We start from the raw sequence: 72,089 nt of genomic DNA, 5'->3' as shown, positions 1-72,089 counted from the left end.
TCAAGCAGTGCACCGGGAAATAGGTTAAAGTGAGTAGTGTTTTTTTTAATGTCAGTAATTAATAGGGCAGTATACTAAGTTAGAGGCTGTGGAAGACATCATACTGAGTGGGGAGCTATACTGAGTGGGATGATGTGGAGGCCATTATACTGAGTGGGGGGCTGGTGGGGCCGTTATACTGAATGGGGGACTGTTGGAGCCAGAATACTGTGTGAGTGACTGTGAGGGTCCCCATACTAAGTGGTGTGCTGTGGGGAAGCTTCTGCTGAGTGGTGGGCTGTGGGGGTCATCATACTGAGTGGTGGACAGTGGTGGCTCTCATACTGAGTGGGGAGTTGTGGGGCCATTATGCTGTATGAGGAGTAGTAGGGGCTATTATACTGTGTAAGTGACTGTGGGGGCCATCATACTGTGTGAGGTGCTGTGGAGGCTATGATACTGAGTGGGGGCCTGTGCCGGGGCTTCCATACTCAAAGGGGGCTCCCATACTAAGTGGGGAGCTGTGGGAGCCCTCATTCTCTGTGGAGGGCTGTGGGGGCCCTCATACTGAGTAAGGGGCTGTGGCTACACTCATACTGAGTGGGGGACCGTGGTGGCTTCCATACTAAATGGGGGCTCCCATACTAAGTGGGGAGCTGTGGAGGCCCTCATTCTCTGTGGGGGGGCTTCATACTGAGTAGGGGGCTGAGGGGCCATCATACTGAGTGGTGGTATCATACTGACAGACCATTATACTGTGTGGGGGCCATCATACTGTGTGTATGTGTGTGGGAACCATGGGGATATACTGTGCGAAGGTGGCACATTAGTGGCGTTATGCTGTGGGGAAATTATGCTGTAGTGGTGGCGCTGTGGGGACATCATACTTTGCTGGAGGCACTGTGGAGTCATCAAAGTCATCACTCTATATTGGCCATAAAAGGGGTATCACTGGTTTAGAACACCAAGGGGCTTCAATAGAGACAGGCTATGTGCCCACGATGCAGAAATGCTCCGGATTTTTTCCTGAGTGTTTCTGCATCTCCCTGGCAGAAATAAAAGCATACGGATTGTACATGTGTTTTTCCTGCCAGGGACAAGCGGATGTGAAGCGTTCTTCACATGCATTTCCGCATGCGGGTTGTCAAGCGCTTTCCAAGCGCTTGACACTTGGAAAGTCCTTGACAACTTGGTCACACTATCTACAGTAAATCCATGCAACCGGCATGGATTTATATAGTGTGACTGGAAGAATGGTAAAAAATAAATCTATACTTACCTTCTGATGGCCCGCGAAGTCTTTATTCGATCCGTCCTGGCTTGCCGGCAGCTCGCGGTACACTGAAGGACCTGCCGACGTCAGCGGTCGCGTGACCCGTCACATGACTAAATGATGTCAGCGCAGGTCCATCAGTCCACCGAGATCTGACGGCAAGCGAAGACAAGCACACCGCGGGCCATCAGAAGGTAAGTATAATGTTTATTTTTTATTTTATTCTTTTTTTTACAGGTTCTATGGTACCTGGGTCCGGGGGAGAGTCTCCTGTCCTCCACACCCGGGTACCATCCGCACATTGAAACGATTGGATTCCGCATGTACAGATGCAGTGATGCGGAATCCAAGGGTTCCAATGCAAGTCAATGGCGGCGAAAAAGCGGCGCTTCCGCAAAATAATTGGTAGTGCTGCGTTTTTTTCCGCAATGATAACCCGCAGCGGAAATTTCCGCAGCATGTGCACAGCACATGCGGATTATCATTGGGGAACATGGCAGGCCTTCTACCAAGCGTTTTTTAAGCGTTTCTGCAGCGGAATTACCGCTGCGGAAACGCTTAAAAAACGCATCGTGGGCACACAGCCACATAATTACTGTGCTTGTGACACAATATATGTCAATATATGACTCCCCTGAATATATTAGGACTTTTCCTATGGTCTTTTGCTATAGACTCCAATTAGGACTTTTGCTATGGGGCTCTGTGATTTCTATGTATGCCACTGGTAATGATTGCAATATTGAGTGACACACTTTTTCTCTGATTTTGTACATGCTTTTTTCAATAAGCGTCCAATTTCTTTTTTTTTATAATAGTATTTGATGACATCTGATTGAGACCATGGACAAAAAAATGAACAAAAACACTAAACTACAAAAAAGTATTTTTTTTACTCTAAACTCTGACTACAAAATCTCAATGAAGTTATCTGAAGAGTATTGATTCTGGCACAGATGACCTTCACGTGAAAGAGTGAATTATTGCAGTAAAACAAACAGGATCTGCAGGAAACTATGCTCCCTGTTCTGCACTGTCATACACTTGCATATGTAAAAGGAAACGAGCTAAAAGATAATAGGAAATCTAGTTAAGCTTTCATCAGGAAGTAACTCGTTTTACTTCCTTTTCCCTATTATTCTGAAAGTCATCATGAATATTTGATCATTTAACATTACCAAGAGAATTTGTTGTTTTCCAGACAGATATTGTTCCATTTTTACAAGTTTAGAATGTTCAAATGATAAAAACCATATTATAATTTATATAAAAGCTATACAAACATTAAATTTGCAAAAAAGAATACAAAAGAGAAAATAAACACTATTAGGGCTCAGTCACACTGCCGTATAACATGGCCAAGTGCTATCTGATTGATACTCTATCAGATAGCTCTTGGCCCAATGTTATACTATGGGGCAGTGCAGATCAGCGATTATATTCTCATGCCTATCCTGCATGAGAAGACAACCACAGCATGCTGCGAGTGCATCAGAGAATCAGATTGCACGCACCCATACAAGTCTATGTGTGCATGTGAAACATCAGACTCGCAGGCATGTCACTGCGACTTCGCTCCAGGGACCTCCAGCATGCGCGACTATAAGGTGCTTTCCCCACTTCCTCCCTGCATAGTCATCGCAAGGAATCATGTGTATATGTATGCAGTATACAGTGGTGGCCAAAAGTATTGACACCCCTGCAATTCTGTCAGATAATACTCAGTTTCTTCCTGAAAATGATTGCAATCACAAATTCTTTGGTATTATTCTCTTCATTTAATTTGTCTTCAATGAAAAAAACACAAAAAGAATTGTTCTAAAGCCAAATTGGATATAATTCCACACCAAACCTAAAAAAGGGGGTGGACAAAAGTATTGGCACCCTTTGAAAAATCATGTGATGCTTCTCTAATTCGTGTAATTAACAGCACCTGTAACTTACCTGTGGCACCTAACAGGTGTTGGCAATAACTAAATCACACTTGCAGCCAGTTAACATGGATTAAAGTTGACTCAACCTCTGTCCTGTGTCCTTGTGTGTACCACATTGAGCATGGAGAAAAGAAAGAAGACCAAAGAACTGTCTGAGGACTTGAGAAACCAAATTGTGAGGAAGCATGAGCAATCTCAAGGCTACAAGTCCATCTCCAAAGACCTGAATGTTCCTGTGTCTTCCGTGCGCAGTGTCATCAAGAAGTTTAAAGCCCATGGCACTGTGGCTAGCCTCCCTATATGTGGATGGAAAAGAAAAATTGACGAGAGATATCAATGCAAGATTGTGCGGATGGTGGATAAAGAACCTCGACTAACATCCAAACAAGTTCAAGCTGCCCTGCAGTCCGAGGGTACAACAGTGTCAACCCGTACTATCCGTCGACGTCTGAATGAAAAGAGACTGTATGGTAGGATACCCAGGAAGACCCCACTTCTTACCCCGAGACATAAAAAAGCCAGGCTGGAGTTTGCCAAAACTTACCTGAGAAAGCCTAAAACGTTTTGGAAGAATGTTCTCTGGTCAGATGAGACAAAAGTAGAGCTTTTTGGGAAAAAGCAACAACATAGAATGTACAGGAAAAAAAAGAGGTATTCAAAGAAAAGAACACGGTCCCTACAGTCAAACATGGCGGAGGTTCCCTGATGTTTTGGGGTTGCTTTGCTGCCTCTGGCACTGGACTGCTTAACCGTGTGCATGGCATTATGAAGTCTGAAGACTACCAACAAATTTTGCAGCATAATGTAGGGCCCAGTGTGAGAAAGCTGGGTCTCCCTCAGAGGTCATGGGTCTTCCAGCAGGACAATGACCCAAAACACACTTCCAAAAGCACTATAAAATGGTTTGAGAGAAAGCACTGGAGACTTCTAAGGTGGCCAGCAATGAGTCCAGACCTGAATCCCATAGAACACTTGTGGAGAGATCTCAAAATGGCAGTTTGGAGATGGCACCCTTCAAATATCAGGGACCTGGAGCAGTTTGCCAAAGAAGAATGGTCTACAATTCCAGCAGAGCATTGTAAGAAACTCATTGATGGTTACCGGAAGCGGTTGTTCGCAGTTATTTTGGCTAAAGGTTGTGCAACCAAGTATTAGGCTGAGGGTGCCAATACTTTTGTCCGGCCCATTTTTGGAATTTTGTGTGAGATGATCAATGATTTGATTTTTGCTTCATTCTCTTTTGTTTTTTTTCCTTGCAAGCAAATTAAATGAAGAGAATAATACCAAAGAATTTGTGATTGCAATCATTTTCAGGAAGAAACTGAGTATTATCTGACAGAATTGAAGGGGTGCCAATACTTTTGGCCAGCACTGTATATATATGTGTATATGTACACTGCGTGCAGAATTATTAGGCAAATGCTTTTTTTGATCACTTTGATACTTTTTATACATGTTGTCCTACTCCAAGCTGCATAGGCTTGAGAGCCAACTACCAATTAAGTAAATCTGGTGATGTACATCTCTGTAATGAGGAGGGGTGTTGTCTAATGACATCAACACCCTATATAAGGTGTGCTTAATTATTAGGCAACTTCCTTTCCTTTGGCAAAATGGGTCAGAAGAGAGATTTGACGGGCTCTGAAAAGTCCAAAATTGTGAGATGTCTTGCACAGGGATGCAGCAGTCTTGAAATTTCCAAACTTTTGAAGCGTGATTACCGAACAATCAAGCGTTTCATGGCAAATAGCCAACAGGGTCGCAAGAAGCGTGTTGGCCAAAAAAGACGCTAAATAACTGCCCATGAATTGAGGAAAATCAAGCGTGAAGCTGCCAAGATGAGATTCGCCACCAGTTTTTCCATATTTCAGAGCTGCAACATTACTGGAGTATCAAAAAAGCACAAGGTGTGCGATACTCAGGGACATGGCCAAGGTAAGGAAGGCTGAAAAATGACCACCTTTGTACAAGAAGCATAAGATAAAACGTCAAGAATGGTTCAAGAAATATCTTAAGACTGATTTTTCAAAGGTTTTATGGACTGATGAAATGAGAGTGACTCTTGATGGGCCAGATGGATGGGCCAGAGGCTGGATCAATAAAGGGCAGAGAGCTCCACTCCGACTCAAACGCCAGCAAGGTGGAGGTGGGGTACTGGTATGGGCTGGTATCATCAAAGATGAACTGGTGGGACCTTTTCGGGTTTAGGATGGAGTGAAGCTCAACTCCCAGACCTACTGCCAGTTTCTGGAAGACAACTTCTCCAAGCAGTGGTACAGGAAGAAGTCGGTATCGTTCAAGAAAAACATGATTTTCATGCAGGACAATGCTCCATCACATGCATCCAACTACTCAACAGCGTGGCTGGCCAGTGAAGGTCTAAAAGAAGAAAAAATGATGACATGGCCCCCTTGTTCACCTGATCTGAACCCCATAGAGATCCTGTGGTCCATCATAAAATGTGAGATCTACAGGGCGGGAAAACAGTACACCTCTCGGAACAGTGTCTGGGAGGCTGTGGTGGCTGCTGCACGCAATGTTGATCGAAAACAGATCAAGCAACTGACAGAATCTATGGATGGAAGGCTGTTGAGTGTCATCAAAAAGAAAGGTGGCTATATTGATCGCTAATTTTTTTGGTTTTTGTTTTTGCATGTCAGAAATGTTTATTTCTAAATTTTGTGCACTGATATTGGTTTACCTGGTGAAAATAAACAAGTGAGATGGGATTATATTTGGTTTTTATTAAGTTGCCTAATAATTCTGCACAGTAATAGTTACATGCACAAGCAAATATCCTCCTATGATAGCCAAATCTAAAAAAATCCCACTCCAACATCCAAAAATAGTAAGCATGGATATTTATGAGTCTTTTGGGTTGATTGAGAACATAGTTGTTGATCAATAATAAAAAATAATCCTCTAAAATACAACTTGCCTAATAATTCTGCACACAGTGTATATATAAATATATATATACAGTGGGTACGGAAAGTATTCAGACCCCTTTAAATGTTTCACTCTTTGTTTCATTGCAGCCATTTGGTAAATTCTAAACAGTTCATTTTGTTTTCTCATTAAAGTACACTCTGCACCCCATCTTGACTGAAAAAAAAACAGAAATTTTTTGCAAATTTATTAAAAAAGAAAAACTGAAATATCACATGGTCATAAGTATTCAGACCCTTTGCTCAGTATTGTGTAGAAGCACCCTTTTGACGTAGTACAGCCATGAGTCTTCTTGGGAATGATGCAACAAGTTTTTCACACCTGGATTTGGGGATCCTTTATCATTCATCCTTGCAGATCCTCTCCAGTTCCCTCAGGTTGGATGGTGAACGTTGGTGGACAGCCATTTTCAGGTCTCTCCAGAGATGCTCAATTGGGTTTAGGTCAGGGCTCTGGCTGGGCCAGTCAAGAATGGTCACAGAGTTGTTCTGAAGCCACTCCTTTATTATTTTAGCTGTGCGCTTAGGGTCATTGTATTGTTGGAAGGTGAACCTTTGGCCAAGTCTGAGGTCCAGAGCACTCTGGAATAGGTTTTCATCCAGGATATCTCTGTACTTTGCCACATTCATGTTTCCTTCAATTGCAACCAGTCGTCTTGTCCCTGCAGCTGAAAAACACCCCCATAGCATGATACTGCCACCACCATGTTTCACTGTTGGGATAGTATTGGGCAGGTGATGAGCAGTGTGTTATGATCTGCAACATAAACTAAGGAAAGAATGGGAAAAGCTGTCCCTACAGTAAGACTAAGCTGAATCCCTACGATGTAGCGGGCAGCCTGTTCCTTGTGAACAGACCCGCCTTCGTCCTCGGCTAGTCTGAACTGAGACCTATAGAATAAAGGGAGGGGTCCCTAAAAGAACTAAGGACTGGGACAAAAATGGGACACCTCCTAACAGAAGTTGTTGCAGAGCAAAAAGACAAACTGACAAAAAGTACTAGAGGTCCCAGAGGACCAAGCACACTAGACAGAGATAGGCACCGAAGCACCTGGCTAGAGAGACAGGCAAAAAACACTGAAGTCCAGCAAAGCCAGAAGAGCGGAGCTGGAATATGTAGGCAGCTGGTCACGTGACCGCAAAACACAAGATAGCAAAAACTAACAGGAGGGTTCTAACAGTACCCCCTCTTCTATGAGGATCATCCGGATCCTCCAGGCCCAGGCCTATCAGGAAACCTCCTGTGGAAAGCTTTAACAAGCCTAGGAGCAGAGACATCATCCGTCCTTACCCAGGAGTTGTCTTCGGGACCGAAACCCTTCCAGGAGGCAAGATACTGTAATATCCCTCTATGCCATCTTGAATTCAAAATACGAGAAATTTCATATTCACCGTCTTCCACCACAGGAGGAACTGTGACAGTGGCGTCCCTATTAGAAACGTCAGCCTTTGTCAACAAGAAAACATGAAACACAGAATTAATCTTCCAGGAAGTAGGGACATCCATCCTGACAGCAGATGGGTTAACAACCTGAAGCGCTTTAAATGGACCCACAAACTTAGGACCCAGTTTTTTAGAGGGAATCCTCAACCGCAAGTTCTTCGAGGACAACCAAACCATGTCACCCAAAGTAAATAAAACCTCTTTACGTTTCCTTTCAAAATACTTCTTGGACTTCTTGTTAGCCTCTTGCAGGTTACAACGTACATTATTCCAAACTCTCTGCAAATCACCGGAAAAATTCTCCTCCGGCACCGCCAACCCCAATTTGGAGAACGAACCAAAAGACGGATATCTCCCAGTGCAACAAAAAAAAGGAGAACACCCAGCAGAGGAGGATGTATGATTGTTAAGAGCAAATTCTGCTAGAGGCAGAAACTCAAACCACACCTCTTGATTGTCTGCTACAAAACAACGCAAAAACTGTTCAACATCCTGGTTCTTTCTTTCAGTCTGTCCATTAGACTCAGGATGATACCCAGACGAAAATGACAAATGAACTCCCAACCTGTCACAAAAAGCACGCCAAAAGCGAGCCACAAACTGAGGTCCTCTATCAGAAACAATATCCGTGGGAATGCCATGGAGCTTGACAATCTCCTTAACAAACGCCTTAGCGAGTGTCTTGGCGCAGGGCAACATAATGAATGGAACCAAATGACACATCTTACTAAAACAGTCTACGACCACCCAGATGACAGTAAAACCCTCAGACACAGGAAGATCAGTAATAAAATCCATAGAGAGATGCGTCCAAGGCGCACTAGGAACCTCCAGAGGGCAAAGCAACCCCGCAGCAGGAGTATGTGAAGCCTTTGACCTAGCATGCACAGTACACTGACGCACACACTTGATGACTTCCTTCTGCCATCCAGGCCACCAAAAACTGCGACTGATAAGTCTCTTAGTCTCCGAAACTCCTGGATGACCTGCCAACCGAGACTCATGACACTCCACAAACAAATCTCTCCTAAAGGTTCTAGGCACAAACAACTTCCCATGGGGAGTGTTAGATGGAGCATCATCTTGAGCATTCAGAATCCCATTCTCCAAATCGGAGTCCAATGCCGCCACCACAACTCCTTTCTGCAAAATGCTCTCCTCCTCCTCGGCACCGGCCGTAGGAGAGAAGCTGCGAGATAAAGCATCGGCTTTAACATTCTTAGTACCAGGGATATAAGTAACAGAAAAATGAAACCGAGAAAAAAAAGAGCCCACCTAGCTTGACGGACATTCAAGCGTGTTATGCACACGCCCGGACTGACTGGCGTGTGCGTGTTTAGTGATCCCACTGGACCATGAACCGGAGAGTGCCTGGAGGGGCGTAACTAAGTATCTGCCCGATCCGACCAAGGTCGCACGACGGCATACGACGCCAGTGCACCATGGAGGAACCGAGCAGAGGGACCAGGTGCTACTCCAGGTCAGACCCCAGACACGGCTGTTGACCCACATCGGGGAATACAGGAACAGGCAGGTTCGGCTGGTACACTGACTGGTGAGTATAGGCAGGCATGACTGGTATGCAGGCAGGCAGGTATGCAGGCAGGGGGTACAGGCAAGCATGGCTAGAGTGCAGACAGGGAGGCACTAGCAGGTTGGAGCACAGACCGGATAAGGTCCAATACAGACTGGAACTCAGGAACAGAACAGCAGATGCGGTAGACAAACAGAGCAGAGCGAGGCCGCCGGAACGGTGAGCAAGAGCAGAGCGGGGCGAGACCGCCGGAGCGGTGAGCAAGAGCAAAGCAGGGCGAGACCGCCAGAGCGGTGAGCAAGAGCAGAGCAAGACCACCTGGAGCGGTGAGCAAAGGCAGAGCAGAGCGAGGCCACCTGGAGCGGTGAGCAAAGGCAGAGCAGAGCGAGACCGCCTGGAGCGGTGAGCAAAGGCAGAGCAGGCAGAAACCGCCGGAGCGGTGAGCAAAGGCAGAGCAGGCAGAAACCGCCGGAGCGGAGAGCAATGCAGAGCAGGCAAGAACCGCCAGAGCTGTGAGCAAGGCAGAGCAGGCAAGAACTGCCGGAGCGGTGAGCAAGGTAGAGCACTCAAGAACCGCCGGAGCAGTGAGCAAGGCAGAGCACGCAAGAACCGCCGGAGAGGCGAACAAGGCAGAGCGGGCAGAAACCGCCGGAGCGGCGAACAAGGCAGAGCGGGCAGAAACCGCCGGAGCGGCGAACAAGGCAGAGCAGGCAGAAACTGCCGGAGCGGCGAGCAAGGCAGAGCAGAGGGGACAGGGCTCTGTTCACATGGAGCAGACTGGAAGGGAAAGGCAGAACCAGATACACACAAGATACTTGCAATGAAGTAGTGAGTGGACTCTAAACTCACAAACGGAAGTACAGCGACAACGAGTAGGAGTTAGGAGCAGGTTCAGACTCTGCAGAAAAAGGGAAGGTACGGACATAGAGAAAAACAGGAAACAGGTTAGGAGACAGTTCAGACAGGAATTGTTACTGCAACAAATACAGGAACGAGCCAAGGTAAAGCCAAGTGCTGGTTCAGACAATGGAGGAGAAAGGGAAGGTACGGGCATGGAGAAAAACAGGAAACAGGTTAGGAGACAGTTCAGACAGGAACTGTTACTGCAACAAATACAGGAACGAGCCAAGGTAAAGCCAAGTGCTGGTTCAGACAATGCAGGAGAAAGGGAAGGTACGGACAAAGAGAAAAACAGGAAGCAGGTTAGGAGACAGTTCAGACAGGAACTGTTACTGCAACAAATACAGGAATGAGCCAAGGTAAAGCCAAGTGCTGGTTTAGACAATGCAGGAGAAAGGGAAGGTACGGACATAGAGAAAAACAGGAAGCAGGTTAGGAGACAGTTCATACAGGAACTGTTACTGCAGCGAGATACAGGAGCGAGTCTGGGTATGCGGCCCCCAGAGGGCGGGACAAACAGGCTAGGAGCGTGTTCAGACAGGCCTGGAAATACAGCCTCCAGGAAGGCAGACAGGCAGGCAAGAAAACACAGAATAGGACTTGACACATTCAGAGTGAAAGAGCACACTGAATGAACAAGTTGCTCAGGCACCAGCTTCCAGGTGAAGCTGGTTTAAATATCCAGTGACGGACAGCAATAGGCTGAGAAAATACAAAAACTATCGCACTCCTGATCAGTTCTTGATGCACGGGTAGGGTACCAAGCCGAATACAATATATAGGAAAACCCGGCACTCAAGATTTTAGTGAAAAATTATATAGAGTTTTTAATGAAGTAGGTACAATAGAATAGACAAACGTTTCGGTCCCTCAGGACCTTCATCAGTGTACAAGGCAAGGGTCATGAGGGTGGATAAAATCCACTACGGTTGCTGAACTGAAAACTGTCAATATATACTTTGTAGTATAAATCAGAAATTGTACGTTCGTGGCAATGGCTGTGGTGTGCTGACCTGTATGCAGTCCAGTGTGAACGCGGTGTCCACCGCTTGTTCAATGGTTGTGCCACCATTGCCACGAACGTACCGTTTCTGATTTATACTACAAAGTATACATTGACAGTTTTCAGTTCAGCAACCGTAGTGGATTTTATCCACCCTCATGACCCTTGCCTTGTACACTGATGAAGGTCCCGAGGGACCGAAACGTTTGTCTATTCTATTGTACCTACTTCATTAAAAACTCTATATAATTTTTCACTAAAATCTTGAGTGCTGAGTTTTCCTATATATAGCAATAGGCCGAGGACACATTAGGGGTGTGCTCACAGCAGCTACAAGAAGCAGGAAGAGATCGGGTGCCGCCCTTAAGCAGCCAGAACAGAGGCAAGCAGACAGCATGGAAAGAAGCCAGGCTAGCAGACTGGACTGGTGATCAAGTTTGCGATCTTGCATAGTGGGGGATGGAGCACTATGCAAGAACGCCACCAGGTATGTTATAAAGCGCTTGGCAGCATCCAGATAGATCAAATTCTTATGATCTGTGAAAACCTGAATAGGAAATCTAGCGCCTTCCAAAAAATGACGCCAGTGTTCAAACGCAAGTTTAATAGCCAGCAACTCCCGATTTCCAACATCATAATTCAGCTCGGTTTCCGAAATTTTTTTCGAAAAGTAGACACAAGGGTGTACTCCACCCTTGTTCTCCTGAGACAAAACTGCTCTGACCCCCACCGATGAAGCATCGACCTCGACCAAAAAAGGTTTGGTCTCATCAGGCTGTATAAGGATAGGGGCAGAACTGAACCTCTCTTTGAGATACTCAAACGCTTCAATGGCTTCAGTAGTCCACTGGGTCGTATTCAAACGTTTCCTGGTGAGATCGGTTAGAGGTTTAACAATTACAGAAAAATTCTTAATGAATTTCCTGTAATAATTGGCAAAACCCAAAAACCTCTGTATAGATTTCAAACCAATAGGCCTAGGCCATTCCTGCACAGCCTGAACCTTCACAGGGTCCATCTCAAAGCCCTCGCTGGAGACAATGTAGCCCAAAAAACTAATTTTTTGCACAGCGAACTCACATTTCTCCAGCTTAGCAAAGAGTGAATTATCACTCAATAACTGCAAAACTTCACGTACACTCTGCCAATGGGACTCTAGATCTGGTGAATAAATCAAAATGTCATCCAAATACACAACCACATTCTTGCCAATCAAAGGTCTCAGGATGTCATTAATAAGGTTCTGAAAAAATGCAGGTGCATTGGTAAGACCGAAGGGCATCACCAGATTCTCAAAATGACCTACCGGAGTGTTAAAAGCAGTATTCCATTCATCACCCTCCTTCACACGTAACAAATTGTATGCCCCTCGGAGATCAATTTTGGAGAACCACTTGGCTCCAACTAACTGGTTAAACAAGTCAGGAATTAACGGCAATGGGTAGGAATTGCATACGGTAATCTTATTAATTTCACGAAAATCCAGACATGGACGCAAACTGCCGTCCTTTTTTTTAACAAAGAAGAATCCGACTGCCAAAGGCGACTTAGAAGGTCTAATGTGACCAGCAGCCAGGCTAGTCTGTATGTACTCCTCCAAGGCCTTTCTTTCAGGGATAGTAAGATTAAACAAGCGACTTTTGGGAAGAGTAGCACCTGGAACAAACTCAATGGCGCAATCATAATCCCTATGAGGAGGTAAAACTTGCGACTCCTCCTCCGAAAAAACCCTCCAAAAATCTTGAATGGGTACTGGTAATTCCCCTTTTTCCACAGCCGCAATGCGACCATTACAACATTTATCATAGCACTTCAGACTCCAAGGCTTAATCACATTAGTAGACCAGTCCAACAAAGGATTGTGCAGTTTTAACCAAGGCAATCCTAGAACAACTGGAGAGGGAAAATTATCCAAAACAACCAAGTCCAAAATTTCTTGGTGAACTCCATTGATAGTGAGGGGAAATGCAGCAGTCTTGTGAGTGATACATTTCAAAGGAGTGTTATCAATTGCAACCACAGAAATAGGAGATGACAAAGGTTTGGATTTCAATTTAAGTTTTTCCAAAAACCCTTTATCAATCACATTAAGCGTTGAACCACAATCCACAAATACCTGAAATTCAATCAAATCTCCCTGCAGAGTAGAACACCCAGAAAAGAACACTCCTGCAGAGCGTAAACAAGCTATACGGGTGTAACTGACCTTTTTTTTTCTTTACTTAAACGACGCTCACAATACTAAATCAAATGATCAGCTTTACCACAATAAAGACACAAACCTTCGGCAAATCTCCGGTCTCTTTCTTGAGAGTGGAGTGACATCGCCCCAACCTCCATTGGTTCTTTGCTGTCAGAGCAGATTTTCTGGAAACTAAGACCTGAAGTTACAGGAGTTTTTACATCATTGACCCTGGACCTTATTCTCCTGTCCACACGAACAGCTAACTGCATAGCTTCCTGCAGAGTCTCAGGTGCAGGGAATGCAATTAGCAAATCCTTAACCCTTTCACTCAGACCAGCAAGAAATAAACTTTTCAGCGCCGAATCATTCCACTTAACATCTGAAGCCCATCTCCTGAAGTGTGTGCAATAAATTTCAACATTATCTGACCCCTGATTCAAACGTCTAAGTTCTGATTCAGCAAATGAGATTCGATCAGGATCGTCATATAATAGCCCCATAGCAGAAAAAAATTCCTCAACAGAACTTAAACACGGATCATTAGGTTGGAGAGAAAAGGCCCACCCCTGTGGTTCTTTGCGCAAAAGTGACATAATAAAACCAATGCACTGTGATTCATTTCCAGAGGACCTCGGTCTCAAACGAAAATATAACAAACAAGCATTTTTAAAGGAAAAAAAATCTTGCTGTTTACCATAAAAAATATCAGGCAGTCCTACCTTCGTTTCCACAAAATGCGCTCCAGGACAGCTACTCACATGTTGCTGAAGCTCGGCCACCTCCAGAGACAGTCCCTGCAGGCGTTGAGCCAACTCCTGGATGGAAACCATATTGATCCCCGAATTTCTTTCCTTTTAGTTTTTTTTTGGGGCTGGACTTACTGCTATGATCTGCAACATAAACTAAGGAAAGAATGGGAAAAGCTGTCCCTACAGTAAGACTAATCTGAATCCCTACGATGTAGCGGGCAGCCTGTTCCTTGTGAACAGACCCGCCTTAGTCCTCGGCTAGTCTGAACGGAGACCTATAGAATAAAGGGAGGGGTCCCTAAAAGAACTAAAGACTGGGACAAAAATGGGACACCTCCTAACAGAAGTTGTTGCAGGACAAAAAGACAAACTAGACAGAGATAGGCACCGAAGCACCTGGCTAGAGAGACAGGCAAAAAACACTGAAGTCCAGCAAAGCCAGAAGGGCGGAGCTGGAATATATAGGCAGCTGGTCACGTGACCGCAAAACACAAGATAGCAAAAACTAACAGGAGGGTTCTAACACAGTGCCTGGTTTTCGTCACAAATACCGCTTAGAATTATCACCAAAAAGTTCTATCTTCATCTCATCAGACCAGAGAATCTTATTTCTCATAGTCTGGAAGTCCTTCATGTGTTTTTGAGCAAACTCTATGCAGGCTTTCATATGTCTTGCACTGAGGAGAGGCTTCCGTTGGGCCACTCTGCCATAAAGGCCTGACTGTTGGAGGGCTGCAGTGATAGTTGACTTTGTGGAACTTTCTCCCATCTCCCTACTGCATCTCTGGAGCTCAGCCACAGTGATCTTGGGGCTCTTCTTTACCTCTCTCACCAAGGTTCTTCTCCCACAATTGCTCAGTTTGGCTGGACGGCCAGGTCTAGGAAGACTTCTGGTGGTCCAAAAATTCTTCCATTTAAGGATTATGGAGGCCACTGTGCTCTTAGGAACCTTGAGTACTGGAGAAATTCTTTTGTAACCTTGGTCAGATCTCTGCCTTGCCACAATTCTGTCTCTGAGCTCCTTGAGCACTTCGTTGTAGCTCATGATTCTCATTTGGTCTGACATACACTATGAGCTGTGAGGTCTTATATAGACATGTGTGTACCTTTCCAAATCAAGTCCTATCAGTTTAATTAAACACAGATGGACTCCAATGAAGGAGTAGAACCATTTAAGGAGGATCACAAGGAAATGGACAGCATTTGACTTAAATATGAGTGTCTGAGCAAAGGGTCTGAATACTTATGACCATGTGATATTTCAGTCTTTCTTTTTTAATAAATTTGCATAAATTTCTACATTTCTGCTTTTTTTTCAGTCAAGATGGGGTGTAGAGTGTACATTAATGATAAAAAAATGAACTTTTTAGAATTTACCAAATGGCTGCAATGACACAAAGAGTGAAAAATTTAAAGGAGTCTGAATACTTTCCGTACCCACTGTATGTGTATATATTGTGGTAGATCGCTCACTCAGCTGCACACAAGGTAGGCACAGGAACGCTGTTGCTTTAAATTTCTCAGTAGTTTATTAAGGCATAGCATAAACCATTGTCAAGTCCAACAGAACAAACAGGCCTTCCTTGGCATAAAGGGGTAAACCTAGGACAAATAGCACTGTCCAGAGGCCTGTGGGGGTGTGCCCGCACAGGGTTAGCACATGAGACATAGTTCAGGAAAACAAACACAAGCTCCTCTCTCTGGAGCCAGCCTCTCCAGACACTGAACACTGAATACCTCAGCAGGCTGTCTATTTTGATGCCAGACCACACCCCGAGGTGGAGATATGGTGAACAGCCTCCCATCCGCTCTACAGCTGTTCATACAAAAACTGCCCATTAAAAATGACTGATTAACCCTCTCAGCACATAACATGCAGAAGAAAACTTCTAGGTTTCATGTCACTGAAGTTAATAGCCTCAGTGAAAACATACCTCCCCTCGAGCACTCTGCCAGTGATTTTGTCACAATATACAGTCCTGCACATTGTTATTGGCACCCATGAAGTATCTAATATATAATTGCCAATCGGCTCTGTCACAGCTTCCGGCGATTGTGTCGCTATCCCACAATCCACCGCGGCAGACGAACTGTGACAAAAACGGCACCTGATTTGAATCCCCCGCCAAGCCTCAGCCGGTGGGCTGCTCAGCCAATGAGCAGTGCCGCGTGGCTTTGGCGGGGGATTTGAATCCTGTGCCGTTCATTGGCTCAGCCGGCCGGCAGCTCAGCCAATGAGCTGTGCCGCGCGGCTTTGGCGGGGGATTCAAATCCCACGCGGCACCGCTCATTGGCTCAGCTGGTGGGGGATTTGAATCCCGCGTCATTCAAAGCTGCACGGCACCACTCATTGGCTGAGCTGCCGCCGGCTGATCTAATGAGTGGCGCGGGATTCAAATCCCCCGCCCCGCTGGCTGAGCCAATGAGCGTGACTCGCGGGATTTGAAACTTCCGCCAAGGCTGGCGACCAATCAGCTGCTAGCGGTATTGGCGCAAGATTTGAATACCACTAGCAGCTGATGTGATTGGTCGCCCGCTGCCGGGTTGCCGATCTATCAGCTGTTAGCGGTATTGCCGATCTCCCGGCTGTGTTGGTGCGGGAGATTTAAACACGGCTGTATTTACATCTCCTGCGACCACACAGTAGGGAGATCAGCAGTGCCCGCCGGACATGGCTGCCATGGTGACAAGCGGTGACGTCACCGCAACAGCTGTAGAGGCGACGTCACAGCAATATGTATGGATTGTCTTTCTGTTACTATTATGTAAAAGTATGAAGCTTTGCCATTATTTTTGACATGTTAATAAATTGTATCCTTTCTCTTCCTTTCTGCTTTTTTTGCTCCACCTTGGAAACGGACAATCACACACACATCAAACTACACAAAACAATGTACCACATCCAATTATAGTCACAACAGCTTCCAAGAGACCATATAGTGTAAATACACACACAGCACACAGGGGAGACACCACATAGTGAACGTCACTCAAGAAACACGACACCAAATACCAAAATACAGCACACAACAAGGAAGAGACAGTGCACAGGTTTGAAAGAAGTCAAATGATGCAACAAATACAATACACAAATGCGGAAAGATGACATAGAACAGGTATGTTGGAAAGCGCAAATGGTGCGACACATGTTCACTGCTCCTGTTAGCACCACTAAGGATACACAGATGTTCATTTCACCGCACTCCCGATGCAATAGCATCGGGCCTATTTCTAGTAAGTACATAATGTGGAATATCTCCTGAAAAAAATGAATCAAGTGAAACTGTTTTTTTGTATAGAGCAGTCGTGTTAAATACAAAAGAGCTAATGATAAACAATGATTTAAAACAAAAAACAATGGGAGGGAAAAATAGAAAAACCTAAAGCTTGCTGAGACACTGGTATTGGCACCCTTTACATTAATTTAGTATGGAAACACTTTTTTTTGTAAATTCTTTATTTTAGAATGTTGTTTCATGTAATAAACATACACATACAGTACAGACCAAAAGTTTGGACACATCTTCTCATTTAAAGATTTTTCTGTATTTTCATGACTATGAAAATTGTACATTCACACTGAAGGCATCAAAACTATGAATTAACATATGTGGAATTATATACTTAACAAAAAAGTGTGAAACAACTGAAAATATGTCTTATATTCTTATATTCTAGGTTCTTCAAAGTAGCCACCTTTTGCTTTGATGACTGCTTTGCACACATTGTGTTCAAGATTATTGAAATTGTTCTTGTATTATACCCCCTTTTTCACATGTAAAGTGCCATGGAATAAATGGCGCTATAATAATAAATAATAATATTAATAATAATAATTCTCTTGATGAGCTTCAAGAGGCAGTGACCAGAAATGGTCTTCCAACAATCTTGAAGGAGTTCCCAGAAATGCTTAGCACTTGTTGGCCCTTTTGCCTTCACTCTGCGGTCCAGCTCACCCCAAACCATCTCGACTGGGTTCAGGTCTGGTGACTGTGGAGGCCAGGTCATCTGGCATAGCACCCCATCACTCTCCTTCTTGGTCAAATAGCCCTTACGCAGCCTGGAGGTGTGTTTGGGGTCATTGTCCTGTTGAAAAATAAATGATGGTCCAACTAAACGCAAACCAGATGGAATAGCATGCCGCTGCAAGATGCTGTGGTAGCTGTGCTGGTTCAGTATGCCTTCAATTTTGAATAAATCCCCAACAATGTCACCAGCAAAGCACCCCCACACCATCACACCTCCTCCTCCATGCTTCACGGTGGGAACCAGGCATGTAGAGTCCATCCGTTCACCTTTTCTGCATCACACAAAGACACGGTGGTTGCAACCAAAGATCTCAAATTTGGACTCATCAGACCAAAGCACAGATTTCCACTGGTCTAATGTCCATTCCTTGTCTTATTTAGCCCAAACAAGTCTCTTCTGCTTGCTGCCTGTCCTCAGCAGTGGTTTCCTAGCAGCTATTTTACCATGAAGGCCGGCTGCACAAAGTCTCCTCGTAACAGTTGTTGTAGAGATGTGTCTGCTGCTAGAACTCTGTGTGGCATTGACCTGGTCTCTAATCTGAGCTGCTGTTAACCTGCGATTTCTGAGGCTGGTGACTCGGATTAACTTATCCTCAGAAGCAGAGGTAACTCTTGGTCTTCCTTTCCTGGGGCGGTCCTCATGTGAGCCAGTTTCTTTGTAGCGCTTGATGGTTTTTGCAACTGCACTTGGGGACACTTTCAAAGTTTTCCCAATTTTTTGGACTGACTGACCTTCATTTCTTAAAGTAATGTTGGCCACTCATTTTTCTTTACTTAGAATTTGTATTACGGCAAGAAAAAAGCAGCTAATAGTCTATTCAGTAGGACTATCAGCTGTGTATCCACCTGACTTCTGCACAACACAACTGATGGTCCCAACCCCATTTATAAGGCAAGAAATCCCACTTATTAAACCTGACAGGGCACACCTGTGAAGTGAAAACCATTTCCGGTGACTACCTCTTGAAGCTCATCAAGAGAATGCCAAGAGTGTGCAAAGCAGTCATCAAAGCAAAAGGTGGCTACTTTGAAGAACCTAGAATATAAGACATATTTTCAGTTGTTTCACACTTTTTTTGTTAAGTATATAATTCCACATGTGTTAATTCATAGTTTTGATGCCTTCAGTGTGAATGTACAATTTTCATAGTCATGAAAATACAGAAAAAACTTCAAATGAGAAGGTGTGTCCAAACTTTTGGTCTGTACTGTACATAAAAAAAACAACTAATGCGTAAATATAGCCTTAACAGCCAAGAAAAACAACATTCATTTTATATTAGGGAAACAAAGATTGGGGAAAATTAGGAGAGTTAGGAAGGGGAAGGGAAGTATTAAACTGGGAGAGAGAGGTAGGAGGCGAGGGTAGAGGAGAAGTTTTGTTGAGAGTAGGTGATTCTGTACATTTATAGTGTGAAAATTAAGAACAGGTATAGGTAAATATAGCACAAACATATTGACTTTTGTGTTTTCATTGTCTGTAAGCCATAATCATCAACATTAAGATAAATAAACACCTGAAATAGATCACTCTGTAATGACTCTATAATAGATGAGTTTCACTTTTTGTATTGAAGAACTGAAATAAATTTAACTTTTTGACGATATTCTAATATAGTGAGATGCACCTGTATAATGTAGATATTGAGATATTGGCGCTGGGAATGGAGATTGAGGAGGATTAGATGAGGAGTTAAAGGGAATGATACATTAAGAGCTCTTTTTATATGTTTATGCATTGTTTCCAAGAAAGATTGATTTTGGGACAGTTATACCAAATATGGGATGGCATTCCAGGGGCTAGACTGCATCTCCAGCAATTTGGTAAAATGGATTTATCTATTTTTTTGAGAATATCTGGAGTTTTGTACCATCTGGATATAATCCTGTAGTTTAACTCTTGGTATTTAACTGAGGGGGGGGGGTTAAAGTGTATATCTTTTAGTAGTTTTGAAATTTTATCTGATTCGAGAGTTATATTTAATTCCTTTTCCCACTTGCTAATAAATTGGGGGGTTTCTCCTGAGTCACAGAGGATTTTGTATATTTTAGAGATTACTTTCTTGTTTTAATTAGTCTTGATAAAGATATTTTGCATTGTGTTATTAGTTTGGTCAGTGGAGATATCTGGTAAGTTGATTCTAGCTCCTTCCTTGAGAATCTCAAGTTCAGGTGTCTGTCAACTTCATGTTTTTAAATAAATGGGGAGGATATTATTTTTTTGAATTAATTGGCCAACTTGCATGCCTGAGGAATTTTCTGAGGATTTAATTTTATTTTTGATGGATTTATATCTATTTGGAATCAGATATAGTGACGGAGTGTGAATACATATTTTGGGAGCCAAATAATATTTTTCATTAATCCTGTTCCAAATGCCTATAGTTAGTTTGGTAAATGGGTTTTTTATTTCACAATATTTAAATTTATTATACAGTGTTGGCCAGAGGTATTGATTGATATTTCTATTAACCGGTTCAGGACCGCCCACTGTACATAAACGTCGGCGCTGCCCGGGCTCTGTGCAGCGCCGACGTTTAAAAACGGTGGGTGGTCCCGCAGCGCTCAGGACCCCCAGGGTCCTGCTAGCGCTGCGGTACCGGTTCAGAGCGATAGCTCTGACATGTGGCATCATGGGGACCTGAATGGATCAGGTACCCATGATGTTAACCTGTTCCTATCTTCTAGATGCCGCGATCCATAGCGATCGCGGCATTTAAAAGATAGCAACAGCTGGTGGTCGGCGATCGGGACCCCCCACATACCTCAGGAGCGGCGGGGATCCCGGTGCTGTGACCTCTGACATCATTGAGACCTGATTGGCTCAGGTCTCGATGATGTCAGCGTCACACCAGCCAATCAGAGAGATCACCAGGGAAGTTTGTTTTAGCAACAAACTTTCCCGGGCGATCTGCCTGATAAATACACTGTTTCTCCTCCGATCTCAGTGAGAGAGCAGAGGAGAAACAGTGTGACAAGAGCTGTGTCAGCCTTGCCACTGTGAAAGTAAAAAAAATAAAATAAAAAAGAAAGTAAGAGTTAGGGTTAGTGAGTCCGTCAGATCAGTCAGTCCTGTCAGATCAGTCCTGTCAGATCTGTCAGTCAGTCAGTCCTGTCAGATCTATCAGTCAGTCCTGTCAGATCTATCAGTCAGTCCTGTCAGATCAGTCAGTCAGTCCTGTCAGATCAGTCAGTCAGTCCTGTCAGATCTATCAGTCAGTCCTGTCAGATCAGTCAGTCAGTCCTGTCAGATCTATCAGTCAGTCAGTCCTGTCAGATCAGTCAGTCAGTCCTGTCAGATCAGTCAGTCCTGTCAGATCTGTCAGTCAGTCAGTCCTGTCAGATCTGTCAGTCAGTCAGTCCTGTCAGATCTGTCAGTCAGTCAGTCCTGTCAGATCTGTCAGTCAGTCAGTCCTGTCAGTCAGTCCTGTCAGATCAGTCCAGTCAGTCAGTCCTGTCAGATCTGTCAGTCAGTCATCATGGGGACCTGAATGGATCAGGTCCCCATGATGTTAACCTGTTCCTATCTTCTAGATGCCGCGATCCATAGCGATCGCGGCATTTAAAAGATAGCAACAGCTGGTGGTCGGCGATCGGGACCCCCCACATACCTCAGGAGCGGCGGGGATCCCGGTGCTGTGACCTCTGACATCATTGAGACCTGATTGGCTCAGGTCTCGATGATGTCAGCGTCACACCAGCCAATCAGAGAGATCACCAGGGAAGTTTGTTTTAGCAACAAACTTTCCCGGGCGATCTGCCTGATAAATACACTGTTTCTCCTCCGATCTCAGTGAGAGAGCAGAGGAGAAACAGTGTGACAAGAGCTGTGTCAGCCTTGCCACTGTGAAAGTAAAAAAAATAAAATAAAAAAGAAAGTAAGAGTTAGGGTTAGTGAGTCTGTCAGATCAGTCAGTCCTGTCAGATCAGTCCTGTCAGATCTGTCAGTCAGTCAGTCCTGTCAGATCTATCAGTCAGTCCTGTCAGATCTATCAGTCAGTCCTGTCAGATCAGTCAGTCAGTCCTGTCAGATCAGTCAGTCAGTCCTGTCAGATCTATCAGTCAGTCCTGTCAGATCAGTCAGTCAGTCCTGTCAGATCAGTCAGTCAGTCCTGTCAGATCTATCAGTCAGTCAGTCCTGTCAGATCAGTCAGTCAGTCCTGTCAGATCAGTCAGTCCTGTCAGATCTGTCAGTCAGTCAGTCCTGTCAGATCAGTCCAGTCAGTCAGTCCTGTCAGATCTGTCAGTCAGTCAGTCCTGTCAGATCTGTCAGTCAGTCAGTCCTGTCAGATCAGTCAGTCAGTCCTGTCAGATCAGTCAGTCCTGTCAGGTCAGTCAGTCCTGTCAGATCAGTCCCGTCCGTTCAGTCCGGTCCGTTCAGTCCAGTCAAAAAATCTAAAAATAAAATGGCCCGTCAGACTTATACCGCAGAGGAGGTGTATGCCCTGCTGTGTTCTGACACTGATGACAGCGCAATCTCAGATGGCGATGTGGATTTTGAGGGCTTTAGTAGCGGCGACACTGAGAGCTCAGAAATGAGCAGTGATTCTGGTCCATCCTCAAGCCCAAGGACCAGTACAACAATAGGGGCAAATAGCGCTACTGGAGAAACGTCTCCAAATCAGGGAACACTGCCCAGTACAAGCGCTGTCCCTGCTACTAGTGAATTGGCGCACGCCAGTGTACAAGGGGCTTTGCCACATGATCTAGCATTTCCCAGATGGGAGGCTTCGGATTCGGCTGCTCCATTCAGCCCTGATTTCAACGCCACTCCTGGTATAAATGTGGAGGTGGAAGATTTTGGACCAATTCATTTTTTTAATTTGTTTTTTACAGACAGCTTGCTAGAGCATATTGTCGTGCAAACAAATTTATATGCATCCCAATTCATAAGCCAGAATCCCCGATCTTACTATGCTAGGGCAAATTTATGGACACCAACTAATGTCCCGGAAATAAAAAATTTTTTAGGACTTACATTTGCCATGGGGCTTGTTAAAAAACCGAGCATTCGATCCTACTGGTCCAACCACCCTGTTCAAGCCACCCCTATGTTTTCAGTCATTCTGCCTAGGACCCGTTATGAAATGCTCATGCGGTTTTGGCATTTTAACGACAATAGTCAATGCCTGCCCAGAAATGCCCCAGAACATGACAGGTTATATAAAATTAGACCCATCATTGAAAATTTGTCAGAAAAATTCTTAAGCCTCTACACCCCAACACAAAATATTTCTATAGATGAGTCCCTTGTAAAATTCAAAGGAAGACTGCACCTCAAGCAATTTATCCCATCTAAAAGGGCAAGGTTTGGAATAAAGATCTATAAAATGTGCGAAAGTTCAACCGGATACACATCCGCTTTCCGCATATATGAGGGGAAAGACAGCCAACTAAACCCACCAGGATGCCCTACTTATCTGGGGACATCTGGAAAAATTGTTTGGGAGCTGATAAGTCCATTTTTTCAAAAAGGCTACAATCTATATGTGGACAATTATTACACCAGCATACCCCTATTTAAAAGTCTGGTTGAACACAACATTGGGGCTTGTGGGACAATCCGTAAAAACCGTCAGGGGTTTCCACAACCATTGGTCAACCAAAAGTTCCAAAAGGGGCAGTCAGGGGCTGTACACAACGGAGAGCTGCTTGCCCTGAAATATAGGGATAAGAGGGATATTTTTGTCCTCAGCTAGATCCACACAGATGCCACAAGGGCCACTGTAGAACTAGGATCCACCACTCCGAAGCAAAAACCTGTGTCAGTCATTGACTACAACAAACACATGGGGGGTGTGGACCTTGCAGACCAGGTTCTACAGCCATACCAGGTATCAAGAAAGTCCTATACCTGGTATAAAAAGTTGGTTATCTATTTGTTTCAGGTGGCCACATACAATTCTTTTGTGTTGTACAAAAAAGCAGGAAATTCAGATCCTTTTCTTGATTATCAAGAAAAGGTCATTGAAAATCTTGTCTTTCAAAGTGTTAGCCCCGCTCATCCATTAGAATCTGAGGATGTGAAAAGACTCACTGAGCGACATTTTATTGCACTTATTCCAGCAACGGAAACAAGAAGGAACCCCCAGAAAAGATGTCGTGTATGTACTAAGAGAGGAATGAGGCGTGATACCCGCTACTATTGCCCACAATGCCCATCATTGCCAGCCTTATGCGTCACTGACTGCTTTAAAATCTACCACACAGAACCACGTTTTTAAACTGTAAAAATGTATCCCAATTTGTCATTCAAACATTTGGTTCATTTAGTGAATGACATATTCGAGTAGAGCTCACTTAATTTCCAGGGGGGGTTCTCCAGAATCTAAACCTTCCATTGCGTGCTTGTTTCTGGAAATCATCCATCGAGTTAAAATGGTCACTAAACCCATAGATGAATTCCCAGAGGGGTGTCATTTCCAAAATGGGGTCACTTCAGGGGGGATTCTTTAGCTCTGGTACTCTGAAAAGTGCCAGAACAGCATAATCCCCCCTGAAGTGACCCCATTATGGAAATGACACCTCTGTGGGAATTCATCTATGGGTTTAGTGACCATTTACCTACTTATTTTCCCACCACTAGATTAATTTATACAGAGGAGTAGATTGTAAAATTCGGTCACTTGTTGTGGGTTTCCTCTGTTTAGGCACCTCAGGGGCTCTCCAAATGCAAAATGGCGTCCGCTATCCATTCCAGTCAAATTTCCATTCCAAAAGTCAAATGGCGCTCCTTACCTTCCGAGCCATGCCGTGCGCCCAAACAGTGGCTTTGCACCACATATGGGGTATCAGCGTGCTCAGGAGAAATTGCACAACACATTTTGGGGTCCATTTTTTCTGGCTGCCCTTGTGAAAATTAAAAATTTGAGGCTAAAGTAGCAGTTTTGTGTTAAAAATGTGTTTTTTTATTTTCACCCTTCAACATTATAAAATTGTGTGAAGTCCCTGGGGGTTCAAGGTGCTCACCACACATCTAGATAAGTTCCTTGAGGGGTCTAATTTCCAAAATGGGGTGACTTGTTGGGGGTTTCCTCTGTTTAGGCACCTCAGGGGCTCTCCAAATGCAACATGGCGTCCGCTATCGATTCCAGTCAAATTTCCATTCCAAAAGTCAAATGGCGCTCCTTACCTTCCGAGCCATGCCGTGCGCCCAAACAGTGGCTTTGCACCACATATGGGGTATCAGCGTGCTCAGGAGAAATTGCACAACACATTTTGGGGTCCATTTTTTCTGGCTGCCCTTGTGAAAATTAAAAATTTGAGGCTAAAGTAGCAGTTTTGTGATAAAAATGTGTTTTTTTATTTTCACCCTTCAACATTATAAAATTGTGTGAAGCCCCTGGGGGTTCAAGGTGCTCACCACACATCTAGATAAGTTCCTTGAGGGGTCTAGTTTCCAAAATGGGGTGACTTGTTGGGGGTTTCCTCTGTTTAGGCACCTCAGGGGCTCTCCAAATGCAACATGGCGTCCGCTATCGATTCCAGTCAAATTTCCATTCCAAAAGTCAAATGGCGCTCCTTACCTTCCGAGCCATGCCGTGCGCCCAAACAGTGGCTTTGCACCACATATGGGGTATCAGCGTGCTCAGGAGAAATTGCACAACACATTTTGGGGTCCATTTTTTCTGGCTGCCCTTGTGAAAATTAAAAATTTGAGGCTAAAGTAGTAGTTTTGTGATAAAAATGTGTTTTTTTATTTTCACCCTTCAACATTCTAAAATTGTGTGAAGCCCCTGGGGGTTCAAGGTGCTCACCACACATCTAGATAAGTTCCTTGAGGGGTCTAGTTTCCAAAATGGGGTGACTTGTTGGGGGTTTCCTCTGTTTAGGCACCTCAGGGGCTCTCCAAATGCAACATGGCGTCCGCTATCGATTCCAGTCAAATTTCCATTCCAAAAGTCAAATGGCGCTCCTTACCTTCCGAGCCATGCCGTGCGCCCAAACAGTGGCTTTGCACCACATATGGGGTATCAGCGTGCTCAGGAGAAATTGCACAACACATTTTGGGGTCCATTTTTTCTGGCTGCCCTTGTGAAAATTTAAAATTTGAGGCTAAAGTAGCAGTTTTGTGAAAAAAAGTTAAATGTTCATTGTTTTCTTCCACATTCCAAAAATTCCTGTGAAGCACCTGAAGGGTTAATAAACTTCTTGAATGTGGTTTTGAGCACCTTGAGGGGTGCAGTTTTTAGAATGGTATCACTTTTGGGTATTTTCTGTCATAAAGGCTCCTCAAAGTCACTTCAAATAAGATGTGGTCCCTAAAAAAATGTTTTTGTAAATTTTGTTGTAAAAATGAGAAATCGCTGGTCAACTTTTAACCCTTATAGCTTCCTAACAGAAAAAATTTTTGGTTCCAAAATTGTGCTGATGTGAAGTAGACATGTGGGAAATGTTATTCATTAACTATTTTGTGTGACATATCTCTCTGATTAAAGGGCATGAAAATTCAAAGTTTGAAAATTGCAAAATTTTCAAAATTTTCGCCAAATTTCTGATTTTTTCACAAATAAACGCAAGTGATATCGAAGAAATTTTACCACTATCATGAAGTACAATATGTCACAAAAAAACAATCTCAGAATCAGGGGGATCCGTTGAAGCGTTCCAGAGTAATTACCTCATAAATTGACAGTGGTCAGAATTGAAAAAATTGGCCCGGTCACGAAGGCAAAAACAGGCTCTGGCGCGAAGTGGTTAATAGAACTGAGCTCCAAGTCAACCCATAGTTTCCTAGGTGGGATACTCACCACTCTCTGGTTCTTGCCAGGTGCGTGGCTAGTCTACATTTATCAAAGTCTGGAAGTCCCAGTCCTCCTCTATTTTTCATTTGTATTAGTGTAGAATATTTAATTCTGTTACTTTTATTTTGCCAGATGAATTTAGAAATGATAGTTTTGCTTCTTTGAAAAAAGTGTTGTGGGATGTTAATAGGCAAAACTTGAAGAAGATATAAAATTTTGGGTAGGACAATCATCTTTATTAGGTTAATTCTACCGAACCAGGAGATGATGTAGTGATGAGTGAACGTGCTCGCCACTGCTCGGTACTTGCCCGAGCATCACTGTGCTCAATAAGCTCGGCGAGTGTTTCCGGGTTGCTCGAGCGGGAACTCAGGTCCCCTCTCTGCATGTTTGGTGCTCTTTAGAGAGCCAATGAACATGCAGGGATTGACTGACATGCACTGTAATGCCGTAGCCATGTTGGCTGTGGGCATTACAGTGATTGGCTGGCCGCACAGCATCATCAGGTCTATATAAGACCTGGCGCCGCTATGCTCGTCACAGTCTACCCCGGAATCAGGCAGAGTAGGGAGAGGTGCTGCTGCGTCAGGGAGAGATTTGCTTGTTTATAGTTAGTATAGGTATTCCACAACATATATATATATCCAACTAAACTAACAGTCCTTCTGAGGACTAATCCAGCTACATATATTCAGTGGTGATAGCAGGAGTTAGGCAGGCAGGGTATGTAGCAGACTGCAGTGCATGATACAGCACAAGAGGGTCCATTGAACGTCCTGTGAGTATACAGTACAGACCAAAAGTTTGGACACACCTTCTCATTTAAAGATTTTTCTGTATTTTCATGACTGAAAATTGTACATTCACACAGAAGGCATCAAAACTATGAATTAACACATGTGGAATTATATATTTAACAAAAAAGTGTGAAACAACTGAAAATATGTCTTATATTCTAGGTTCTTCAAAGTAGTCACCTTTTGCTTTGATGACTGCTTTGCACACTCTTTGCATTCTCTTGATGAGCTTCAAGAGGTAGTCACCGGAAATGGTTTTCACTTCACAGGTGCGCCCTGTCAGGTTTAATAAGTGGGATTTCTTGCCTTATAAACGGGGTTGGGACCATCAGTTGTGTTGTGCAGAAGTCAGGTGGATACACAGCTGATAGTCCTACTGAATAGACTGTTAGAATTTGTATTATGGCAAGAAAAAAGCAGCTAAGTAAAGAAAAACGAGTGGCCATCATTACTTTAAGAAATGAAGGTCAGTCAGTGCGAAAAATTGGGAAAACTTTGAAAGTGTCCCCAAGTGCAGTTGCAAAAACCATCAAGCGCTACAAAGAAACTGGCTCACATGAGGACCGCCCCAGGAAAGGAAGACCAAGAGTCACCTCTGCTTCTGAGGATAAGTTTATCCGAGTCACCAGCCTCAGAAATCGCAGGTTAACAGCAGCTCAGATTAGAGACCAGGTCAATGCCACACAGAGTTCTAGCAGCAGACACATCTCTTCAACAACTGATAAGAGGAGACTGTGCAGCAGGCCTTCATGGTAAAATAGCTGCTAGGAAACCACTGCTAAGGACAGGCAACAAGCAGAAGAGACTTATTTTGGCTAAAGAACACAAGGAATGGACATTAGACTAGTGGAAATATGTGCTTTGGTCTGATGAGTCCAAATTTCAGATCTTTGGTTACCACCACAGTGTCTTTGTGCGACGCAGAAAAGGTGAACAGATGGACTCTACATGCCTGGTTCCCACTGTGAAGCATGGAGGAGGAGGTGTGATGGTGTGGGGGTGCTTTGCTGGTGACACTGTTGGGGATTTATTCAAAATTGAAGGGAAACTGAACCAGCATAGCTACCACAGCATCTTGCAGCGGCATGCTATTCCATCCGGTTTGCGTTTAGTTGGACCATCATTTATTTTTCAACAGGACAATGACCCCAAACACACCTCCAGGCTGTGTAAGGGCTACTTGACCAAGAAAGAGAGGGATCGGGTGCTACGCCAGATGACCTGGCCTCCACAGTCACCAGACCTCAACCCAATCGAGATGGTTTGGGGTGAGCTGGACCGCAGAGTGAAAGCAAAAGGGCCAACAAGTGCTAAGCATCTCTGGGAACTCTTTCAAGATTGTTGCAAGACCATTTCCGGTGATTACCTCTTGAAGCTCATCAAGAGAATGCCAAGAATGTGCAAAGCAGTCATCAAAGCAAAAGGTGGCTACTTTGAAGAACCTAGAATATAAGACATATTTTAAGTTGTTTCACACTTTTTTGATAAGTATATAATTCCACATGTGTTAATTCATAGTTTTGATGCCTTCAGTGTGAATGTACAATTTTCATAGTCATGAAAATACAGAAAAATCTTTAATTGAGAAGGTGTGTCCAAACCTTTGGTCTGTACTGTAGGTATTCTGTGGATATATACAGTGCTGACCAAAAGTATTGGCACCCCTGCAATTCTGTCAGATAATACTCAGTTTCTTCTTGAAAATGATTGCAATCACAAATTCTTTGGTATTATTCTCTTCATTTAATTTGCTTGAAAGGAAAAAACACAAAAGAGAATGAAGCAAAAATCAAATCATTGATCATCTCACACAAAATTCCAAAAATGGGCTGGACAAAAGTATTGGCACCCTCAGCCTAATACTTGGTTGCACAACCTTTAGCCAAAATAACTGCAAACAACCGCTTCCGGTAACCATCAATGAGTTTCTTACAATGCTCTGCTGGAATTGTAGACCATTCTTCTTTGGCAAACTGCTCCAGGTCCCTGATATTTGAAGGGTGCGTTCTCCAAACTGCCATTTTGAGATCTCTCCACAGGTGTTCTATGGGATTCAGGTCTGGAATCATTGCTGGCCACCTTAGAAGTCTCCAGTGCTTTCTCTAAAACCATTTTATAGTGCTTTTGGAAGTGTGTTTTGGGTCATTGTCCTGCTGGAAGACCCATGACCTCTGATGCAGACACAGCTTTCTCACACTGGGCCCTACATTATGCTGCAAAATTTGTTGGTAGTCTTCAGACTTCATAATGCCATGCACACGGTCAAGCAGTCCAGTGCCAGAGGCAGCAAAGCAACCCCTAAACATCAGGGAACCTCCGCCATGTTTGACTGTAGAGACTGTGTTCTTTTCTTTGAATGCCTCTTTTTTTTCCTGTACACTCTATGTTGATGCTTTTTCCCAAAAAGCTCTACTTTTGTCTCATCTGACCAGAGAACATTCTTCCAAAACGTTTTAGGCTTTCTCTGGTAAGTTTTGGCAAACTCCAGCCTGGCTTTTTTATGTCTCGGGGTATGAAGTGGGTTCTTCCTGGGTATCTTACCATACAGTCCCTTTTCATTCAGACGCCGACGGATAGTACGGGTTGACACTGTTGTACCCTCGGACTGCAGGGCAGCTTGAACTTGTTTGGATGTTAGTCAAGGTTCTTTATCCACCATCCGCACAATCTTGCGTTGAAATCTCTCGTCAATTTTTCTTTTCCGTCCACATCTAGGGAGGTTAGCCACAGTGCCATGGGCTTTAAACTTCTTGATGACACTGCGCACGGAAGACACAGGAACATTCAGGTCTTTGGAGATGGACTTGTAGCCTTGAGATTGCTCATGCTTCCTCACAATTTGGTTTCTCAAGTCCTCAGACAGTTCTTTGGTCTTCTTTCCTTTCTCCATGCTCAATGTGGTACACACAAGAACACAGGACAGAGGTTGAGTCAACTTTAATCCATGTTAACTGGCTGCAAGTGTGATTTAGTTATTGCCAACACCTGTTAGGTGCCACAGGTAAGTTACAGGTGCTGTTAGTTACACGAATTAGAGAAGCATCACATGATTTTTCAAAGGGTGCCAATACTTTTGTCCACCCCCTTTTTTAGGTTTGGTGTGGAATTATATCCAATTTGGCTTTAGGACAATTCTTTTTGTGTTTTTTTCATTGAAGACAAATTAAATGAAGAGAATAATACCAAAGAATTTGTGATTGCAATCATTTTCAGGAAGAAACTGAGTATTATCTGACAGAATTGCAGGGGTGCCAATACTTTTGGCCAGCACTGTATATCCATCTGAACTAACAGTCCTTCTGAGGACTAATCCAGCCGCATATGATCAGTGCTAGGCAGGCAGGCAGTGTATGTGGCAGACTGCAGTGTATGGTACAGCACAAAAGGGTCCATTGAACGTCCTCTCTGCTGTAATAATTACAGATATTTGTAGACATAGCCCCAGATTTAAAAAGCAATCCAGAGTACACCATTTTTCTTCTCCATTTGCTTGTTATCACTGCAGAATAAAGCCAGATCTGTTAGATATTTCAACGATAAAAATCCAGAAATTTGAACTGAACATGGAAAATATTGGCCTCCTTTTCCATTCTGTTGCAGTGTGTCGGTCAAGCTATTCACACTAGGTGTCTGAGAAGAATAGTATTAGTAAATTACAGGCCTGCTATTTAAAACCGTGGTTCTCTGTCAGACATATCACCTATATGACTGTTCCAAAATCAGACATTTCTCCCATTTTCATTCCGTTGCAGTGTGTCGGTCAAACTATTCACACTAGGTGTCTGTGAAGAATAGTATTAGTTATTAGTAAATTACAGGCCTGCTATTTAAAACCGTAGTTCTTTGTCAGACATATCACCTTTTAAGACTGTTCCAAAATCAGACATTTCTTCCATTTTCATTTTGTTGTAGTGTGCTGATCAAGTTATTCACACTAGGTCTCTGTGTAGAATAATATTAGTAAATTACAGGCCTGCTATTTAAAACCGTGCTTCTCTGTCAGACGTATCACATATAACTGCGGTTCAAATCCAGCCATTTGTAGTGAACGTGGAAAATATTGTTCTCCATTTATAGATTGCAGCAGTGTGTCAGTGTACACCATTTTACAGCTCCATTTGCTTGTTTGCAGAATACAGCCAGATGATTTTTTTCATTTTATTAATATTACTGTATTGTGGAAGCAGAGGAACTTTTTTCAGTGATCAGACGCACGTGATCCATATGACTACCGTAATAATGCAGAAATTTTGTGTAGTGTGCCAAATACTCCACTCCTTTTAAAGCCAGCCACCTGTGTTTTGTTGAACCAATTGACACTTGGTCGCTGACAAATACCATAGTATTAGGCAACTGCCTGAAACCGTGGCTATCGTTATCTCATATGACTGCCCTAATAATCCAGCAATTATTGTGAGCTTGTCAAATATTACACTCCGTTTAAAGTATTGCAGTTGAGGGTTCAAACCTATTCTCAGTTGGCCGCTGACAAATAGCATATCTGTGAACAATGTTGTCAGAGTATTACGCCACTTTTGGGGACTGACAAAAAAAAAGCATACAAAAAACAAGCTAAAATGGAAAAAATGTTAAGAAACATTCTTTCCAAGGTAATGACTTGTATATAAGGCCAAAGAAATTAAAAAGAATAAAGTTATGGACTGTGGAAGACATTTATGTGACCAGAATGAACACTCATGTGTAGCTGGTGATGATACCACCTAACAGCAGCACCTGGTCCTATTGTAAATGCATCTGACAGCGTTATCAATAGGGAATAGAATAGATTTTATTTTTTTTTGGGCAGTACCAGCAGCACGCAGTATAAGACAATAATACCCAGCTGGATCGGTGTAATACGCTATCCATACTGCAATACCTCACCCGTAAGAGAATTTCAGATAATTTCAGATAAGACAGTTAATACTTTAGAACATAGAATCTAATTGAATTGTCCTTCCCATTATTAAGGAGTGTGTCTCCTATACTGTTATTGCATATGCAACAATTTCAAGGGCTGCCAAAAATTAGGATGCACTCCAATTTGAAGAGACGTAAAAAAAACAAAACAAAACAAAAAAAAAACACAGTAGGATCTTTCTTTAGTATAAAAACCAGACTCGCCAATGTAACCTCAATGTAATTACATTGTTCAGCTCCTGCACCTCCTCCTCCAGTTCGGCCTCCATTTGCAAAATGACCAAATCAGTCACAAGCTGGAAGAACAGCAGCACTGCCTTGGCCTAGCAGCAACAGGCTGTGCTAAAGATAATATGCTTAATGCTTAGGTGACAAACTGCCCACCGCTGCAGAGTTGTTGAAAGCTGTAACACAGCAGCCTGATCTGTGGCTCTCACCGCTGAACATACAGCATGGCATGGTCGTGTGTGACAATGGGCGGAACCTGGTGGTGGAGAAATGACAGCTGGAGTAGATACAGTTTCCCTCTAAGCCAATTCTTTCACTGAGCTAAAGAATATGTCTGTGGTGAAATACAACTCTCCCTGAGAAGCAGTGTCAGTGAAAAACATTGGGCCCACCAGAGGATTTGATTTTGAGGGCCCACCTTTCTCCCGCGCTCAAGAGCCCCATAGCAGCTGCAAAGTTTGGGCTATCATGAACTCTCCTGATGGAGAAGCCGGGGTCCACCCGAGGATTCTCTGGTGGGCCCGTAAAACCCTGCTGAGAAGCAGCCCTGGCTAAGAAAAGTGTGTGGGAAGGTTCCTGGACACTCTATGGCTGCTTTTTTACTGTGGACTGGCACCAGAAATCTATAAGATTGCAATCTATGATCTCTTCACTGGCTCCCTATTGGCCAGAGACTTCAATTCAAAACCATAACCATGACATGCAAAGCCATCCACAACCTGTCTCCTCCATATATCTGTGACCTAGTCTCCTGATACATACCAGCACGCAACCTCCGATCCCCTCAAGATCTCCTTCTCTACTTCTGTCTTCTCTCCTCTTCCCACAATTGCATACAAGATTATTCCTGTGCATCCCTTCTACTCTTGAACTGTATACCCCAACATATCAGACTCTCGCCTACTGTTGAAACCTGTTAAAGGAAGAAAACTGTTAAAAGGAAGCTGAAGACCCACCTCTTTTGACAAGGCTACAACCTGCAGTAACCCTCATTCCACCATACCACTGCAAGACCAGCTGTACCCTCACCTACCTACTGTATCCTCACCCATCCCTTATAGACTGTTTGTGCGCCTTCACGGGCAGGGTCCTCTCTGCTCTTGTACCAGTCAGTGGCTTCTTTTCACATATAAAGCACAATGGAATAAATGGTGCCATAATAATGAATAATAATAATTATACTACTTGTACTCTGGGTCAATTGATGGCACTTTCCTGGTGACTGCCCCTAAATTGATGTGTTTTGGCAGCTTTTGGTCTCGTTTGAAGGTGTTATGTTTGGTTTTGGCACCCATTCAATCCAATGGCGTTTGGCAATGCTCGGTGAATATTCGACAATTACATTGGCGAATATTGCAAAAACGGCGTTTGTAATCCAAAATGAATATTGAAATATTTGCTCGTCTCTAATCAGAAACACCCTTAAAAAAATTATGTGGGTGATATCGTGGTGGAGGATAAGGAGAAGGAGGAAGGCGACATAAAATAGAACAACTCCCAAAGGGTATACCCATGTCTGGGTGTGAAGGGGTGCATGGGAACAGATCCCCAAAAAAATAACCACTGTATTTGAGTTTGTTTGATGCTATCATCTGGTGGTGTTGAGAAGTCTGGCAAAATTCCGCCCTTGCTCATTTTTATAAGAGTCAGCCTGTCAGCATTTTCAGTTAACAGGTGGATGCACCTGTCAGTTTTATCATTTTTTTGTGCCGCCGGGGACATTATAACTATCTCTGACAAAATGCTAGGGCCTGGACCTCCAGGGCATAGAAGCTTACATCTTCCAAAACTTTTCCCTCCTTGTCAGACTACCCTGTGTATCAGGACCTGGGCACTGGGAGGGTCTGAGAAAACTGTCCCAAACCTTTAAAAGCATTCTCCTGCCTCTGCCGCATCTGGTTTGTGTCTTGCTCGCGCTTGTACTCCTTGGTTGTCCAGCGAACTGTCTGACTGTGACCTCTGCCGCCAGCGTTGTCAGTTGGGAATTTTTTTTTGTTATAATTCTTCAACAAGAGCCTGAACTTAATATCTCCCAAAATGAACTCCTTCAGTTTCCTCCCTCTACTAACCTACCTATACCTGACTTTGCAATTTCCTTTAGGTGCTGCCATCATAACCCCCACTCGGCACGCCTGCTATCTTGGAGTCATTTTTGACACACAATTTTCCTTTATTCAACTTGGAAAATGACTCACTCGATCATATCACCTGCACCTTAAAAACTTCTTCAGAAGTCGACCTTTTCTCACCTTTGATGCTGCAAAAACTCTTACTGTCACTCTTATTCATTAGTGCAACTCTCTTCTAATCGGTCTCCCTCTAAACAAACTGTCTCGTCTCCAATTCCTTCTGAATGCAGTTGCTAGGGTCGTATTTCTATCAAGCCGCTTCACCGACGCCTCTACTCTATGCCTGTCATTGCAGGGTTAGGTTAAACAATCACTACAGAATATAATACAAACTCATCTCTCTCACCCACCAAGCTGTCCACAGTTCTGCACCGACCTATATCTCTTCCCTCATTTTTGTGTATTACCCCTCCTGTGCCCTCCATAATGCAACTGATCTAAGACAGACAACCTCCTTAATCAGAACCTCACACCTCCATCTCCAAGAATACTCTCGTGCCGTGCCAGGTTTCTGTAATGCCCAAAATGCGTACAACGCGATGTTCACGGTAAAGGCAGGGGAACATAAAGTCGGCCTTATGTGCCAGACTGCCAACAGCCAAGACTTCCCTGTTCTCACCAAGACTATTACTGCCTATGTTCTCTTCCTCCTCCTCCTCATTATTACCCAATCCGCGCTGAGATGAGACTGGATAGTCTAGGAGCAGAGAAATCATCCGTCCTTACCCAGGAGTTGTCTTTGGGACCGAAACCCTTCCAGGAGACAAGATACTGTAATCTCCCTCTATGCCATCTAGAATTCAAGATAGGAGAAATTTCATATTCACCATCTTCCACCACAGGAGGAACTGTGACAGCGGCATCCCTACCTGACACATCAGCCTTTTTCAACAAGGAAACATGAAGCACAGGATTAATCTTCCAGGAAGTAGGGACATCCAACCTAACAGCAGATGCGTTAACAACCTGAAGCACTTTAAATGGACCCACAAACTTAGGACCCAGTTTTTTAGAGGGAATCCTCAACCGCAGGTTCTTCGAGGACAGCCAAACCATGTCACTCACAGTAAACAAAACCTCCTTACGTTTCCAGTCAAAATACTTCTTGGACTTCTTGTTAGCCTCTTGAAGGTTGCAACGTACATTAGTCCAAACTCTCTCCAAATCACCGGAAAAATTCTCCTCCTCCGGCACCGCCGACCCCAATTTGGAGAATGAACCAAAAGACGGATGTCTCCCAGTACAACAAAAAAAAGAGTACATCCAGCAGAGGAGGATGTATGATTATTAAGAGCAAATTCCGCGAGAGGCAGAAACTCAGACAACACCTCTTGACTGTCTGCCACAAAAAAAAGCAAAAACTGTTCTACATCCTGGTTCTTTCTTTCAGTCTGTCCATTAGACTCAGGATGATACCCAGACGAAAAATGACAAATGGACTCCCAACCTGTCACAAAAAGCACGCCAAAAGCGAGTCACAAACTGAGGTCCTCTATCAGAAACAATATCCGTGGGAATGCCATGGAGCTTGACAATCCCCTTAACAAACGCCTTAGCGAGTGTCTTGGCGCAGGGCAACTTAATGAGTGAAACCAAATGACACATCTTACTAAAACGGTCCACGACCACACAGATGACAGTAAGACCCTCGGACACAGGAAGATGAGTAATAAAATCCATTGTGAGATGCGTCCAAGGCGCACTAGGAACCTCCAGAGGGCAAAGTAACCCCACAGCAGGAGTATGTGAAGCATTTGACCTAGCACACATAGTACATTGACGCACCCACTTGATGACTAGAGATGAGCGTTGTTCTACTCGAACTGTTCGCCAATCTCAAATTCGAGCTGTTTTGGGCGGTGTTCGAGCCGTTCGGCGAACACGAACAATTTGAGAAAAATTCGGCTGTTCGAGGTTATGTTCGATAACTGTTCGTGCACCAAAATCATAACTGGATTTTTTCTCAGTAATGATGAAAATTAATGTTAATACGCAGTTTGAGTGTACAGCGGGGCGGGGGGAGGGGCAGGGGATGGATCTCTGCAGGAACAATGAAGATCTCCATTTTTTTTTTCTCTTTCCCGCATTTACAGTGGGGAGGTGCAATCTGTCAGCCTATCAGCAGCGCACACACGGAGCGAAGTGCTTTTTTTCACACAAGCAAGGGCATGTGTCATTGGCAGTGTATGTCACATGTCCTTGCCCTATAAGACCAAGCCATTTTCCCCGTCGCCACCATTTTCTCACTGCTGCAGCTGCGTGTTAGACGGCACCGCTGTTGCTGTGTGCGCTATACCTTGTTAATTTCAAGCCAATTTTCGCACAAATCTACAGATAGCTTGGGAGTAGGGAATAGTTGTGATTGCAGTCCTTTTAAGGACTAGGTTACAGCATTTCCTACGACTTTTATCAGGCAGGTCTGTGCTCTTAAATAGATAGATTGTGGGAGTAAAGACTAATTGTAATTGGAGTCCTTTTCAGGACTAGGTTACATCAGTTCCTATCAGTTTTTGCCAGGCAGGTCTGTGCCAGTGCTGTGCAAGTTTTTTTCACAGCATTTGGCTGAATCTAGCAAAGCTAATCCTTTTTGGCCTATTGCAGAGTGTGTTAGTCAGTGGAGTAGCCTATCTGTGTTGCAAGATATACCACCTGTGTATAGAATACCAATTTTTTTACTGCACCTAGTGAAGTAAAATCTTTTGGGCATAGCATCATTCTATTAGTCCATCTATACTGACCTCCATCAGGTTGCAAATTGAATATAATTTTTTTCTGCATCTAGCTCTGAAAAAATGTTGGGCTTCTAGCTGTGTGTGGGACTTGTTGTATTAGTCCATCTATACTGACCTCCATCAGGTTGCAAACTGCATATATTTTTTTCTTCATCTACCTCTGAAAAAATATTGGGCTTCTAGCTGTGTGTGGGACTTGTTCTATTAATCCATCTATATAGACCTCCATCAGGTTGCAAACTGAATATATTTTTTTCTGCATCTACCTCTGAAAAAATATTGGGCTTCTAGCTGTGTGTGGGACTTGTTGTATTAGTCCATCTATACTGACCTCCATCAGGTTGCAAACTGAATATATTTTTTTCTGCATCTACCTCTGAAAAAATATTGGGCTTCTAGCTGTGTGTGGGACTTGTTGTATTAGTCCATCTATACAGACCACCATCAGGTTGCAAACTGAATATATTTTTTTCTGCATCTACCTCTGAAAAAATATTGGGCTTCTAGCTGTGTGTGGGACTTGTTGTATTAGTCCATCTATACTGACCTCCATCAGGTTGCAAACTGAATATATTTTTTTCTGCATCTACCTCTGAAAAAATATTGGGCTTCTAGCTGTGTGTGGGACTTGTTGTATTAGTCCATCTATACTGACCTCCATCAGGTTGCAAACTGAATATATTTTTTTCTGCATCTACCTCTGAAAAAATATTGGGCTTCTAGCTGTGTGTGGGACTTGTTCTATTAATCCATCTATACAGACCTCCATCAGGTTGCAAACTTAATATATTTTTTTCTGCATCTACCTCTGAAAAAATATTGGGCTTCTAGCTGTGTGTGTGACAAGTTGTATTAGTCCATCTATACTGACCTCCATCAGGTTGCAAACTGAATATATTTTTTTCTGCATCTACCTCTGAAAAAATATTGGGCTTCTAGCTGTGTGTGGGACTTGTTCTATTAATCCATCTATACAGACCTCCATCAGGTTGCAAACTGAATATATTTTTTTCTGCATCTACCTCTGAAAAAATATTTGACCTTCTAGCAGTGTGTGGGACTTTCTCTATTAGTCCATCTATACTGACCTCCATCAGGTTGCAAATTAAAAATAATTTTTATCTGCATCTAGCTCTGAAAAAATATTTGGCCTTCTAGCAGTGTGTGGGACTTTCTCTATTAGTCCATCTATACTGACCTCCATCAGGTTGCAAATTAAAAATAATTTTTATCTGCATCTAGCTCTGAAAAAATATTTGGCCTTCTAGCAGTGTGTGGGACTTTCTCTATTAGTCCATCTATACTGACCTCCATCAGGTTGCAAATTGAATATAATTTTTTTCTGCATCTAACCCAGCCAATATTTTTGGCTTAATACCACAGTTTGGCCACTCAGCTCTGCTCGGTTCCCATCCATTGTTTTTTTGTGCAAACAACTCCAGAGTTGTTATATAGTTAACCACCAAAATGAGTGGAAAAAGGCCTGCTGCTGGTGGAAAGGGGAATAGGCGTGTTGGGAAGGGGAAAAAAGGTTGTGTCCGTGGGGTAGGTGTTAAAGAAACAGTAACATCTGCAGAAGAAAGACCATCTTCCAGCCAAACTAAAATGTCTACTTCTTTTAGCGGACAATGTGATAAGATCCCTTTCTTACGGCCACGCCAATCGCTACAAATTCCAGATGAGGCACAAAAACAGCAGGTGCTTCAACGGATGTCAAGTGCTCCTTTAAGTGGGCTCTCCTACACATCAACTTCAACATCACAAATACTCCAGTCCTCAAAGGTGTCACCCCAATCGCACTTGCTTCCTCACAGCTCCCAAATCTCCAGCTGCCCGTCTGAGTATGAGGTAGAACAGATGGTTGAGTCTGCAGAGCTGTTTACTCATACTATAGCCTGGGAATCAGAGGTCAACTCCAGCGCTTCTGTGAATCCAGACGAGGAAATGATCTGCACTGATGCCCAGAATCTTTATGAGTCGGATCCAGGACCAGACGCAGAAGGTTCTGACCATAATGTAGACCCTCATTCCCAAACTGTAACTCCTGTTGGTGGAGACAATGAGGAAGACGATGATAAGACTCAAATACCTGATTGGAGCGACAACTTTAGTTTTTTGTCAGGGCAGGAACAGGTTGGCTCTGAGGACGACGGGTGTGATAACGCACAGGGTGATGATGATGAGGTTGGAGATCCCACTTACTGTCAACCCACAGTCAGCCAAGAGATGAGGTCAGCAGAGGAGGTGGAGGAAGATGCTAGTGACGACGAGGTCAGGTTGCGCCTTCCTGGACAGAGACGTAGTACTGGAAGCACGTCAACAACTGCATCCTCAAACACAACTCTGCCTCTCACCACAAGTCGTGAAGGCTCTTCAGGTCGCATGGGTGCTAAGCCTTGCATAGCCTGGGCATTTTTTCAGATCGTTAAAGATGACCCAACTCGTGTTATCTGTAACATTTGTCAGCAAAAGCTAAGTAGAGGCCAAAAAATACATAGTTTGAGTACTTCATGCATGAACCGGCACATGGACATGAAGCATAAGTTGCAGTGGGAAGCTCAGTGTGCTAGAATGCGGCCTAGCAGGCCGGGCCAACCACCGTCTGCCGTATCTTGTGCATCCGCGGCCTCTTCATCCTCTGTGACTGGGGGGACAGCAGTCACACCTGTTTTGGGGCGCAGACCTGCCACCTCTTTACCCGCAACATCCAGCGTGATTGGCAGGTCATCATTTTCTTTGGAGGTGGTAACACCAGCTGGTGTTGAGCGCTGTCCGACATCGATAGCACCACCTTTGGATCAAGGCAACCTAACATGTCCGCCTGCATCTTCCTCACAGACCGGCAGTTTGCCGGGGACACCCTTATCAACCCCGTCTAAGCACAATAGCCAGCCCTCGGTCCCTCAGATGTGGACAAGTAAAAGACCATTTCCTCCTAGCCATGAGAAAGCTAAGAGGTTGAATTTCACCATCTGCAAGTTCTTGGCTACAGAAATGCTGCCTTTCCGCCTGGTGGACACAGAGGATTTTCGAGACCTTATGTCCGTCGCAGTGCCCCAGTACCAGATGCCCAGTCGGCACTACTTCTCAAAGAAAGGTGTGCCTGCGCTCCACCAGCATGTCGCACACAACATCACTGCTTCTTTGAGAAACTCTGTGTGTGACAGGGTGCATTTCACCACAGACACTTGGACGAGTAGGCATGGACAGGGGCGTTACATGTCGCTGACTGGGCACTGGGTAACTATGGTGACAGCAGGACAAGGGGCTGCTGTCCAAGTCTTGCCGTCCCCACGAGTTGTGCGTCAATCCTCTTTATGTCAAAGTTCCTCCACTGCTTCTGCCTCCTCAACCTCCTCTCGGTCTTCCACCTGCACCCAAAGCCTGTCTGGTCATGCCACAAGCTTTCTAACTGCGCAGAAGGGATCCTGCACACCTCCTTACTATGCTGGCAGTAGGGCTCAACGTCATCAGGCGGTTTTTACATTGAAATGTCTGGGAAATGTGAGTCACACAGCTGAGGAGTTGTGGTCAGCTCTGGAGAACCAATTTCATGAATGGTTGTCTCCACTGGACCTGAAACCAGGGAATGCCGTGTGCGACAATGCTGCAAACCTGGGTGCGGCCCTTCGCCGGGGCAATGTCACACACGTGCCTTGTATGGCTCACGTGTTGAACCTGGTTGTCCAGCAATTTTTAGCCCACTATCCCAGACTAGATGGCCTTCTGCAGAGGGCACGGTCGCTGTGTGCTCACTTTCGCCGTTCGCATCCCGCAGCTCAGCGACTTACATCTCTACAGAAGTCGTTGGGCCTGCCACTTCACCGGCTAAAATGTGATGTGCCTACCCGGTGGAATTCAACTCTGCACATGTTGCAGCGACTGTGGCAGCACCGACAAGCCCTGGTGCAATACGTTCTGACGTATAGCCTGGGCCAACGAGATCCAGAGGTGGGGCAAATCACGCTGGAGGAGTGGTCTCAGATCAGGGACCTATGCACCCTTCTGCACAGTTTTGAAATGGCGACGAAGATGTTTAGTGCTGACGATGCCATTATCAGCATGACTATTCCGGTGATTTACATGCTGGAGCACATGTTAAACAGAATTCGGAGTCAGGTGGTGGCACAAGAGGAGGTGGAGGAAGTAAAGGAGGAGGAGTTGTATGCGGAAGGGCTAACATCTGCAAGGTCCAGACGGTCGGCAGCACCAAGGCGGCAGGCATGTGAGGGTGGGGGAGATGGTTTTACCAGGGCGCATGGTAGCAGCCAAACTAGTGAGGAAGGTGCAGGAGCCCAGGAAGAAGTGGAGGACGAACTGATGGAAGACTCATCAGATGAGGGAGACCTTGATCACATTTCTGTTGTGCGAGGTTGGGGGGAGAGGACAGAGGAAGGAAGCATGATTGTTACCTCGCCACCAACACAACAGGGACTTGGTGCTCCTGGATGCGCAACACACATGAGTGCCTTCTTGCTGCACTACCTGCAACATGACCCTCGAATTGTGAGAATTAGAAATAATCCTGACTACTGGGTTGCCACACTGTTAGATCCCCGGTACAAAAGTAAATTTGCAGAAATTATTCCTGCCATAGAAAGGGATGCACGCATGCAGGAGTATCAGCAGAGACTGTTGCAAAATCTTACATGTGCTTTTCCACAAAATACCAGTGGTGCACGTAGTGAATCTCACAGTTCCAACTTGCCAACCGTGGGACCGTCAAGTGTTCAGCACTCAAACCGTAACAGAACCACAGTATCTGCTGGTAACATCAATTTTGCGGAATCATTTCACCACTTTTTTAGCCCATCCTTTGCAAGGCCACAGGAGACAAGAAGTCTGACACATAGTCAACGCCTAGAGACGATGGTACAGGAGTATCTCCAAGTAAACATTGAAGCCACGACTGTGTCACTGGACCCTTGCTCTTTTTGGGCTTCCAATCTGGATAAATGGCCAGAGCTAGCCACTTACGCCTTGGAGATCTTGTCATGCCCCGCAGCCAGCGTTCTGTCTGAACGTGTGTTCAGCGCTGCTGGTGGTGTGCTGACAGATAAGCGCACGCGGCTCTCCACTGATAATGTAGACAGACTCACGTTCATAAAGATGAACAAATCATGGATCCGAAACAACTTTTCTACCCCTGTGTCATCCTGGGGAGAGTAAAAGCTTGATGATTGGTTAAAATCACCCTACCAACCGTTTTAAGCTTTCAAATTACTAATCATATTTATCTGTATCTTGGCTGGAAAATAATTTGGGCTTTGTAGCAGTGTGCAGCACTGATTCTATTAGGCCATCTATAATAAGCTCCACCAGATTTAAAATTACTAAGCATGTTTATCTGTATCTTGACTGGAAAATAATTTGGGCTTTGTAGCAGTGTGCAGCACTGATCCTATTAGGCCATCTATACTAAAGCTTCACCAGATTTAAAATTAATAATAATTTTTAGCTGCATCTAGCCCGGAAAATAATTTTGGGGCTCCGAGATGCGCAAGACACAAAAGTGCCTTCTTGCTGCACTACCTGCAGCATGACCCTCATATTGTCAGAATTCGAAGTAATCATGACTACTGGGTTGCCACACTCTTAGATCCCCCAAACTTTTCGATCAACCTTTTCATTTTAATAAAGACCAAAAAAATGGTCATGTTTGAAATTATAAGCATTAGCAGGTTGTTAGAAACTGAAATCAAACAGTTTTCAACTCAAAACTTTATTCTAGGTGATGTTACATTTTCACATAGGACCCCTTGTTCGAAAGGAGCTTCTGAACTCTCTCGTCCATTGAATTTGTCAGGTTTTGGATGGTTTCTGCTTCAATTGTTTTGCATGAGGACAGAATACCCTCCCAGAGCTGTTGCTTAGATGTGAACTGCCTCCCGCCATCATAGACACTCCTTTTAATGATGCTCCAAAGGTTCTGAATGGGGTAGAGGTCAGGGGAGCATGGGGGTCACACCATAAGTTTGTCCCCTTTTATGCCCATATCAGCCAGAGATGCAAATGTTTTATGTGCAGCATGAGATGGTGCATTATCATGCAGAAAAATGATCTTGCTGTGAAATACACGGTTCTTCTTCTTGAACCATGGCAGGAAGTGCTGTTTGAGAAAATCCACATACATTATGGAGTTCATCTTAAGCGCCTTCAGGGATCCTAAAGGGGCCGACAATCTCTCTCCCCATGATTCCAGCCCAAAACATTACTCCACCTCCTCCTTGTTGGCGCTGTAGCCATGTTTGCGTGGGGTGTCCATCAACGAGCCATCCTCCACTCCATCCATCTGGACCATCGAGCGCTGCACGGCACTCATCCGTGAACAAAACAGTTTTGAAATCAGTCTTCATGTAATGCTTGGCCCACTGGAGCCGTTTCTGCTTGTGTGAAGTGGATAGAGGAGGTCGACAGGATGGCGTATGCACAGCTGCAAACCTCTGAAGGACCCTGCATCTTGTTGTTCGGGGGACGTTGGAGGCACAAGCAGCTTCAAAAACTTGTCTGCTGCTATGACAAGGCTTTTTTGCCGCTGCTCTTTCAACCTGACGTAATTGCCTGTAGGAAAGAGTCCTCAATTTGCCCTTATCAGCACGCACACGTGTGTACTGTGAATCAGCTACATACTTCTTGATTGCCAAGACACTTCATCCTGATCATCGCACAATGTTGATTGTAGTCATGCCTTGACCTAAACACTCCACAATTTGTTGCTTCTCAGCAGCCGACACATCCTTTTTCTTTCCCATTTTGGCAGAAAATGTAGGCTGCTTAATAATGTGAGACAGCCTTCTTAAGTAGTCTTGCCTTTCATTGGACACACCTGCCAAACTAATTAGCACAGGTGTCTGCAATTGCTTACAGTGATATAAAGAGCCCTGACACACATCACCATCAATGAGTTTAACTGACAAACAAACAAATTCTTCCCTTATCACTCCTAAACACTTTTTGCATAATAATTTGGAACACAGTGTACATGTGCTTTTCCACAAAACACCAGTGGTTCACGTAGTGAATCTTACAGTTCTAACTTGCCAACCGTGGTCTGTATGGAGTTGTTCAATAAAGGGCCTAAAATTAAGATAACATAGATGGGAGAGGTCTCTATGAATAGGAATTCCTAAGTATTTGATACCCTGTGAGGGCCAGGCAAAGGGAAAGTTGGACTGGATGGAATCCTATATGGATTTGGGGAGGGAGACATCGAGGGCCTCAGACTTCGCTGCATTGATTTTAAAATTTGACCATGTAACAAAGTGATCTATTTCAGCCATAACAGCATGGATGGATATATGTGATTGAATGATATATACTAGGACATCATCAGCAAATAGAGAGCACTTGTACTCGGTGCCTCCCACCCCAATCCACCTAATATTGGGGTTATGGCGAATTGATGAGAGCAGGTGCTCCGTCACTAGGATGTATAAGAGAGGGGACAGAGAACATCCCTGCCTTGTCCCATTGGTGATTGTGAAAGGTGATGAAAATGTTCTGACGCGCCCCCTGGGCCTTGGGACACCCGGAGCCGGACCCTTTTTGGTGGATGCTGGTGGTTGTAGTCTCCGTGGCGGCAACCCGGTTCCGTGGCTCAGGGCGGTCAAACCAGTGGCGGAACTATTTATGTGGTTTTGATGTTTAAATGTCCGACTACGCCACCCGTGGTTTGCGGTCAGAGTGAACCGCCGCTCCAGGGCAGACCGCTGAGGCTGGTGTTGTGGATGCAGCAGAGCGTAGCATAACTCCCCACGGGAGGAGTATAGCCTCAGGGCAGTGTATGCGGAGGATGGGGGTGATGGTGCAGGGCAGCAGCAGTAATGACACGGAGTCAGTGATGCAGTCCAGGGCCTTTACTCACAGTTCTTATTATCCAGACCACGTCTGCAGGTAACGGCTGCCCACGTCGTACTGTGCTCACCAGGTGAGGGGCTCAGACAACTCCCAGATAACTTTGGAGTGCTTCACAGGACCCCCTTTGTGTGTCCTTTGTCTGGCCTTTCTTACCAACCCTTCTGTCCCGCTGCCTCGGGCCTCCTCTTGGTAAACTTGGCGTCAGTTTCCCTGACCCTATGTGGTGCCTTCCTAGCGGGTGTAGCGAGGGGCTGCGCCACATAAAATGTCACAGCCTCCTGTTTCTAGCTGAGGGTCGTTTCCTGCCTCCACTAGTTTCGGGGACCGGTCTCCCCTTTTGGCCTGACCCCTCCACGCAGGTGGATTCGGGCGTGCGGTGGCGACTCGCCCGTCCGCACCCCTGAGATCCCTTCGTTCCTCGTTCCTGGAGCCTTCTCCGCTCCTCTTCCTTCCTTCTCCCTCTTCCAGGCCTGGGCCTCTGTTACTAGGCCCGCCTCCGGAGCAGAGCTCATGCAGAGCCCCTGCTCCCTGCCACTTCTGCTCAGACTTCTCTGCACTGAACTAAGATGGTGCCCACCTTTTATACTCCCTTCTCAATGCACCCAGGAACTGCTTCCTCCCTGCTCCTGCACTACAGGGTTCCCCTTCCTCAGTGTTCCCTCCCCCCACTCCAGCCAGGGACAGGGACTGTCGTGCCCATCTCAGGGGCATATTGGTCGCCCTGCCCCACGGCAATGTGGTGTCATGCATGCAGGTGTCGGGTCCTGATCCACACTACATCCTTACCTGAGAGTGAGATATCACACCTCTGGGTGAGGTGCAATACCTCTGTAGCAACCGAGCCCTCAGGGTGCTACAGTTCCATCTATCTTCAGCCTAGGTGACGTATTGCGATACAGGGTCGTGATTTTGGCTATAAAAGGGTCCCCTAGACCCCTACCCCAAGCTTTTTAAGAGAATCATATATGGCGTGCCAGGATACTGTATGGAATGCTTTCTCAGCATCCAACGAGAGTATCTAATTACAAATTTTTAACTGCATCTAGCCCAGGAAATACTTTGTGCCTAGTAGCAGGGTCTGCTAGTCAGCGGATTATCCCGGCTGTTAAGCAAGCTACACCACCTGTAGTTTGGACACTTCATTTTTTCAAAGGAAATGCTTCGGGACCACGGGATACTCAGTGAAGAGCATCAGGAGGCACCCCAAGGCATAGGGGCTCGGACTGGCAGTAGGATGCCTTGCGGTGGACAGCCGAGCTCGATCCTTATAAAAGCTTTTTAACTGCAGCAGCTTTAGTGGACGGTACTGGAGCTGGAATTACGCGGCTGCTGGCATGAGACTTGCCCTCCAATAGATCCTTGTAAATGGATTTAAAGTGTATTTATTCAAATTAGAGAGACAATTTAAATTAAAAAGCTTAGAGCTGCCTCCACCACAGGGGGGCTCGTTCGACCCACCAGCGGACAGGCACCAGTATTGGGAGAGGGGGGCTGGCCGTCAGGGTTCACCGCGGCTCTGGCACAAACCCGGCGACACGGAGGTGGCACGGGCAGGAGCGGACTGAACGTGTCGGCTTCTCACTTTTTGGATTTTAGAAGGGCATGACATGCCTATATCTGTGTCTCCCCCTCCTTTTACTCCTCCACCTCTTTTCTTTTCGCATGACTATATGTACTTGTCACTTTTCCATGTGTTAGTTGTGTCTTCAGAGCAGTTTGTCAGCTTTTGGACACCTTTGAAGGTGTTTTCTATGTGTTTCTATGTGTTTTTGTTTGCCTGCCATTGGTTTTAACGGTGTTCGAAGGTGTTCGACGAACAGTTCGACGAACAGTTCAACGAACACACGGGTGTTCGACGAACCGAACCGAACTCGAACACTACGGGGGTGGCTCAACACTCTTGATGACTTCCTTCTGCCATCCAGGCCACCAAAAACTGCGACTGATAAGTCTCTTAGTCTCCGAAATTCCTAGATGACCTGCCAACCAGGACTCATGACACTCCAGAAACAAATCTCTCCTAAAGGCTCTAGGCACGAACAATCTCCCATGGGGAGTGTTAGATGGAGCATCATCTTGAGCTTTCAGAATCCCATTCTCCAAAACGGAGTCCAAAGCGCCACCACAACTCCTTTCTTTAAAATTGTCTCCTCCTCCTCGGCACCGACCGTAGGAGAGAAGCTGCGAGATAAAGCATCAGCTTTAACATTCTTCGTACCAGAGATATAGGTAACAGAAAAATGAAACCGAGAAAAAAAAGAGCCCACCTAGCTTGACGGGCATTCAAGCGCTTGGCAGCATCCAGATAGATCAGATTGTTATGATCTGTGAACACCTGAATAGGAATCTAGCGCCTTCCAAAAAATGATGCCAATGTTCAAACGCGAGTTTAATAGCCAGCAACTCCCGATTTCCAACATCATAATTCAGTTCGGTTTCCGAAATTTTTTTCGAAAAGAAGGCACAAGGATGTACTCCATCCTTGTTCTCCTGAGACAAAACTGCTCCGACCCCCACCGATGAAGCATCGACCTCGACCATAAAAGACTTGGTCTCATCAGGCTGCATAAGGATAGGGGCAGAACTGAACCTCTCTTTGAGATACTCAAACGCTTCAACGGCCTCAGTAGTCCACTGGACCGTATTCGCACCTTTCCTGGTGAGATCGGTCAGAGGCTTAACAATTACAGAAAAATTCTTAATGAATTTCCTGTAATAATTGGCAAAACCCAAAAATCTCTGTATAGATTTCAAACCAATATGCCTAGGCCATTCCTGCACAGCCTGAACCTTCACCGGGCCCATCTCAAAGCCCTCGCTGGAGACAATGTAGCCCAAAAAACTAATTTTCTGCACTGCGAACTCACATTTCTCCAGCTTAGCAAAGAGTGAATTATCACTCAAAAAGTGCAAAACTTCACGTACACTCTGCCAATGGGACTCTAGATCTGGTGAATAAATCAAAATGGCATACAAATACACAACCACATTCTTACCAATCAAAGGTCTCAGAATGTCATTCATAAGGTTCTGAAAAAATGCAGGTGTATTGGTAAGACCAAAAGGCATCACCAGATTCTCAAAATGACGTACCGGAGTGTTAAAAGCAGTTTTCCATTCATCACCCCCCTTCACTCGTAACAAATTGTATGCCCCTCGGAGATCAATTTTAGAGAACCACTTAGCCCCCACCAACTGGTTAAACAAGTCAGGAATTAACGGCAATGGGTAGGAATTGCGTACGGTAATCTTATTAATTTCATGAAAATTCAGACATGGACGTAAACCCCTGTCCTTTTATTTAACAAAGAAAAATCCAACTGCCACAGGCGACTTAGAAGATCTAATGTGACCAGCAGCCAGGCTAGTCTGTATGTACTCCTCCAAGGCCTTTCTTTCAGGGATAGTCAGATTAAACAAGCGACTCTTGGGAAGAGTAGCTCCAGGAACAAACTCAATGGCGCAATCATAATCCCTATGAGGAGGTAAAACCTGCGACTCCTCCTCTGAAAAAACCCTCCAAAAATCTTGAATAGATAGTGGTAATTCCTCTTTTTCCACAGTCGCAATGCGACCATTACAACATTTCTCATAGCACTTTGGACTCCAAGACTTAATCACGTTAGTAGACCAGTCCAGCAATCCTAAACTCTGTTGCTCGACTAATCCCACCTGTCCCCTTGCTATTCCCTGACCTCTCCTCTCTGTCAACCCCTTCACTGGCTCCCCATTGCCCAGAGACTCCAGTTCAAAACTGTAACTTTGGCATACAAAGCCATCTACAACCTGTCTCCTCCATACTTCTGTGACCTAGTCTCCCAGTACTTACCTGCATGCAACCTCCGATCCTCACAAGATATCGTTTTCTACTCCCCTCTTATCTCCTCTTCCCACAATCGCATTCAAGATTTCTCCCGTGTATCTCCCCTTCTCTGGAACTCTATACCCCACCATTTCTTACTCTCGCCTACTGTTGAAACCTTTAAAAGGAAGCTGAAGACCCACGTCTTGCAACATGCGTACAACCTGCAGTAACCCTTGCTCCACCATACCGCTGCAAGACCTACTCTATCCTCATCTATTGTATCCTCACCCATGCCTTGTAGACTGAGCCCTTGTGGGCAGAGTCCTCTCCTCTCCTGTACCAGTCGCTGTCACATTTTTGTTCAAGATTATTGTAATTGTTTTTGCGATGTATACCCCTTTTTCACATGTAAAGTGCCATGGAATAAATGGCGATAAAGTAATAATAATAATGTGATCCAGACTCACATCTACTGAGACTGGACCATGTGGAACACAGGGTGGTGGTGGTGGCAAACTGACTGGAAACTTTATCGTCTATCCAACCAACAACCTTTTCACACTCCTCTGGGTTCAATAGTGGTGTTCTGCGGCCCCCTAGAAATTGGAACAGGAATATACTTTGACATGACGTGGGTGTTTGTTGTGCTCCCTCAGCAGGCACAATTTCATCTTGCCCACGGCCTCTGCGTGTACTATCACCATCACAATAACGTCCACTTCCCCATCCCTTGACACACACCTTGCCGATTCTAAATGGAGTTTAAGATTTGTCACGTTGCCAAAAATGTCTTTATTATTACCGCAGTAATATAGGATCACGTCTGATGAGATGACCACAGTTTTAGACAGTGCCATGGGAGTCAGAGATGCTTGCAGGGGTCTTCCCCATGCTGTTCCCATGTCACACACCACATGGCCAGATAAGGTTGTAAAATGTTAAAATGACATTTCCTGGTGAATGCATTTGTCACGGTTGACAGCAATGCAAAAGTGTAAAAATGCATCAAAAACGCTACATGTGAACATAGCCCAAGGTCTGGAGGAGCATTTTTGTTTTTGGTTATTTATGTTGCCTTATATACAAGTCATTACCCTGGAAAAGTTGTTCCTTACATATTTCCTCAGGAAAATCCATTTTGATTTAGTTTTTGTATGTTTTTATTGTGAGTCTGTAAAAGTGGCGTAATACCTCTGACAACATTGTTGACAGCAGTGACCTGGGAGTCAGAAATGCTTCCAGGGGTCTTCCCCATGCTGTTCCCTTGCCATTTGAGCACTGTTACCATCGAATTTAGGCTCCCATAGACTTACATTGGGCTCGTTACTCGGACCGAGCACTCGAGCATTCCAGTATGCTCGACTCGAACAACGAGTACCCGAGCATTTTAGTGCTCTCTCATCACTAGTTTTGTCTTATATTTTGTAGGAAAGTTTCCATTACCAGAACAAACAGGAGAGGAGAAAGCGGACATCCTTGTCTCTTCCCGTTTTTTACCTCAAATCTAGGAGAAAGTTCATTATTAATTTTCAGTCGAGCCGAAGGTTTAGAGTAAAGAGCAAGAATTTTTTCAGTGAAAGGTTCAGGGAAGCCAAATTCCGTCAGTGTTTTCCCCATAAATTCCCAGTCAATACGGTCGAATGCCTTTTCAGCATCTGTCGATAGACAGGCAGTTTGTATGTTTTTCAGTTTTACAAAGTTGATGATATTCAGGGTTTTAATGACATTATCTTTAGCTTCCCTGTGTCTCACAAAGCCTACTTGCTCAAGGTTAATCAACCCAGGAAGTAGAGATTGAAACCTATTGGCCAAGATCTTTGCTCAAAGTTTTATGTCATTATTTATTAGAGAAATAGGTCGATAGCTTCCACATATAGCTGGGTCCTTTCCCTATTTTGGAATAAGGGTAATGTATGCAGAAAGTGCTTCTGTTTTGAAAGGGTTTGTTTTATTTATACTGTTGAAGTATTTTATAAAATACGGGGAGAGTTCTTCCCTAAAGATTTTATAGTACTCTATGGAGTAACCATCTGGGCCTGGGCTTTTCGCTTTGGGAATAACAAATTCTAGTTCGTCTACTGTTATTGGACTGTCTAGAAGTAGTTTCTGTTGATCCGTTAAGGTTGGTAATTTTATGTTTTGTAAGTAATTATTGATTAGTTCAGATTTCCCTTTTGAAAATTCCTGGTCTTCTTTTGTTTTAATATTATAAAGATCTGAATAAAATGAGCTGAAAATTTTTGCCATATCATCTGTTCTATGGAATATACGATTCTGTTTGTCCTTGATTTTTTGAATATATGCTAAGTTTATTTGCTTTTTAATCGTATTTTCCAGACTTTTACCACATTTGTTTCCTTGAGAATAGAATTTGAACCTAGAGTACTGTAGATATTTTTCAGACTCTTGTTTCAGCAGATCTCTAAGTTCTGTTCTCAATCTGAACAGATCTTTTGATAACGTTAATGTTTGGGTTACTTTATGCTTCCCTTTTGAGTCTTTAATTTGATTTAATAAGGTGGTAGTATGTCTTTCTTTTTCTTTCTTTTTTCTAGAGCCTAGGTCTATAAGGATGCCTCTGAGTACTGCTTTGTGTGCCTTGCAAATATTGCGATTGCATGTGTCCTCCAGGCAGTTTTCTGAGAAGAAATTTTTTATATTTTCTCTTATATATTTCTGAGATTCAGTGTTATAGATTCGATTATTATTGAGTTTCCATAAACCTAAGCGGTCATATATTAGCTGGAAGTTCAAAACACAGAAAACCTACAAAGAATACTTCCATACAAAAACCTTATTTAAATAGTTAATCTTTATTTGTATACAAAAACATTATAAAAACAGGTAAAAAAGATATACTGCAGAATGAAAACAGCTGGTATACAAAACCAATGTGTGTCACATGCATAGAATAAATTCAGATTAAATACCATATAAATATGTTCACTTATATGCAGAGAGACATATATGCACACACATGCCCCCTTAATATATATAGGTAAATATAAATAAACCAATATAAATACGACATCAGTAGAGAAAAAGCATGTATATTACTGGAGATTGTAACTCCGCTACACAAAGAAGATCACTTGAACATTTTGCCTAGGTATTTTAATTTAGTAAACAAAAATGCAAATGTAAGTATAAATAAATTCTAAGGCAACCGCAAGTGCTTCTTGGTAAAGCAGATAAATATATATGCACACATGTGAGAAGGTCCACGCTATAGTTACCAGACATAGCCCTCTAACGTACGTTTCGCGTGTCTTGCTTCCTCATAAAGGGCGTATTATTGAGTTTCCAGTTGAATGTACATTTTCTCGAATTGTTTGAGGCGATATTGAGGACTAATGGGGTGTGATCAGAATAAATAATAGTGTCATAGGTGATTTTCTTGACTTGATTCAATAAGTGATGTGGTATAAATAAATAGACCATTCTTGAGTATTTCTTATCCACTGAAGAGAAGAAAGAGTAGTCTTTATTTGAGGGATGGATAATTCTCCAAGCGTCTATTAAGAGAAGGTCTGATAACGACTTTTTAATAAATCTTAAAGTCCTCTTTGGCACCGAAGAATGTCCATTGGAGGTATCCAAAGGGGGATGTAGAGGTATATTGAAATCGCCTCCCATTATTAGTACCCCTTCTGTGAATTGGTTTAGAATTTTGAAGATTTTTTTTAAAAAGGGGAGATGGTTTGCATTTGGGGCATATATATTTATCAGTGTATATAGTGTGTTATGGATTATGCATTTCAAAAGGATGTATCTCACTTCTTCATCAAGTGTGATGTCTTTTAAGTTTATGACAATGGAGACTCCTTTGTTTTTTTTGGCTGGAGAGGTAGCATTGTACCATTTAGTGTACGTTTTGTTTTTGGTTATAGGGGCATATGTTTTTTTAAAGTGAGTCTCCTGGAAAAAGGCGATGTCAGTTTTATTCTTTTCCAGGTATTTTTAGATTTGCAATCTTTTCTGCGGGATGTTTATGCCTTTTAAATTAAACGTTGCAATGTTTAAGTTGGCCATATCGTCAGTTTGTAGTCATGGATTTTTTTTTGGAGATCTTCAACAGGACTGTGGGTATTCAACATATGGGTTGGGGTAATTGTAGTTAACATGAATGGAGTAAGTCTATTTTCGGGGATGCTAAAACGTGAGTACATCTTAGCAGGGTTTTCCCATTTGTTGCTGGTTGGAAAGAAGAGCTGGTATTGTCTCCAACCAGGATTCGCAGCAAAGTATGATCAGCAGATCCGTGTGGGGGCGTGGACCTGTAGATCAAGAAAAGTAATGGTAGTAGTGAAGGAGGACAAGGGGATATTTTCCCAGTTAAGTCTTAAGTATACAAAGAAATAAAACCAAGATATAACAAGTAAATGTAACCTAGATATCTTATTAGTGAACTAGATAGATTTACAAACAACAGTGAACTAGAAACCAGATCAGCATAAAGTCATTCCATGCAAACAATAAGTCCTTATTGCAGAGAATGATTCGTTGAGTCAAAAAACATTATAACCTGATAGATGACTAGACAATCAAAATCTTTTTTCCTGTTAGTTAGACGTCTTTGTATGTTGCATCGACTCTGCCTTCGTCTCCGTTGCTGGTTCTGTTTGGGGTTTTACTGAATTCAGAGTTCATTCTTCTGACTTTCCTGGGTTTGTTTGGTGAGACTGTAGACCATTTCTCATCTTTTGGTAGTGGTGGGAGGCTTAGGAAGTCTTCCGCTGATGTCCAGTCTGGGATTTGAAGTTGAGAGACATCCAGCTGATTAAGAACGAAGGGTAGGTCTTCTGGAGTTTAAAAGATTAAAGTTTTATTGTCGAAGGAGATAGCGAGTCCAAACGGGAACATCCATATGTAGATTATATTTCCATCTCTCAAAATCCTCGTCAAGGGTTGAAGTTGTCTTCTAAGGTCGAGAGTTAGTTTGGAGAGGTCCTGGAAAATTTGAATGTCGCTATCTTCATATTCAATTTTAGTAGCGTGTCTGGCTTTATGGTAGATTTCTTCTTTGACTTTAAAGTTCTGTAAACAGCACAACATGTCACTGGGTTTATCTGGGTTTATGTTCTTTGGTCAGTACACTCTATGGGCCCTCTCTAAGCCTATGAAGTTAGTATCTTCTTTTCCCAGTAGGTCGTTGAATATTCTGATAAGAGTTGCCGAGATATCCTTGGCTTTCAGATTGTCTATATGAATATTTTGAAGAAAGGTTTCTTTTTGTTTATCAATTAGAATTTCTGTGACCCATTCAGAGTGAGTAGAAATTTGATCGCAAGTATCTTCCAGAGTTTATGGTCTCGTGGGTGAATTCCTTGAAGAGGTTTTTTTATGCAGTCCTTGGTAGGTAGAGCTTTTATGTAATCTTTTAAGTTTGTTTCTTCTTGCATAGAGTCCTCCTCTTCGTCACTATCGGACCACTGAGTAAGAGATGAGGAGCTCTGTTTATGCGACTGTGAAGTATTAAGTGGTTTGCATGTCTAGAGATAGTTGTTTTCTAGATTTTTCTTGGCCTTTTTAAGGAGTTTTTGTGGTTTTAACCGTTTCTTCAGGTTGTAGTTTAGTGGATTTGCCCATTGTTGAATCTGGTTTCAATATAACTTGACTGGGGAGAGTGACAGTATCAAATCACTTGGTTTATAGTCACGAACTTTTTGGTAAAATGTTTTTTAACACATTTAGGAATATATTTGTATCCAGAATGTACCACCGTCACTTGATTTAAGTTGTCAGTACCAAGATGTATTTGAAATTTGCTATTTTGTTATAGAGAAATTGTGGGGACTCTTTATTTAGAAACACGTAAGAAGAGTCAAATAGCTCAGATTTACACTTGCAGTGTTGAAAACTGGTCAGTAGATGGCAGCAGAGTTTTCTCTCTTTTTTTTGCATTCTGTAGTAGTGATAGAGTTATATGGTGAGTTGAATGTACTTCAAACCCCAATGGCTTATTAGAAAGAAATATAAAAGGAATCAGGGATGTTATAAAGTCTGAATGACTATCAACTTCTTCTTTAGAGAATGAGGCTTAGGTCGAGGTACCACGCTGATCCGGGGAGCGGAGGGGGAGTAAAGCAAAGGGGGTTGCACACCTTCGCGACGCTCAGTACGGGAGTCCCTTTGTGGAGCTCGTGTCTCTGCTTGTTCCAGGGAGCAGGGGAAAGTGCTGGCCACACGCAGGTGAATCATTCATCACCGAGTCCGCAGATGCTGGAGATCAGAGAGCGAGGAAGAGGGAAAGCACTGCTAGACAGAAGAGGGACCGGGGGCTTCCACTGTGTGGTCATACCTTCAGTGTCCCAGTGATGTTCACTGTTTCTGCCTTGTTGGCCTGAGGTGGGATCTGAGGTAGGAAGATGGCATCCTGCAGCAGCCTCCTTCTCCCGTGCTTTCAGCTCCACAGTGGTCCTCAGAGCCGGGAAATGTCTTTTTCTTTTGCCCCCAAAGTTACACCTAGGGGTCACAAAGGGGCTCCATGCAAGCTTTTGGGGTTAATATTAAAAAAAGTCCAGTTTTTCATCAGATTTTCTCTGTTGGAGCAGGAGCTCATGGAGAGCATGTCTTCTCCATAAAGCACCCAGGCCATGCCCCTGAAACACATTTTTACTCGCCTGTGGTAAATCACAAAAGAGATTCACCTGTAGTTAATTGTTGGTGCCCATGTAACATGAATTAGCCAATGAATGATGACTTCACTGTTTTAAAAAGCAACATGGTAGGCCCTGTCGCTTTGTCACAATGGTGAAGACAAAGGAGCTGCCTGAGGTCATAAGAGATATTATTAGCAAACACAAGACATCCAAAGGGTAAAAGGCCATCTCCAAAGATCTTGGTATTTCAGTTTCAACAGTGTGCAATGTTATTAATAAGCTTTCCAAGCATGGAACCGTCACGAACTTCCCTGGACGTGGGGGAAAGAGGATAATTGACAAGAGATGTCTTCGAAGATTGGTGTGAATGGTGGAAAAAACACCACGTCAAACATCCAGGCGGGGTTCATGGTTTCAACAAGTACCATACACCGCACACTAAACCAAGCAGAGCTTTATGGGCAAAGGACAAGGAAGAAACCATTGCTGAAGGAAAGACATAAAAAGGAATGACTGATCTTTGCCAAAGAGTACCTTGACAAACCACAATCCTTCTGGGAAAATGTTTTGTGGACAGATGAACCAAAAATAGAGCTTTTAGGCAATGCAAAGCAACAGTTTGTTTACAGAAGGCGCAATGAAGTTTATAAGGAAAAGAACACCTTACCAACAGTTAAGCATGGTGAAGGATCCATAATGCTGTGCAGTTGCTTTGCTGCACCAGGTACTGGAGGCCTTGACCGTATCACAGGAATCATGAAATCAGAGAATTATCAAGCGAAATGTCCTATCCAGTGTAAGAAAACTTGGTTTGAGTCGAAGATCATGGGTCCTCCAGCAAGACAATGACCCAAAGCACACATCCAAAAGTACACAGGAATGGTTGAAAAAGAAAAAAACGGACTGTTTTAAAATGGCCAGCAATGAGTCCTGACCTCAATCCCATTGAAAATCTTTGGGGTGAGCTGAAATCTGCCATTGGGAAAAGTACCCTGCAAACATTCAAAAGCTTGAACAAACAGCAAAGGAAGAGTGGGAGAACATTCCAGCTGAGAAGTGCAAGAAGCTTATAGATGGCTACAAGTAATTAATTAGGGGTGCCTTTATTGCTTCACATGCTGTTTATTCTGCTTCTTCTTTGAAATTGCAACATGAAAGTTGAAAAACAATATTTTATTGTTGTATTATTTTGGACTACTAATTAAAAAACACTGAGGATATAACTTTGGTACACTTTCATTTATTTCTGAAGATATTGTATAGTCTATGAAAAAAATGAAGGGGTGCCAATAATGGTGAGCATGACTGTATATCTGTATATACATATGTGTGTGTATATATATATATATATATATATATATATATATATATATATATATATATATACAGTACAGACCGAAAGTTTGGACACACCTTCTCATTTAAAGATTTTTCTGTATTTTCATGACTATGAAAATTGTACATTCACACTGAGGGCATCAAAACTATGAATTAACACATGTGGAATTATATATTTAACAAAGAAGTGTCAGACAACTGAAAATATGTCTTATATTCTAGGTTCTTCAAACTAGCCACCTTTTACTTTGATGACTGCTTTGCACACTCTTGGCATTCTCTTGATGAGCTTCAACAGGTAGTCACCGGAAATGGTTTTCCAACAATCTTGAAGGAGTTCCCAGAGATGCTTAGCAGTTGTTGGCCATTTTGCCTTCACTCTGCGGTCCAGTTCAGGTCTGGTGACTGTGGAGGCAAGGTCATCTGGCGTAGCACCCCATCACTCTTCTTCTTGGTCAAATAGCCCTTACACAGCCTGGAGGTGTGTTTGGGGTCATTGTCCTGTTGAAAAATAAATGATGGTCCAACTAAACGCAAACCGGATGGAATAGCATGCCGCTGCAAGATGCTGTGGTAGCCTTGCTTGTTCAGTATGCCTTCAATTTTGAATAAATCCCCAACAGTGTCACCAGCAAAGCACCCCCACACCATCACACCTCCTTCTCCATGCTTGTAGAGTCCATCCGTTCACCTTTTCTGCGTCGCACAAAGACACAGTGGTTGGAACCAAAGATCTCAAATTTGGACTCATCAGACCAAAGCACAGATTTCCACTGGTCTAATGTCCATTCCTTGTGTTCTTTAGCCAAAACAAGTCTTTTCTGCTTGTTGCCTGTCCTTAGCAGTGGTTTCCTAGCAGCTATTTTACCATGAAGGCCTGCTGCACAAAGTCTCCTTTTAACAGTTGCTGTAGAGATGTGTCTGCTGCTAGAACTCTGTGTGGCATTGACCTGGTCTCTAATCTGAGCTGCTGTTGACCTGTGATTTCTGAGGCTGGTGACTTGGATAAACTTATCCTTAGAAGCAGAGGTGACTCTTGGTCTTCCTTTCCTGGGGCGGTCCTCATGTGAGCCAGTTTCTTTCAAAGTGTCCGCAAGTGCAGTTGCAAAAACCATCAAGCGCTACAAAGTTTGCCCAATTTTTCGGACTGACTGACCTTCATTTCTTAAAGTAATGATGGCCACTCGTTTTTCTTTACTTAGCTGCTTTTTTCTTGCCCTAATACAAATTCAAACAGTCTATTCAGTAGGACTATCAGCTGTGTATCCACCTGACTTCTGCACAACACAACTGATGGTCCCAACCCCATTTATAAGGCAAGAAATCCCACTTATTAAACCTGACAGGGCACACCTGAGAAGTGAAAATCATTTCCGGTGACTACCTCTTGAAGCTCATCAAGAGAATGCCAAGAGTGTGCAAAGCAGTCATCAAGGCAAAAGGTGGCTACTTTGAAGAACCTAGAATATAAGACATATTTTCAGTTGTTTCACACTTTTTTGTTAAGTATATAATTCCACGTGTGTTAATTCATAGTTTTGATACCTTCAGTGTGAATGTACAATTTTCAAAGTCATGAAAATACAGAAAAATCATTAAATGAGAAGGTGTGTCCAAACTTTTGGTCTGTACTGTATATATATATATATATATATATATATATATATACATATATATATACAGTGGGTACGGAAAGTATTGAGACCCCTTTAAATTTTTCACTCTTTGTTTCATTGCAGCCATTTGGTAAATTCTAAAAAGTTCATTTTTTCTCTCATTAAAGTACAGTCTGCACCCCATCTTGACTGAAGAAAACCAGAAATGTAGACATTTTTGAAAATGTATTAAGAAAGAAAAACTGAAATATCACATGGTCATAAGTATTCAGACCCTTTGCTCAGTATTGAGTAGAAGCACCCTTTTGAGCTAGTACAGCCATGAGTCTTCTTGGGAATGATGCAACAAGGTTTTCAGACCTGGATTTGGGGATCCTCTGCCATTCTTCCTTGCAGATCCTCTCCAGTTCCGTCAGGTTGGATGGTGAGCGTCGGTGGACAGCTATTTTCAGGTCCCTCCAGAGATGCTCAATTGGGTTTAGGTCACAGCTCTGGCTGGGCCAGTCAAGAATGGTCACAGAGTTGTTCTGAAGCCACTCCTTTGTTATTTTAGCTGTGTGCTTAGGGTCATTGTTTTGTTGGAAGGTGAACCTTCGGCCAAGTCTGAGGTCCACAGCACTCTGGAATACGTTTTCATCCAGGATATCTCTGTACTTGGCTGCATTCATGTTTTCTTCAATTGCAACCAGTCGTCCTGTCCCTGCAGCTGAAAAACACCCCCATAGCATGATGCTGCCACCACCATGTTTCACTGTTGGGATTGTATTGGGCAGGTGATGAGCAGTGCCTGGTTTTCTCCACACATACCGCTTAAAATTATCACCAAAAAGTTCTATCTTCATCTCATCAGACCAGAGAATCTTATTTCTCATAGTCTGGAAGTCCTTCATGTGTTTTTGAGCAAACTCTATGCGGGCTTTCATATGTCTTGCACTGAGGAGAAGCTTCCGTCGGACCACTCTGCCATAAAGGCCCGACTGGTGGAGGGCTGCAGTGATAGTTGACTTTGTGGAACTTTCTCCCATCTCCCTACTGCATCTCTGGAGCTCAGCCACAGTGATCTTGGGGTTCTTCTTTACCTCTCTCACCAAGGTTCTTCTCCCACGATTGCTCAGTTTGGCTGGATGGCCAGGTCTAGGAAGACTTCTGGTGGTCCCAAACTTCTTCCATTTAAGGATTATGGAGGCCACTGTGCTCTTAGGAGCCTTGAGTAATGCATAAATTCTTTTGTAACCTTGGCCAGATCTGTGCCTTGCCACAATTCTGTCTCTGAGCTCCTTGGGCAGTTCCTTTGAGCTCATGATTCTCATTTGGTCTGACATGCACTGTGAACTGTGAGGTCTTATATAGACAGGTGCATGTCTTTCCAAAACAAGTCCTATCATTTTAATTAAACACAGCTGGACTCCAATGAAGGAGTAGAACCATCTCAAGGAGGATCACAAGGAAATGGACAGCATGTGACTTAAATATGAGTGTCTGAGCAAAAGGTCTGAATACTTATTACCATGTGATATTTCAGTTTTTCTTTTTTAATAAATTTTCAAAAATTTCTAGATTTCTGTTTTTTTTCAGTCAAGATTGAGTGCAGAGTGTACTTTAGTGAGAAAAAAATGAACTTTTTAGAATTTACCAAATGGCTGCAATGAAACAAAGAGTGAAAAATTTAAAGGAGTCTGAATTAGAGATGAGCGTTGTTCGACGCGAACTGTTCGCCAATCTCAAATTCGAGCTGTTTTGGGCGGTGTTCGAGCCGTTCGGCGAACACCAACGATTTGAAAAAAATTCGGCTGTTCGAGGTTATGTTTGATAAATGTTCGTGCACCAAAATCATAACTGGATTTTTTCTCAGTAATGATGAAAATTAATGTTAATATGCAGTTTGAGTGTACAGCGGGGTGGGGGGAGGGGCAGGGGATGGATCTCTGCAGGAATAATGAAGATCTCCATTTTTTTTTCTCTTTCCCGCATTTACAGTGGGGAGGTGAAATCTGTCAGCCTATCAGCAGCGCACACATGGAGCGAAGTCTTTTTTTCACACAAGCAAGGGCATGTGTCATTGGCAGTGTATGTCACATGTCCTTGCCCTATAAGACCCAGCCATTTTCCCTGTCGCCACCATTTTCTCACTGCTGCAGCTGCGTGTTAGACGGCACCGCTGTTGCTGTGTGCGCTATACCTTGTTAATTTCAAGCCAATTTTCGCACAAATCTACAGATAGCTTGGGAGTAGGGAATAGTTGTGATTGCAGTGCTTTTAAGGACTAGGTTACAGCATTTCCTACGACTTTTATCAGGCAGGTCTGTGCTCTTTAATAGATAGGTTGGGAGTAAAGACTAATTGTAATTGCAGTCCTTTTCAGGACTAAGTTAGATCAGTTCCTATCAGTTTTTGCCAGGCAGGTCTGTGCCAGTGCTGTGCAAGTTTTTTTCACAGCATTTGGCTAAATCTAGCAAAGCTAATCCTTTTTGGCCTATTGCAGAGTGTGTTAGTCAGTGGAGTAGCCTATCTGGGTTGCAAGCTACACCACCTGTGTATAGAATACCAATTTTTTTACTGCACCTAGTGAAGTAAAACCTTTTGGGCATAGCATCATTCTATTAGTCCATCTATACTGACCTCCATCAGGTTGCAAATTGAATATAATTTTTTTCTGCATCTAGCTCTGAAAAAATATTTGGGCTTCTAGCAGTGTGTGGGACTTGGTCTATTAGTCCATCTATACTGACCTCCATCAGGTTGCAAATTGAATATAATTTTTTTCTGCATCTAACCCAGCCAATAGTTTTGGCCACTCAGCTCTGCTCGGTTCCCATCCATTGTTTTTTTGTGCAAACAACTCCAGAGTTGTGAATTAGTTAACCACCAAAATGAGTGGAAAAAGGCCTGCTGCTGGTGGAAAGGGGAATAGTCGTGTTGGGAAGGGGAAAAAAGGTTGTGTTCGTGGGGTAGGTGTTAAAGCAACAGTAACATCTGCAGAAGAAAGACCATCTTCCAGCCAAACTAAAATGTCTACTTCTTTTTGCGGAAAAAGTGATAAGATCCCTTTCTTACGGCCACGCCAATCGCTACAAATTCCAGATGAGGCACAAAAACAGCAGGTGCTTCAACGGATATCAAGTCCTCCTTTAAGTGGGCTCTCCTCCACATCAACTTCAACATCACAAATACTCCAGTCCTCAGAGGTGTCACCCCAATCGCACTTGCTTCCTCACAGCTCCCAAATCTCCAGCTGCCCATCTGAGAATGAGGTAGAACAGATGGTTGAGTCTGCAGAGCTGTTTACTCATACTATAGCCTGGGAATCAGAGGTCGGCTCCAGCGCTTCTGTGAATCCAGACGAGGAAATGATCTGCACTGATGCCCAGAATCTTTATGAGTCGGATCCAGGACCAGACGCAGAAGGTTCTGACCATAATGTAGACCCTCATTCCCAAACTGTAACTCCTGTTGGTGGAGACAATGAGGAAGACGATGATGAGACTCAAATACCTGATTGCAGCGACAGCTTTAGTTTTTTGTCAGGGCAGGAACAGGTTGGCTCTGAGGACGACGGGTGTGATAACACACAGGGTGATGATGATGAGGTTGGAGATCCCACTTTCTGTCAACCCACAGTCAGCCAAGAGATGAGGTCAGCAGAGGAGGTGGAGGAGAATGCTAGTGACGACGAAGTCAGGTTGCGCCTTCCTGGACAGAGACGTAGTACTGGAAGCACGTCAACAACTGCATCCTCAAACACAAATCTGCCTCTCACCACAAGTCGTGGAGGCTCTTCAGGTCGCATGAGTGCTAAGCCTTGCATAGCCTGGGCATTTTTTCAGATCTATAAAGATGACCCAACTCGTGTTATCTGTAACATTTGTCAGCAAAAGCTAAGTAGAGGCCAAAAAATACATAGTTTGAGTGCTTCATGCATGAACCGGCACATGGACATGAAGCATAAGTTGCAGTGGGAAGCTCACTGTGCTACAATGCGGCCTAGCTGGCCTGGCCAACCACTGTCCGCCACATCTTGTGCATCCGCGGCCTCTTCATCCTCTGTGACTGGGGGGACAGCAGTCACACCTGTTTTGGGACGCAGACCTGCCACCTCTTTACCCGCAACAGCCAGCGTGATTGGCAGGTCATCATTTTCTTTGGAGGTGGTAAAACCAGCTGGTGTTGAGCGCTGTCCGACATCGATAGCACCACCTTTGGATCAAGGCAACCTAACATGTCCATCAGCATCTTCCTCACAGACCGGCAGTTTGCCGGGGACACGCTTATCAACCCCGTCTAAGCACAACAGCCAGCCCTCGGTCCCTCAGATGTGGACAAGTAAAAGACCATTTCCTCCTAGCCATGAGAAAGCTAAGAGGTTGAATTTCACCATCTGAAAGCTCTTGGCTACAGAAATGCTGCCTTTCCGCCTGGTGGACACAGAGGATTTTCGAGACCTTATGTCCGTCGCAGTGCCCCAGTACCAGATGCCCAGTCGGCACTACTTCTCAAAGAAAGGTGTGCCTGCGCTCCACCAGCATGTCGCACACAACATCACCGCTTCTTTGAGAAACTCTGTGTGTGACAGGGTGCATTTCACCACAGACACTTGGACGAGTAGGCATGGACAGGGGCGTTACATGTCGCTGACTGGGCACTGGGTAACTATGGTGACAGCAGGACAAGGGGCTGCTGTCCAGGTCTTGCCGTCCCCACGAGTTGTGCGTCAATCATTTTTATCTCAAAGTTCCTCCACTGCTTCTGCCTCCTCAACCTCCTCTCGGTCCTCCACCTGCACCCAAAGCCTGTCTGGTCATGCCACAAGCTTTCTAACTGCGCAGAAGGGATCCTGCACACCTCCTTACTATGCTGGCAGTAGGGCTCAACGTCATCAGGCGGTTTTTACTTTGAAATGTCTGGGAAATGTGAGTCACACAGCTGAGGAGTTGTGGTCAGCTCTGGAGAATCAATTTCATGAATGGTTGTCTCCACTGGACCTGAAACCAGGGAAGGCCGTGTGCGTCAATGCTGCAAACCTGGGTGCGGCCCTTCGCCGGGGCAATGTCACACACGTGCCTTGTATGGCTCACGTGTTGAACCTGGTTGTCCAGCAATTTTTAGTCCACTATCCCGGACTAGATGGCCTTCTGCAGAGGGCACGGTCGCTGTGTGCTCACTTCCGCCGTTCGCATCCCGCAGCTCAGCGACTTACATCTCTACAGAAGTCGTTGGGCCTGCCACTTCACCGGCTAAAATGCGATGTGCCTACCCGGTGGAATTCAACTCTGCACATGTTGCAGCGACTGTGGCAGCACCGACAAGACCTGGTGCAATAAGCTCTGACGTATAGCCTGGGCCAACGAGATCCAGAGGTGGGGCAAATCACGCTGGAGGAGTGGTCTCAGATCAGGGACCTATGCACCCTTCTGCACAGTTTTGAAATGGCGACGAAGATGTTTAGTGCTGACGATGCCATTATCAGCATGACTATTCCGGTGATTTACATGCTGGAGCACATGTTAAACAGAATTCGGAGTCAGGTGGTGGCACAAGAGGAGGTGGAGGAAGTAGAGGAGGAGGAGTTGTATGCGGAAGGGCTAACATCTGCAAAGTCCAGATGGTCGGCAGCACCAAGGCGGCAGGCATGTGAGGGTGGGGGAGATGGTTTTACCAGGGCGCATGGTAGCAGCCAAACTAGTGAGGAAGGTGCAGGAGCCCAGGAAGAAGTGGAGGACGAACTGATGGAAGACTCATCAGATGAGGGAGACCTTGATCACATTTCTGTTGTGCGAGGTTGGGGGGAGAGGACAGCGGAAGGAAGCATGATTGTTACCTTGCCACCAACACAACAGGGACATGGTGCTCCTGGATGCGCAAGACACATGAGTGCCTTCTTGCTGCACTACCTGCAACATGACCCTCGAATTCTGAGAATTAGAAATAATCCTGACTACTGGGTTGCTACACTATTAGATCCCCGGTACAAAAGTTAATTTGCAGAAATTATTCCTGCCATAGAAAGGGATGCACGCATGCAGGAGTATCAGCAGAGACTGTTGCAGAATCTTACATGTGCTTTTCCACAAAACACCAGTGGTCACGTAGTGAATCTCACAGTTCCAACTTGCCAACCGTGGGACCGTCGAGTGTTCAGCACTCAAACTGTAACAGAAACACAGTATCTGCTGGTAACATCAATTTTGTGGAATCATTTCACCACTTTTTTAGCCCATTCTTTGCAAGGCCACAGGAGACAAGAAGTCTGACACATAGTCAACGCCTAGAGACGATGGTACAGGAGTATCTCCAAGTAAACATTGAAGCCATGACTGTGTCACTGGACCCTTGCTCTTTTTGGGCTTCCAATCTGGATAAATGGCCGGAGCTAGCCACTTACGCCTTGGAGATCTTGTCATGCCCCGCAGCCAACGTTCTGTCTGAACGTGTGTTCAGCGCTCTGGTGGTGTGCTGACAGATAAGCGCACGCGGCTCTCCACTGATAATGTAGACAGACTCACGTTCATAAAGATGAACAAATCATGGATCCGAAACGACTTTTCTACCCCTGTGTCATCCTGGGGAGAGTAAAAGCTTGATGATTGGTTAAAATCACCTCACCAACCGTTTTAAGCTTTCAAATTACTAATCATGTTTATCTGTATCTTGGCTGGAAAATAATTTGGGCTTTGTAGCAGTGTGCAGTACTGATTCTATTAGGCCATCTATACTAAGCTCCACCAGATTTAAAATTACTAATCATGTTTATCTGTATCTTGGCTGGAAAATAATTTGGGCTTTGTAGCATTGTGCAGTACTGATTCTATTAGGCCATCTATACTAAGCTCCACCAGATTTAAAATTAATAATAATTTTTAGCTGCATCTAGCCCGGAAAGTAATTTTGGGGCTCCGAGATGCGCAAGACACATAAGTGCCTTCTTGCTGCACTACCTGCAACATGACCCTTAGATTGTCAGAATTCGAAGTAATCCTGACTACTGGGTTGCCACACTCTTAGATCCCCCACACTCTTCGATCCTTTTCATTTTAATAAAGACCAAAAAAATGGTCATTTTTAAAATTATAAGCATTAGCAGGTTATTAGAAACTGAAATCAAACAGTTTTCAACTCAAAACTTTATTCTAGGTGATGTATATTTGCACATAGGACCCCTTGTTCGAAAGGAGCTTCTGAACTCTCTCGTCCATTGAATTTGTCAGGTTTTGGATGGTTTCTGCTTCAATTGTTTTGCATGAGGACAGAATACCCTCCCAGAGCTGTTGCTTAGATGTGAACTGCCTCCCGCCATCATAGACACTCCTTTTGATGATGCTCCAGAGGTTCTGAATGGGGTAGAGGTCAGGGGAGCATGGGGGTCACACCATAAGTTTGTCCCCTTTTATGCCCATATCAGCCAGAGATGCAGATGTGCTATGTGCAGCATGAGACGGTGCATTATCATGCATGAAAATGATCTTGCTGTGGAATACACGGTTCTTCTTCTTGAATCATGGCAGGAAGTGCTGTTTGAGAAACTCCACATACATTATGGAGTTCATCTTTACCCCTTCAGGGATCCTAAAGGGGCCGACAATCTCTCTCCCCATGATTCCAGCCCAAAACATTGCTCCACCTCCTCCATGTTGGCGCTGTAGCTGTGTTTGCGTGGGGTGTCCATCAACCAGCCTTCCTCCACTCCATCCATCTGGACCATCGAGCGTTGCACGGCACTCATCCGTGAACAAAACAGTTTTGAAATCAGTCTTCATGTAATGTTTGGCCCACTGGAGCCGTTTCTGCTTGTGTGCAGTGGATAGAGGAGGTCGACAGGATGGTGTACGCACAGCTGCAAACCTCTGAAGGACCCTGCATCTTGTTGTTCGGGGGACGTTGGAGGCACCAGCAGCTTCAAAAACTTGTCTGCTGCAATGACAAGGCTTTTTTGCCGCAGCTCTTTTAACCTGACGTAATTGCCTGTAGGAAAGAGTCCTCAATTTGCCCTTATCAGCACGCACACGTGTGTACTGTGAATCAGCTACATACTTCTTGATTGCCAAGACACTTCATCCTGATCATCGCACAATGTTGATTGTAGTCATGCCTTGACCTAAACACTCCACAATTTGTTGCTTCTCAGCAGCCGACACATCCTTTTTCTTTCCCATTTTGGCAGAAAATGTAGGCTGCTTAATAATATGGGACAGCCTTCTTAAGTAGTCTTGCCTTTCATTGGACACACCTGCCAAACTAATTAGCACAGGTGTCTGCAATTGCTTACAGTGATATAAAGAGCCCTGACACACTTCACCATCAATGAGTTTAACTGACAAAGAAATTCTTCCTTTATCACTCCTAAACACTTTTTGCATAATAATTTGGAACACAGTGTACATGTGCTTTTCCACAAAACACCAGTGGTTCACGTAGTGAATCTTACAGTTCTAACTTGCCAACCGTGGTCTGTATGGAGTTGTTCAATAAAGGGCCTAAAATTAAGATAACATAGACGGGAGAGGTCTCTATGAATAGGAATTCCTAAGTATTTGATACCCTGTGAGGGCCAGGCAAAGGGAAAGTTGGACTGGATGGAATCCTGTATGGATTTGGGGAGGGAGACATCGAGGGCCTCAGACTTCGCTGCATTGATTTTAAAATTTGACCATGTAACAAAGTGATCTATTTCAGCCATAACAGCATGGATGGATATATGTGATTGAGTGATATATACTAGGACATCATCAGCAAATAGAGAGCACTTATACTCGGTGCCTCCCACCTCAATCCACCTAATATTGGAGTTATGGCGAATTGATGAGTGCAGGTGCTCCGTCACTAGGATGTATAAGAGAGGGGACAGAGGACATCCCTGCCTTGTCCCATTGGTGATTATGAAAGGTGATGAAAATGTTCTGACGCGCCCCCTGGACCTTGGGACACCCAGAGCCGGACCCTTTTTGGTGGATGCTGGTGGTTGTAGTCTCCGTGGCGGCGCCCCGGTTCCGTGGCTCAGGGCGGTCAAACCAGTGGCGGAACTATTTATGTGGTTGTGATGTTTAAATGTCCAACTACGCCACTCGTGGATTGCGGTCAGTGTGAACCGCCGCTGCAGGGCAGACCGCTGAGGCTGGTGTTGTGGGTGCAGCAGAGCATAGCATAACTCCCCACAGGAGGAGTATAGCCTCAGGGCAGTGTATGCGGAGGATGGGGGTGATGGTGCAGGGCAGCAGCAGTAACGACAAGGAGTCAGTGATGCAGTCCAGGGCCTTTACTCACAGTTCTTATTATCCAGACCACTTCTGCAGGTAACGGCTGCCCACGTCGTACTGTGCTCACCAGGTGAGGGGCTCAGACAACTCCCAGATAACTTTGGAGCGCTTCACAGGACCCACTTTGTGTGTCCTTTGTCTGGCCTTTCTTACCAACCCTTCTGTCCGGCTGCCTCGGGCCTCCTCTTGGTAAACTTGGCGCCAGTTTCCTTGACCCTATGTGGTGCCTTCCTAGCGGGTGTAGCGAGGGGCTGCGCCACATAAAATGTCACAGCCTCCGGTTTCTAGCTGAGGGTCGTTTCCCGCCTCCACTAGTTTCGGGGACCGGTCTCCCCCTTTGGCCTGACCCCTCCACGCAGGTGGATTTGGGCGTGCGGTGGCGACTCGCCCGTCCCCACCCCTGGGATCCCTTCGTTCCTTGTTCCTGGAGCCTTCTCCGCTCCTCTTCCTTCCTTCTCCCTCTTCCAGGCCTGGGCCTCTGTTACTAGGCCCGCCTCCGGAGCAGAGCTCATGCAGAGCCCCTGCTCCCTGTCACTTCTGCTCCGACTTCTCTGCACTGAACTAAGATGGTGCCCACCTTTTATACTCCCTTCTCAATGCACCCAGGAACTGCTTCCTCCCTGGTCCTGCACTACAGGGTTCCCCTTCCTCAGTGTTCCCTCCCCCCACTCCAGCCAGGAACAGGGACTGTCATGCCCATCTCAGGGGCATATTGGTCGCCCTGCCCCACGGCAATGTGGTGTAATGCATGCAGGTGTCGGGTCCTGATCCACACTCCATCCTTACCTGAGAGTGAGATATCACACCTCTGGGTGAGGTGCAATATCTCTGTAGCAACCGAGCCCTCAGGGTGCTACAGTTCCATTTATCTTCAGCCTAGGTGACGTACTGCGATACAGGACCGTGATTTTGGCAATAAAAGGGTCCCCTAGACCCCTACCCCAAGCTTTTTAAGAGATTAATATGTGGCGTGCCAGGAGACTCTATGGAATGCTTTCTCAGCATCCAACGAGAGTATCTAATTACAAATTTTTAACTGCGTCTAGCCCAGGAAATACTTTGTGCCTAGTAGCAGTGTCTGCTAGTCAGCGGATTATCCCGGCTGTTAAGCAAGCTACACCACCTGTAGTTTGGACACTTAATTTTTTCAAAGGAAATGCTTCGGGACCATGGGATACTCAGTGAAGAGCATCAGGAGGCACCCCAAGGCATAGGTGCTGGGACTGGCGGTAGGATGCCTTGCGGTGGACAGCCGAGCTCGATCCTTATAAAAGCTTTTTAACTGCAGCAGCTTTAGTGGACGCTACTGGAGCTGGAATTACGCGGCTGCTGGCATGAGACTTGCCCTCCAATAGATCCTTGTAAAAAGGATTTAAAGTGTATTCATTCAAATTAAAGAGACAATTTAAATTAAAAAGCTTAGAGCTGCCTCCACCACAGGGGGGCTCACTCGACCCACCAGCGGACAGGCACCAGTATTGGGAGAGGGGGGCTGGCCGTCAGGGTCCACCGCGGCTCTGGCACAAACCCGGCGACACAGAGGTGGCACGGGCAGGAACGGAATGGCCGTGTCGGCTTCTGACTTTTTGGAGTTTAGAAGGGCATGAGATGCCTATATCTGTATCTCCCCCTCCTTTTACTCCTCCACCTCTTTTCTTTTCGCATCACTATATGTACTTGTCACTTTTCCATGTGTTAGTTATGTCTTCTGAACAGTTTGTCAGCTTTTGGACACCTTTGAAGGTGTTTTCTATGTGTTTCTATGTGTTCTTGTTTGCCTGCCATTGGTTTTAACGGTGTTCGAAGGTGTTCGACGAACAGTTCGACGAACAGTTCGGGGAACACACGGGTGTTCGACGAACCGAACCGAACTCGAATACTACGGGGGTGGCTCAACACTAGTCTGAATACTTTCCGACTTTCCGTACCCACTGTATATATGTATATAAGTATATATATATATATATATATATATATATATATATATATATATACAGTACAGACCAAAAGTTTGGACACACCTTCTCATTTAAAGATTTTTCTTTATTTTCATGACTATGAAAATTGTACATTCACACTGAAGGCATCAAAACTATGAATTAACACATGTGGAATTATATATTTAACAAAGAAGTGTCAAACAACTGAAAATATGTCTTATATTCTAGGTTTTTCAAACTAGCCACCTTTTACTTTGATGACTGCTTTGCACACTCTTGGCATTCTCTTGATGAGCTTCAAGAGGTAGTCATCGGAAATGGTTTTCCAGCAATCTTGAAGGAGTTCCCAGAGATGCTTAGCAGTTGTTGGCCCTTTTGCCTTCACTCTGCGGTCCAGTTCTGGTCTGGTGACTGTGGAGGCAAGGTCATCTGGCGTAGCACCCCATCACTCTCCTTTTTGGTCAAATAGCCCTTACACAGCCTGGAGGTGTGTTTGGGGTCATTGTCCTGTTGAAAAATAAATGATGGTCCAACTAAATGCAAACCGGATGGAATAGCATGCCGCTGCAAGATGCTATGGTAGCCATGCTTGTTCAGTATGCCTTCAATTTTGAATAAATTCCCAACAGTGTCACCAGCAAATCACCCCCACACCATCACACCTCCTTCTCCATGCTTGTAGAGTCCATCCGTTCACCTTTTCTGCGTCGCACAAAGACACAGTGGTTGGAACCAAAGATCTCAAATTTGGACTCATCAGACCAAAGCACAGATTTCCACTGGTCTAATGTCCATTCCTTGTGTTCATTAGCCCAAACAAGTCTCTTCTGCTTGTTGCCTGTCCTTAGCAATGGTTTCCTAGCAGCTATTTTACCATGAAGGCCTGCTGCACAAAGTCTCCTTTTAACAGTTGTTGTAGAGATGTGTCTGCTGCTAGAACTCTGTGTGGCATTGACCTGGTCTCTAATCTGAGCTGCTGTTGACCTGCGATTTCTGAGGCTGGTGACTTGGATAAACTTATCCTCAGAAGCAGAGGTGACTCTTGGTCTTCCTTTCCTGGGGCGGTCCTCATGTGAGCCAGTTTCTTTCAAACTGTCCCCAAGTGCAGTTGCAAAAACCATCAAGCGCTACAAAGTTTGCCCAATTTTTCGGACTGACTGACCTTCATTTCTTAAAATAATGATGGCCACTCGTTTTTCTTTACTTAGCTGCTTTTTTCTTGCCCTAATACAAATTCAAACAGTCTATTTAGTAGGACTATCAGCTGTGTATCCACCTGACTTCTGCACAACACAACTGATGGTCCCAACCCTATTTATAAGGCAAGAAATCCCACTTATTAAACCTGACAGGGCACACCTGAGAAGTGAAAATCATTTCCGGTGACTACCTCTTGAAGCTCATCAAGAGAATGCCAAGAGTGTGCAAAGCAGTCATCAAGGCAAAAGGTGGCTACTTTGAAGAACCTAGAATATAAGACATATTTTCAGTTGTTTCACACTTTTTTGTTAAGTATATAATTCCACATGTGTTAATTCATAGTTTTGATACCTTCAGTGTGAATGTACAATTTTCAAAGTCATGAAAATACAGAAAAATCATTAAATGAGAAGGTGTGTCCAAACTTTTGGTCAATACTGTATATATATGTATGCATAAAGAGTGGCAACCAGGGATACGTGCGATGTGTTGGGCGGCTCACGGTGGTGTGAGGAGCTGACATGACGTTATTGAGTCATGTGACAGGTCACGCGACCGCTGACGTCGGCGGTCGCATGACCTGTCACATGACTCAATGACGTCATCGCAGGTCCTTCACACCACCGCGAGACACCAGGGAGACCGGACAGAGCGGAGAAGGAGAACAGGGGCCATCGGAAGGTAAGTATAATCTTTATTTTTTATTTTTTACCATTCTTATTCCTTTTTTTAAACTATTACTTTGTCACACTGTATAAATCCATGCCGGTTGCATGGATTTATATAGTGTGACCAAGTTGTCAAGCACTTTTCCAAGTGATGCTAAAATCGCTTGGAAAAGAGCTTGATAACCCGCATACAGAAATGCATGCAAAAACGCTTGACAAACGCTTCTACCTGGCGAGAAAAACGCATGTAAATTCCGCATGCGTTTTTCCTGCCAGGGAGAAGCGTAA

This window comes from Phyllobates terribilis, unplaced genomic scaffold (assembly GCF_046119375.1).
Source record: "Phyllobates terribilis strain yellow unplaced genomic scaffold, ASM4611937v1 Scaffold_11__3_contigs__length_659146591, whole genome shotgun sequence".
Lineage (NCBI taxonomy): Eukaryota > Metazoa > Chordata > Amphibia > Anura > Dendrobatidae > Phyllobates > Phyllobates terribilis.
The sequence above is the reverse complement of the archived record's forward strand: the minus strand, read 5'-3'. Positions refer to the sequence as shown.